This window comes from Pyrus communis, chromosome 10 (genome assembly GCF_963583255.1).
Source record: "Pyrus communis chromosome 10, drPyrComm1.1, whole genome shotgun sequence".
NCBI lineage: Eukaryota > Viridiplantae > Streptophyta > Magnoliopsida > Rosales > Rosaceae > Pyrus > Pyrus communis.
In genome coordinates, this window is record NC_084812.1 from 26950123 (window position 1) to 27021857 (window position 71735).

Consider the following 71735-nt stretch of genomic DNA (forward strand, 5'->3'; position numbering starts at 1 on the left):
TTTGTTCGATAATGTTGTCAATGGATGGGCACCAGAATTTCAGTATAAGGTAAATGGTAATAGGTATGAGCTAGGTTACTACCTAACTAATGGTATTTATCCTAGTTGGTCTTCCTTTGTCAAAAGTTTTTCTCATCTCAATAGTGCAAAGAAGAAATTATTTTCGTAGAGGCAAGAGTCTTACAATAAGGATGTGGAGAGAGCGTTCGAGATCCTACAAGCTTGATGGGCCATTGTTAGAGGGCCTGCACGATTTTGGCAGTCCGAAGACCTCCATTCAATGATGGTGACGTGCATAATTTTGCACAACATGATTATGGAAGATGAATACATCATAATTGAAGAAGATTTAGAAGAAGATGTGGATGATGACCAACCAACACATGCGAGAGCTATTGCAAGAGATGTTGAATATCTCGCTCTAACCACAAATGAGACTCGATAGGATAGGGTCACCTTAAGTGAGTATATGAGACATTTAAATAGAATTCAAGCTCCTCAATGTCATGACACACTCCGTAAGGATTTGGTTGAGCATGTATGGCGCTGAGAAAATGAATGTTGATGATGTTGGTTAAGCATTTATGTAATAATTTTAAATGTACTATGTTGTTATTTTCGAGAAATAAATTTAAGTGTCTTCTTATGCAAAGTATTTTGTCTAGTACGTTGGATAAATTATTGAATGGAGGTTGAATTATTGAAGGCATCTATTCTACATCAAAGTGTGGAATAATAAGACATAAATTATTGGATAATTAATAAGACAAAAATTTAATAAAGTACATAAACCACATAAACTTAATACAATCGATAATTCATAAACCACATAATTAATAAACTACATAAATTTAATACAAACGACAATTAATAAAGCACATAATTCATACACTACATAAACTTAACAATCATATCCACCATCTTCACTTGGTGATGGACTTCGTTGAAATGTTGGGATATAGGGTTCAGAGGATTCATCATCTTGAAACATACTCCTTGAGGTAGACTTTCGCATAATTTCCTTTTGCTTACCACGTAAGAACTTCTTCCTCTCTGGAGTGTATTTGCTAAGGTCCTTCATCATGAATTCAATTTCAAACCTATTTTCCTCCCTATCCGAGATTTCCTTCATTTGCAAACGCATTTGGGCCGCTTCTTCTTGGCGAGCGTTATGAGTTTCGTTCAATTTTGCAATTCCGGTATCAAAGTGTCCACTCATCAGATCTTGGGACTTCCCTTTTCTCTTTGCTTCCTTTTGCTTATCTCTTCCCAAGGGCCTTGCAAAAGAAGGAGATGGGGTCATTTCATCGACACCTTCATCTCTGTCATTTGTCTGTGCAGCTTCACGTTGAAATAATCTTCCCCATTGTTGGTCCACATCGGTTCCCCACCTCGGGCAATCCTTGAGGACGTCCCAAGCATGTTGCAACTTAAAAACTTGATTTTTTGGTGTTACTCTTGTGTTATAAATTTCCATTGCTTTGTCACCCTATGCAAAAAATACATAAAAATAATGAGTTGCAACATAATATTATGTACATGACAAATAAAATATCAAGAACAAAACTCACAATTTCTGTGGCGCTCCTTCCATTAGCCATGCCAACCACAGCTCTCTCCAAGCTTCCCTTTCATAAATTGCATGCTTTTTTGATAGTCTTCCACCGATCATAAACACCACCACCATCCCGCCCGCCGTCATTGTAGTTTTCTTGAAACTTTGCAATGATTTTATCCCACAAAACCTTCTTATTTTGATTTATGCTAACTGCACCATCTTCGCTAACAGAACATGTCAAGCATAGAGCAACATTTTCCTCACAACTCCAATTACGACCGCTAATATGCTCTCTTGCCATGTTAAACAATTTGGAAATGGTAGAAAGATAAATTGGAAGAATTGTAAGAGAAAATTGAGTTTTGTGTGGATGTTTGAACAAATACATATGTATTTATTGAGTTTTTAGGTGAATTTTGAGTTAAATAATTTTTTAAAATTATTTTAGCCGTTGGATTTAAATTTGGGCTGTTAGATCTTTTTTTTTTTTTTTACCGTTAGATTTGATTATATTCGATCTTAGCCGTTGGATTCAATATATTTTAAAATAACATATTTAAAAAAATCAAATTTGAATCTGGGCCGTTGGATCAACCAACGGTACGTGAAAACCAGCCATCGGATTGAAAATGTAGCCGTTAGATTGCATTGGGTGGTCGATAAACTGCTGACAGCGGGGCCCACCCTTGTCGGGAATGAATTGCAGGAGTTGCAAGTAGGGCGCATTAGAGCGTGAACGGGCCAAGACTGGCCCAATGGCCAACAAGTCCAGTCGCACGGTGGGGGGGAATTCTGCGGGGTATTTGGCCCAGCTTTAACATTTAGCATTTAGCCCAATGTTTTAGCATGGGTTGGAGATGGTTTGGGGGGGGGGGGGGAATTTAGCATTTAGCCCACCATTGGAGGTGGTCTTAGGGGCCCGACGTCCTCGTCGGCACACTTCCGGCTAGGGATTGGTTCTAATACCAAATTGTCACATCCTAGCCTGGGCCCCCACCACATCCCAGGCGTGACTCCGTCGTAGCACGATACTGTCCGCTTTGAACCCCAACCACGCCCTCACGGTTTTGTTTCTGGGAACTCACACGAGAACTTCCCAGTGGATCACCCATCATGAGATTGCTTTCGCGCACTACTTGCTTAACTTCGGAGTTCCGATGGAATCCGAAGCTAATGAGTTCCCAAAATGCCTCGTGCTAGGTAGAGATTAGAATATATATATATATATATATATATATATATATATATATATATATATATATATATATATATATATATATATAAGGCTTACATGATCCACTCCCCTGGACGATTTGGGATGTTACAAGGACACTCAGAAGCAAGTTTTATCCTCTTCACCCAAGAAAATTCTACATAGGAGTAACATATACTAGCAAGTTGAACATCACTTCTGCTACGCGTCATATGGCCTAAGCCGACCTTGCTTCATAATTCAGCTTTAGAGCGGCCCGATACCAACAGTTGAGCATCTCTTACTACGTGTATCATGGCCCTAGCTCCATAGCTCCCTACCGCATCTTCACACCTAGCCTAGGCGACGCAACATAGCGACCCAACGACACTCCGGAGGCAGCCGAGCACACCCTAGCCACACCTGCTTCGCCCGATGGAGACTTCTAGCATTTGCATGTCGACGACGCATCCAATTACAAAGGCTCGGAAGCAGGCATGGTCCTTGTCACCCCAGACGGTTTGATGCTCGAGCAGGCGAATACTTTAGGCTTCAACGCATCCAACAGCGAAGCAGAGTACGAAGCCCTACTAGCAGGCCTTTGAATGGCAAAAAACTTGGCAGTGAAAAAGCTTACAATTCATTCCGATTCCTAGCTGATCACCAACTAGAGCACTGGGGGGTACACGGCAAAACATCCAAAGATGGCGCAATACTTAGAAAAAGTACGCAAGCAGCTTGAGGCATTTCAGACTTACACCCTTACTCAAGTTTTAAGGGCAGACAACGCCCACGCAGACGCACTAGTCGGCCTAGGCTCCACCCTCAACCACCAACTGAATTGCTCTATCCCGATGGAATATTTAGACAAGCCAAACATAGAAGAAGAACTGGCAGCCAAAGTATCATAGCATTGTTGCCCGAAGATCCTACACTGGACCACATCTTCGCTGCCTAGCGCCTCTCGACGACTTAATGGTTCTAAGCTTAATCCACGAAGACGTTTATGGAAATCACTCTGGAGTCTGATCCTTAGCCCAGAGGGCTGTTAATACAAGCTGCTACTGGCCTACCATGCATCAAGACGTTAATAAGTTAGTGCAAAAGTGCGATCGTTGCCAACTCTACAAGCTGGTACCAATATTGCCTGCCAGCGAGCTACACCCACAGATGAGTCTTTGGCCATTCATGCAGTGGGTAATCGACTTGGTAGGGCCAATGCTGCCCACTACTGTGGGCAAAGGCATGATGATCGTGGCAACCGATTACTTCACCAAATGAGTAGAAGTAAAGCCCATGACAATGATGACTCAAGAGGACATATAGCGCTTCATATGGAGGAACATTATTTGCCAATTTGGTATCCCCAATTCATCGTCACCGACAACATCTCGTAATTAATGGGCAAAGATTTGACGAAGTTCTTCCAAAAGTATAACATCAAGCAGCACATGTCCACACTGAGATATCCCCAAGGCAATGGGGAGACTGAAGCATCCAGTAAAACGATTCTCGACTGCCTCAAGAAATCCTTCTCCAAAAAGAAAGGAAAGTGGCCAGACAAACTCCCTAGATGTTTATGGGCATATCGCACGACCAAATAACAAGCCACCAATGAGATTTCTTTCTCTTTGGCATTTCGTTCAGAAGCAATCATTTTTCCCAAATGTCACCATGCCAAGTATCAGCACTCTATTGCTAGGCATTGAGCAGAATAGTAAGGAGATGGCCACATGCTTAGATCTGGCAGTGGAGAAGCGCAAGCAGACCATCACCTACATCGCAGCCTATTAGTAGCAACTCATTTCCAGCTACAACAAAAAGGCCAAGATCCAGTTGTTCCAACCCAGAGATCTAGTCTTAAGAAAAGCCTTCATCACTGCCTTGTAAAGAAGGCTCTAAAAAGATGGATCTCATCTGGGAAGGTCCGTACAAGATCAGCAAAGTAGGCGGCAAGGGTAGTTACACCCTCACCACTATAAACGACAAAGAGATCGAAAAGCAGTGGAACATTTATAATCTGAGGAAGTACCATGTGTGACCTCCTGCCACATCAAAGCTCGAAGACTTAAGTAGCTAGACGGGCACCACCTCCCAAGCTGAGGACCATCCAGTTATTATGCAGTTCTTACCTTACAGCTAAGTTCTCGTTCATTTCACTCATTTTTCAATGAGGAATTTAGAAGTAATCTATAACTTGGCTCGGCTGCATGGTTACAACAACTGATCATTCTTGCACTTCAAAAGAAGATCACGCCCTTCTTAAGGACTTAATGCAGAAATTGCGCCCCTTGAAGGACCAAACATGCTCTCTAGTGCGAAAGGATAAACTAATTGCTCTCCAGTGTGAGAGGGTAAACCAATTCCCCGACACCCATATGGGTATACTCTCTAAGGCAAGATGATAAACTTACACTCCGAATATCCAGACGTGGATGAGCCTAGCTGCCCTGGTATAACTAGGTGCACGATGGCTTGCGTCGAGATTCCTAGAAATAGCCATAAAGGTCTTTTTCAAGGATTAGCTAACTAAAGGATTTTGGGTCTCTTGGCCTAATCCGTGGAGAACTAGGCCTCAGAAACAGATGAGGCACATTACGCAGTACGCTCTATGGACGGTTGCCCTGGAACCCTAAAGCTGCTACTGAGTAGACTAAGGTAGCCTACGGTTTTTGAAAGACTGCCTACGGCTTACCATTCGAGCAGTAAAGCCGCGCTAGACTTATACAACCACACATTCTTGTGAAAGGTTAAACAAGCTAGCATGCATATACGAAGTTTTATTCATTGGCGACAAGCTACGTAGTTGATAAGCTTCACCTCTGCTAAGTGCGGAACAACCTACACCAAGTCCTAAAGTGTTGTGATACTTGCTACGCAACTTATGGAATTGGAGAAAGCCAAGGTTAGCAACCTAGTGGTCACGCAGACTTGTCTGCTTTGGTAAGTAAGACATTCGGCTACCGACCATATGGCTAACAACTTTGTAAAGTTCTACACCAACATCTACGGCTGGATAGGCTACGCCGTCTGTCTGCTTATAGAAAAGTAGCACGCTTGCCATTGGTCTATAAAGTCTAAAGGTTAGGGCATGAACAAAAGAAGCGAAGATGGAGAAAAACGAAGGAAGCAAGTTTATTAAATTTTCGAGCAAAATTGATAAACGACTAGCAAAGACCGAAGGAGTTCAAGCAAAGCAAAAGCAACAAGGAAAATAAAGAAAGTCTTAAAGACTACATAGAAGACTACTCCTTAGCAGCTTGGACGCTCCGCGACTACTCGGTCGCCACACTTTTAGCAGCAGCGGCACCATCCAACACTTTATCCTTTACTGCCCCAACCTCGGCACCAACTTCTTCGACTACTTTACCAATGGAAGCCTCAAAAGTAAAGGTAAACAAGTCTTCCTGAGAAATAGAAAAGGTTTCGAAGTCTTTCCCAGCAAACTAAAGCCAGACAACCTACCAAAGAGATAATCTACATAACCCAGCTTGTAGAAATCGGCATGACTCTGAACAAGTGAAGCCTTGAGCCCAGCCTTCTCACCTTTCAGCAGCTCGTTCTCTTCGAGCACACCAACACAGATGCGCGACAGCTCATCCACTTATTTCTTCAAACTTTCGTTGATCTTCAGCACACCTTGGAGTTCTAACACCTGGGGTTCAAGCCTATCAACGATTTTCTTGAAATGGATCACTTGGTTATAAGCAGCAGAACAAAGCTCAGAAATGGCACGCTTAAGATCTTGAATATGTGGTCTATAACATCCGATCTCCTTCTCTACACTTTCATACTTAACTTGGATTGCGTCAAGCCTAGTCTTCAAGTCAACGATCTATTGGCGAGCGGTCTCAAGCTGCAGAGACGTGGGGGCAGAGATATTAGACCTCTTCAAAGAGACGAGCTTAGATTCCAACCTCTTGATCTTTTCGGCAGAATAATAAGCTTCGGCTGCCACAGTTTTTGCCATCTCCTTGGCAGCCTTGGTATCCTTTTGGTTAATGAGCATAGACTCGGCTGCCAAAATAGTCATCTTCTGCATCATGGCAAGTAGAGCAATCTTCTTATACTCGGTCATATGCTTCGCAAAGGAACTTGGGCAAACAACCCTTGTAACGCCATCGACAAACTTGGCACAAACATCCATGTCTTCAAGCAGATCTAGTTTAAAAAACGCATAGATCTCAGCAGCCTCCCCAGAAGCAAGCTTAATGGATTTCTCACAGCTGCCCACGTGAGCAGTCTCCTCATTCCCAACAGGCAAATCAATTTCAGCAACAGGAGGAGTGGACCTTGCGCCACTTTAGCAGTAGAGTCCATATTATCACTCTTCATAAATAGCAAGCCTCTCTAAATGTGAACCAGACTTAACTCCCAACGAACGTCTTGGTACAGACTTCGGCATTGGAACATGACAAAACCTCTACGCTGAGCAATCCTATCAGCAATCGTACTAGCCATTCTCGACATGGCATGCACCACAGGCTCAGATCTAGCAGCCTCATTTTTCTTTCCATTGGAAGAAGTCATGTCAATCACAGGCTTCTCGGCAACAGGCGGACCCTTACGAGTAGCGGATGAAGTCTTCAGTTCTTTCTTAACCGGCATCTTTTTAGCAAGAGGGGAAGATCTCTTCTTTCCACCTTCATTCATAGTAGGCTCCACGACAACGATCAAATGAGCCAATGTATTCGCCTTGATCCTCTTTACCTCCTCTCTCGAGAGCAGCCCACTTTTCTCCCGACAAAAAGGATTAAGCAGCCAACGCCATTCACGGTACTCAATAGGGGAGCTCAACCTATACTGGTTTTTCCTTCATTTTTTTCTCTTGGACCAGCAACCATGAGACCTGCATGCCCAACATTCCAGCAGCCTATAAAACCCATGACCTCCTCATTTCTCTCAATCACCGACCTGGCCTGCGTCAGGACCAAGAGCCCAAAGGACATGAGCCATGTGGCTCGCCTAGCACTTCACCTCAGCACCTTAATTCGCGACCCAAGCCACACAAACTGCCCTTGGCTCTAGCCAAGCTGAGCAGGCCAAGCAATGGTCCCTGCCACAACACTTCCTCGACCCATGCTTAGCCAACTCCTGGCCCCTGCTAACCGTCATACTGCACCACCTCGACGGTTGCCCCGTGGTAGCATTATCCAAGAAGAAGACAAGGAAAATTAAGTGGCGCGGAGAAGACGAAGAAAGCAACAAAAGACGGTCCTTTGCATGGGCAATTGTAAAAGATTGCTAGGGGAGGAGGAACAAATATCCTCTAGCTTTCTTTCTCTAGTAGGGTAGAATAAATTGCTCTCTAAAGTTGATTTAATCATCTACTTAAGGTGGACTTAAATAGACTTTAGAAGTGATTTATTTCCCTTTCCTAGAAGGATCTAATTTCCAATTAAAGAAAGAATCTACATCAAAATAGGAAACAATCCTACGTTTTCTAAAGCAAGAAGATCTTTACACCTACTGCCCTTTCTTGCGAGCAGGCCAACAGGTGTGGGGACATTTGTGGAGCCAAAAATAATCAAGAAAAATATGGAGGCGACGGGTGGATTCTAGGGTAAAAAGGACAAAATCACTCTCGAGGAATACCGAAACTCTTACGTGCGAGCAGTGGACAATCATGACTCAATTAAGGTCAAAAGTGCTCAAAATAGGTAATTATTCAAAACCTATTTCATCCATCCTCATCAAATCTTCTCCACAAGGTAACCCAAAATCATTCATTTCAAATTATATTAATTAGCTAATTAATTGATTTATTGCTCAATTAATTTACTAATTAGCTAACAAATTATGAATCACACCCAAACCATTCAAGTGGCTGGTCCCCATCCTCCCAAAGGGGCTGGCCATACCCCTATAAATACTACCTCATTTTCTCCAAAACTCAATTCCAACTCTCTTGCAAAATTCTCCAAACACTTTTCCCTCAAAATTCTAACTTTGGCATCGGAGATTCTTTGGCCAAAGCACCCCCCCCCCCCCCCCCCACATTCATCGTGGGCGCGTGAGGCTCTTGGCCTTGACCTAAGGTATTATTTGTTTTGTAGGTGCAAATTTGTCCAAGAAGAAGATGGAAATTTGCATCCACAATGTACTCAATAACAAACCTCAAAATTTAGTCTATACTTTAAGTGTTTTTCCATAATTTACTTTCATTTTTACTAATGATTGGTTCTAAAAACATTTTCACCAAAAACGCTTTTAGTCACTTTAAAAGTACGTTCAAACGAGTTCTTAGTTCTAGATCCAGAAGAAGAAAACTGATGTGACAGATTCTCATGGTGGCGGCGGCGATAGGGTTGCTGGTCGAGCCTTCAAGACAAGAAGTCAATTTTTGGTGGTGGTCATTTGGTGCAAGCGGTGGTGACAATCAGAGGGGTTGGGAGATTGCAACTGCAGCCAAGAAGGTGGGTTATTTTTTGTGGTAGCAGTTGCGGTAGTAACCACTTGATCGCTTGGCGTTCCAATGATACTAATTGTACCACGTGAATTTTGTTTTTAATAAAATATACCAGATGTGGAACATATCAGTTTTGTTGTCCACATTTGTTATAACATGTAGATTGGCATACCACTTGATGATTTTTGTTCTCGATAATAAAAAAAGTTTCTAGCAGCTAGTCACAGAAAAGGGAAGATGATAATTTTCTCGTAGCTAGCATATCAAATTTTCAACCAGCCTTATGCTAACATGTAAAATGAGAAGGCACTAAGTGGGATTCCCAATGCTCAGTGAGTATTTTTTGTTGTAGCTTAAAGCATATACACTATAGAAGGGCAGATGATAATGTTCTTTTTTATCTTGGCCACTAGGTAGCAAATTCTCCTCTTTAGAGGGCTCCTACTTTTAGACATAGTATATTTTCTCTTCTTTTTTAGAAAAATTAATTTTGCAGATTCTTTTATGAAAAAAGTGAGTCCAGGAGCACTTTGATAGGAATTTTGATCTACCGGTTCTTCGCTGCAAGTATGCATTTTGGTTTCCCTTTTTTTTCAAATGCTTAGCGATCAGCCTATCAATCATGGTTGAAATTAGATAAAAGCAAAAGAAAAAGGAAAAGCGAAAAGAGAAAAATAAATTAAAGGCATAAACAGCCGCGCACAAGGAGGAGGAGAAGGAGGAGGTGGGTATAAAAGAATCAAGCTCCACCAGAACGTCAAGGCTAACATCACGATTTTCGTTTAAACTCCATAAAAAATTTGCACCTGAGATTACACCTAGTGGCAAAATTACTCATGCAATGACATTTGTTGGTTTTATTACCATGCATGTGGACTATGTGCAAAACACATGGTATAATTAGAAAATTAGTTTTTGCACTCTTTTTCCTCTCCTACATTATTGATTGCATGCTCAAATTACTAATTGGCTCCCCTTGGGAGGTTTAAATGCAAGCGGTAAAAATATTAAACTAAATTTATTTAAAGGACAAACAATGAAATTTGAACTTAAGTGCAGATAATGAAACACACTGATTTAGCTAACTTGACAAGTCCTAAGTATGTTGTTGTATGGGAAGTTATGGTACACATATAAAAAAGATTGTTTAAAATGGGGCCATGAGTATCAAGTACACATGCGACCAAATGGGTGACTAGTGACTGGTAAAACTGTGTAAAAGTGTGAGATATCATTCAACAAAGAAGATAATCTCCAACTAGGGTTGGCATTACCGTCGATAAGATTTATCACAACTAAGAATTTCTTTCAATGGACAAGTTTTGTCCCCATTTTGCGTCCTCTCCGGTGGCAAGTGACTCTTCATCATGCACCACCACCACCGTGGCAGATCAAATGTAACTGAGAAACATAGAAAGAATGATCCAAGGAGCAACTCTGTGCATTTATAATTTTTTTTATTTCTAGCGTTTCACTACTTTCTCTCTCTTCCTCGCTACATTCAGTGAAACTAATTTTGTAGCAGATTATGCACGAGCCATCAGATTACTACTACCCCAAAAGGCCAAAACAAGACGTGATAATTTGACCGTCAGCGTACGCACTTAGAACCTCTTTGAGTTTATGCACTTAGAAACAGCTGTTTCTTTAACCGACCTGGAACCTGCCACATATCTCAAATTACAGAATACAAGAATAAACGACGCCACAATGTATTCCAAGGATAAACATCCATACCTCGAAAATCATTGTACGAGTTCAATGAATGTTTCAACTCTTGGTCTTATAATACAATGAAAGCGTCAATACATCAGATGTTGGAAAGCGGCTGAATGCTTAGCAAGGCAAGGTAAAAACTAATGAAATAGAAACAAGTGAATCATTTTTCTTTTCTTTCTTGCAAGTAAGAGTCAATTACGCGCCATGTTACTGCTGCATGGAATTTTTGAATTCCATGAATTCGGTAATACAACGAATACAAAATTTATATCAACGAACAATTGTTTGCGAATCTCCATCCTGAAACACACCATATGCAGAGGAACTTCCTGAACCAAAAGCACCAGGAAGCGATATCTTTTCGAGGCTGTGTAGGCGAAGGTTTGACAGCAAGCAATTGTTTGGAGAATGGGACGTTTTTGCTTCCTTATACCTTATTTAAAGCTACGATCATAATCCTTATCCATCTGTATGAAACAATAGCCATATTAGCAGTCGTTAAAACAAAAACTACTCAAGAAGAAAATCCAGCTTAAAACTTACAAATTTGGAAAGCTCTGTAGCTTTATCATCATCAAAACCTAGGGAAGCCAAGATCTTGTGACCTGCCGACTCTTTTTCAGACCAAATCCCAAGAAGCAGATGAGTTACTGTTATTTCCCCATTTTCTCCTGCATCAGAGAAGACAATCTCAATAACAAGTGAGGATAAAAATGCACTAGCCAACCAAACAATTATGCATGGAGAGCATACATGCCTACATGGGAAAGGTGGAAACTGATGACAATCCTAGATTTCAAAGAACCACAAAATCACCATCACTAGATTTTCTGAACCTAAATTTACCAACCTGATTTTAGTTTCTGATCAAAAGCCCAGTCAAGGGCCCTCTGAGCTGGTTCAGTTAATGGAGGATGCTCAGGGCTGAAATAGTACATGTCTGATTTTCCAAGTAAATTTACAGTTTCATCTCGAACCTTGAAGAGCGTGATTCCATTAGCTCTAAGAAACTTTGCAGCTAGGCTAGTTCCTGAAGTCAAAAGTAATATATCTGATTAACATGAACAAGAAAAAATAAAGAACACTAAACAAACGTTGACAAAGAGGCAAGGGCACATGGAAGCCACTGAAGGAGCTGCTAGGTGAGTCTTTAGCATGGTAAGATTCTTAAAGTAAACAACTTATGATCCAGTGAACCAAAGCTCATCCAGATAAAGGTTAATTGTTAAAGATCAAGTAGAAATAAGACTAATGATTTGAAAATGAACAAACTTTCCTCTCTTGGTTTCTGTAAAGATAACAAGAACCATAATAAAGACTTCAAACATACCACTTTTCAAAAAGGGAAATGATAAACACACACCCTTTTATCCCTTCCTACACAACCTTATTTAATCATGTTCGTTGTTTCAGTTTAACTGATTCAATATCATGGTTAGAAACAAAGATGGGTTTGCGGGAGGCTAAAAAGGGTGTGGGAAAATCAACTCCCTTGACAGAAAATACAAATATTGTTTCCTCTGTGGTTTTTCCATAAACCCAAGATGCAGCATCATCAAATCATAAAATCATCAGTGACAAGTTCAAAGCCATTCATACTTCTCGAAATGCTAAAGTGCAGGCACACTTTCTCTTAGCAAACACATTACTTACACAGAACCGTTTTGTAATCTACAAAAGGAACCACTTCTACGAAGGCAGGGCAATTACCAGCGTTTTAACATTTCATAACAAAAAATCAATAAAAAATAAAACAAAATGGAAGCACAAATACGGACGAGAATGAGCTCGAAAGAAGCTGACTAACCCTCAACCAGCATCCCCATGAAAAGTGCTTCGGTCCCTGTATTGGGATATTTAAGCTTCCTTGCTTCCAATTCAGCCATAGCAAACGACTTTATCGCTCTAGCGGACCATCTAAACACCAAAATTCAATAAATAACTCACTGCTCACATTCACATGGAAACATATAGGCACGCACAAGAAAGAAGAAACACAAGAAATGCAATCAAATGAAACGAATATACTCACTTGGAGTTTTCCCCAGTAGAAATCCTGTCGGGCTTCCTGCAAAACAAAACAATCAGTACAGTACCACTAAGATGGGCTGGGCTTTAATCTAGGTCCAATTACAAAACCACCATTTGGGAGAAGAAGACTTACGCTGTTGGGAGGCTGAAGAGGACGGTGGCGACGGCCGTCCGAGGCTTGGAAGCCATGTGCTTTAGATTCGGAATTCGAATGGAAAGCCTTGAGCCGAGAAATGTGGTAGATAGGTTGTAGGGGGGAAGATGGCGGGGAAGGGAGGCAGAAGAGTAGGCGCTAGGGTTTCTGTGGGGTTGAGAGGTAGAAGAGGGTGATATTGAGAGAGCCGAGAGTGCAATGGAGGTGGATGCCATATTCTTCTGCAGCTGCTGCTGCTGTTTCTGTGCCCCAATTCCAATTACAATTCCAATTCTCAGAAACCCTAGCCTAGCCCTAGCGAAGCCCGAGAGTGAGAGCGGAGAGAGTGGAGGGTGGAGTCCTTGTCTTACTTCGAACGTCTGCGCTTGGAGATATTTTTCAACGAGAGAGTGGAGGGTGGAGTCCTTGTCTTACTTCCAACGTCTGGGCTTGGAGATATTTTTCAATGAGAGAGTGGAGGGTGGAGTCCTTGTCTTACTTCGAACGTCTGTGTTTGGAGATATTTTTCAATGTGACTGATGCACAGAATTGTACATCACGTGTTATTATATAAATGGTGAATGAGAATATGCGTGTTAAAATGTTAATAACTTAAAAAATAAAATTTTTCATCACTTCTATTAAGACACGTGGTATACCACTTGTATTCATATCATAATTAATTTGTTGGATTTGGTCCATTTTAATCTTTAAGGAGTGACTCGTAAAATAAAGAAAATAGTTAAGAACATGGTGCAACACAACATGGTTGGAATGAGAGTTAAAGAAGGTAGAACGTTTAATGATTGTAAACATTCCTTTATATTGTATCATACATTGTTGTACAAGTTAGTCTTTACCATAGGATATGTGTGAAGGCTTATTCTTTCTTTGTTGATGCAATATCGTTTTTTTGTCTTCTTCTTATGGTTGTTTATGTTGGAGAGGGACAAAATATGAATGTGTTATGACAATTTCATAATCGCATTGTATTTTCGAGGTTATCTCTTAAGTTAGCTTTTAGCATAAAACAATATTTAGATTTTCTAGTAGTTGTAGATTTAGGTTTGTTTGTTTCATTAAGGGCATGTTTACTTAAAGTAAGTTTTAATGAGAAGTAAGTGATCAGATAGCCTAGGAATAGGAAAAGTAAGAAGTTGGTATGGGAAAACTCATGCCACTAAATTGTTTACTAACAAAATAGACTAAGAATAGGAATGAAGTGAATTTATATCGTTAGTGTGTTCTAATTACAACCAATCAAGTTCTACTCTCTCTATGAGCTCTTTAGTAGATAATGAAATTTCAGAAGGCCTTAGTCATCAAGAGTGGGATTTGAAGGTTGATTTTGAAGGAATTTATATTTGTTTGGGAGAGATCTGGAAGAAAATATATAGGTGGACCAAATTATATATATATATTTTGGGGATTGTTTCCTTCTTGTTTGATCCTTTTGCTTTCTTATTCGATCGGATATGAAGCTCTTCGGTTATTTCACTTTCTCTACGAGCTCTTTGGGGCTTTAATTCTTGCAATGGGTAATTTCAACTCGATTCCACATAAAGTCAATATTCGATATAAATCACTAGATGGTACATGTAAGGATCTTGAGTGCAAAAGTAAATGACCTATCTCAATTATATGTATTGCTTGCCAATAGTTTGTCTTAAGTAATTTTCGACTTGACCATATCCAAGGGCCATGGGACATGGGAAATTCCTACAGAGCAAGCCCATAAAAGTGAACCATGAGAAGTTTCACGAGAGGGGCAAAATCCTAAGATTCAGTCAAAGAGATTCACAACCAATAAAAAGACCAAGAGCCCTGAAAGCACACTGAAAAAACTCCTCTAGAGAAACTACAAAACACAACAAACTCAAGACCAGCATCTGGCTCAAAAATTCTAAATTATGTCACCGGTCGAAAGTGAGAGAAGTACTGAGCGAACAAGATGGTTAGAATTTGAGATAAATAAGAACTAGAGGAAGGAAGAACTCATCGAGGCAAAAAGGATGCTGAGAGACGAACCAAAATCATTTGCTACTGATTCGGTTGAAACCCATGCCACCTAAAGACTCATTTGATAACCATTTCGTTCTTGTTATTTTTGTGTTAGAGATAGCGGAGAAGGAGATGGAAGACATAAGAGAAATAGAACTGTGGATGAAGGATGGTGAGAGACGTAGAAACATAGTTTGAATGAAGAAATTTAATATTATTAAGGAATTGACGGAAATTGAAATGACGGAACTTTATTTTCTAAAATTTGTGAATTTTCTTGTTTGGTTAACCTAAAATTAAAATGGAATTGAATACGAAATTTGTTATTTTAAACTCTCAATCATAGAAATTGAGAAATGACACATATTTACAAGGAATTTAAACTTAGGAATTGGAGGTCTTAAATTTCAAGTTTTTTTTCAATGTGGAAATTCTAAATTTCTATAGTTATGGATCCAAACAAGTGAATTTGTGCATATCAATTTATAAATTTTGACTTTTATCCAAATTCCAAAATTATTTCCCTCATCCAAACATAATGTAAGAGAGACACACAAAATGAAAACCAAAATCATTTTATGTGTTGTTTTAAGTTTTAAGATTCATTTCTCCTTCTTTGTTTCTTCTCCTTCCTATCACCATCCTTCTTCACCATATTTTTTTTCCATATATTGTTTTCATAGCTTAAGCACAAAAATATTAAAACTAGAAACTGAAAGTGAACTAGATATCAAACAAGCCCTAACCAAGTGCACTTTGAGAAAAAGTTTTCGTAGATTGCTGATTTTCACATACTATTTTTAGCCTCACAGTATTTATTATTATTTGTGTTCCCATTAGATGAAATAAATCAAATAAAAAAACAATACACAAGATAAAACAAGAGCGTAAAAAAATAAAAAAATAAAAAATTAGTGTGTGTATCACCACAACCCTGTCAAATCTTTATTTATTTTAATGAAATAAGATGTGTTGTGCATGATGTCGACAATACGGTTGAACGATGTCATGGTGGCATCGACGCTGAAAAATAGCCTTGAAAGAAAATTATGAAATGGAAGTGGCCATCGGAAAGAATGAACCCAAAGGCTTGTTGGAATTTTACATCTGTGGGTGAAAAGAAAACAATAGGGTTTAAATACGATTACCTCATTTTAACTAATGCAGATATCTTTTGACACACCCCGATCGAGATCAGGGCATGCTGGCCGTCACATGGAAGTGACGTAACCATGTGCACAGTGCAGAAACTAATAAAATAATAATACCAATAAATAAAAACTAGTCTTACATAAAGTAATAACAACAAGTGCAAGCCAGTGTGACGCTAAGTTCAGAGCATAAAGCCTAAAGCAGTCCGGGAGAAAATGACACAACAAAAGTACACCCGAAGGTGGCCCTACGCTGGTGATCGTCTGTCAGATATGCCGGGAAGATCCTCAGGGAAACCACCAAACGTGCTAGCCAACTAGAACCTGGAGGGACGCAAAACAAAAGCGTGAGTGGGCAAAAACAAAGCTTTTCGAAAACCATTTAATAAATAAGTTCTAACCTCTCGCCGTAAAACCTGTATACTTCCCAGAAAATAGATATATAGATATATATACCAATGCTCAAGAATATGCTATGCCAAAACCTCAAAATGAAATGCAAGTGCTCAGGTAATAACACATCAACATCAAATAAACTGTCAGCTGGAGTCACCTAACGTGACCTGTACGGCTGAATCTAAAGCTCAAATCTCAATCTCACTAACTAGACCTGCACACGAGTCGGAACCACCTAAAGTGGTCTGTACGATAGGCCTGAGTGTAACATATATATACGCTCAAGTGCTACGATCACGTGAAGGCTGGGCGAATAATCACGGGTCACCTACGAGTCGGAACCACCTAAAGTGGTCTGTACGACAGGACTGTGCACTTAACTTGGATCCAAGCTGAGCGTGTGGTGCGGGAGGTGAACATCACGTGAAGGACTGTGCCCAACTCTAGGCAGGAGCACTAACACCGGGGGTGCAGGTTATGAGCTCTCTATGCATCTCAAATCGCTACTAACTGTAAACATAAATCTCAACTCACCTGACACTTACCTGTGCGTCCGCAGCACCAATACATGTACATATATATATGCAACTAACCATGCATAACAAATGGCATATAACTAATAAACGTTTAAATCACTTTCTGGGAAAAATATAAGTATATAGCTATATACGGAAAACCAAAAGCCCACTCACTGGTAAGTGGAAGGGTCGTAGCCCCCCTGCCTCGAGTGACCACGCTCGTCCTCGGGATAGGATTCACCTATATGCGAAACAACTACAAAAACGTTAATTTTAAAGCACATAACCAAACTCAAGAAATAACTTCTCATACAATGCTCAAATGGGGTGTATGAATACACCAACGTGATCTACTCAACCTCATGAACATCCCCATATTTTAAAAATAATTTTTCACCGTCGCACGCGCCCCCACGCGCCGGCCACGCGCCCCCACGCGCCGGCCACGCGCAGGCACGTGCCTGGCACGCTGACGGCGTCAGTTAATGCTGTCAGGAATATTCTGTTATCTCTAACGGATTCTGTCAACGGCATTAGGAATATTCCGTCCAAACTGACGGAATATTCCGTCGTCTTCTCCGGCGAGACTCCGGCGTCGTCGCCGGCGCCGGAAAATCGGGAAATTTTCAAATCGTGATATCTTCTTCGTTTTTCAACCAAATTTCACAAAATTGGTACCAAAATGAAGCTTACAACGAGAGGAACAAGATCATACCACTTTCAAGTGCCAAAATCCACGAAATCTCACCTCGAAAATCACCCCAACTCCAGCCAACCTCGAAACTCGTGATCTCGATGTCCAAAACCTTCAAACGAACCACCTCGAGCCTCTTAAGGACATCACCAAGCTTCCTACAAGCTTGAAATTCCCAAAAACATAAGAAATTACGTGTGCATGAACAGTACCCAAAATCGGGTATCCCGAGTTCGACGTGAAAACGAAGGTATTCTTACCTGAAATGGGTATGGTTAGACTCCTACGAGCCTCACGAGCATGGATATGTACTTGGTTTCTTTGATCTGTGACGATTTGGTGTGTTTGTGTGTGTGTCCGTACAAAATGGGTGAAAGTGAGAGGGAAAGGGAGCTCGGGACAGGTGCAGGGATAGGGGAAAGGGTGTGGGTGTAGGTTAGTGTGTGTGTGGCCCAAAACATGCCAACAAAAACCCAAAAACAACCACAAAACATAAAGGAATCGCACTAGGGGCAAAATCGTCTTTTCACGCGTACGTTTTAAAATTTTCGGAACGGGCTGTCACATCTTTTGTGATAAAATCCAACACTTGATCAATTTGGCATGTAATAAAGTTATAACAATATCAATATTGATAGAGTGAAACCTCGCAGGCTCGCTGATCCAAAAATCTAATATGATATGGTGTTGATAGAGTGGGGCTCCGCCGATCCAAAAATCTAACAAGACCAGACCATTACTAGTCCACCAATACACTCTAGCTACCAGACCATTACTAGTCCACCAATACACTCTAGCTACCGCCTTCATTTCTCTTATAAATTAACAAAGGGCCTCTCTCTCTCTCTCTCTCTCTCTCTCTCTCTCTCTCTATCTTCTACCTTGTACTGAAATATTATCCTTTACTAATTTCAGTTCAGAAAATGGCATTAGGGTTTGTCTACTTGGTCCTAGTCCTGTTAATTATGACATCAAGTTATACAGCAAGCTTTGCAACAGCAGATTCAGCAAAAGACAGAGAGGAATGTACACAGCAGTTAGTAGGGATGGCCACGTGTCTGCCTTACGTTGGAGGTCAAGCCAAGGCTCCTACACCAGTCTGTTGCACTGCTCACAAACAAGTGGCAACAACAATAAGAGGTGCCCTTGTGTTATCATTAAAAATCGCAATGATCCTGCACTAAGTCTACAGATGAATGTAACGCTTGCTTTAGGTCTGCCTGCCGTTTGCAAGGCCCCTGCTAATGTCTCCAAGTGTCCCGGTACGTACGTACATAAGTATTTCGAGTTTTATATACATACATACATACATACCACTCTGCAGTAGTATTCTAATTTTGACACGCTATTTTTTCTGCTTAATTTTCTGGTTGGCATGGAATTACTGAATGCGCGCAGAACTTCTGCATCTGGATCCTAAATCACCAGAAGCTCAAGTTTTCTATCAATTGGAAGGCAACTCTACTAAAACTGCCAACAGTCTTGCTCCCAGTACTACTAGTGTGACGTCCCACATCATTAGGGGAGTGAATCCTGGAAGCCTTATATGTATATTCTCATCTCTACCTAGCACGAGGCTTTTTGGGAGCTCACTGACTTCGAGTTCCTTGGGAACTCCAAAGTTAAACGAGTAGCGCACAAGAGCACTTCCATGATGGGTGATCCACTAGGAAGTTCTCGTATGAGTTCCCAGAAATAAAACCGTGAGGCCATGGTCGGAGTCCAAAACAGACAATATCGTATTACGGTGATGAAACGGGCCCTGAATATAATGGACCCTGGACCGGGATGTGACAACTGGTAAATGGTAACTAATATATTACTTACATTAATAGCAATATACAATAATTTGAATTAACTACTTTTGTTTTTCTCCGCTTGAATAAAAATTAACCATAACAATTTTGGGTTCCTTAATTTCTTCTGTATATATAACAGTGGAGGGTCCAACGATTGCCAAAAGTATGGGGTCAAGTGTTGGATTCCGATGTAAATCAACCTTAAATGGACTACAACATATAATAGAAATGTAATATGAGAGATTAATGTAGATATTGTGATTTGATTTCTTAAAGATATCAATCTTATATTAGGTGTCTTGTAATACAAGTAAGATTGATGGAGTTCTTGAGTATAGGGTCAAGTGTTGGATTTATTCCGATGTAAATCAACCTTAAATGGTCTACAACATATAATAGGAATGTAATATGAGAGATTAATGTATATATTGTGATTTGATTTCCTAAAGATATCAAATCTTATATTAGGTGTCTTGTACTACAAGTAAGATTGATGGAGTTCTTGATTTTATGTGATTATGATACCTAATTGATAGGCTAAAAAAGTCGGATTTAAGATTTCTTTATAGACGAAACCTTAATGCCTTATCCAGTATAAATACTAAGGTCCCTGCAAACCCTATATACACAACAAACACTTCCTATAAAATAGTTGTATTGGCTAGGTGCTTTGTAGAAGACTTTGTTGTTGCCGTATCCTACATCATCTCTACTTGTTCTCCAATGACTATTGTTTCACGATCAAGTCAGCCAACTCCTTGTTTGTGTTTTAATTATATAACCACATAAAGTTTACACGTGGTATCAGAGCCACTGGTTATATGATTAAGACTTATTAAGTTTGAAGGTTGATTATATAATATTTTCATGAACTGCGGTTTTGATCTTACATTCAAATTGTGATTGCACTTGGCAACACCACCACGCCGAACCTCCATGAAAACTGCATACCTGCATGTACACGGCAACACCACCGTGTTGGATAGTGGAGTTTGAGGATTATTAATAGGTTGTATAACCATTCTGTTTTAATCAATAATATCTTTTAATAATCTTATGGCATGAATCTGGGGAAACTTTATCAAGAATAGCAGCAAGTTGTGGACCAATCCTATAATTATATAGGAATTTGGAGAAGCAGATAAATATATGTATATCGTGCTATTATGTAAAGGTGTTTTTCCTATTATTTTCTTTTGAACCTATAAATTGAAACTGTTAATTAAATATAAAAATCAAAGATGGAGGCCGCACGGTTAAGAGGTTGTCGGTGTGGCGGCCCTGCCGTCCCAGTGAAGAGGCCCCTATGGCTGGCTCCGTTATGTACGTATACATAGGAAGACACCTTCCCGAGGAGAGAGTGAGATCGACTTAATGCATTTATCTTCCACACCATCTTTAATGCCGCACATTTGGGTCACAAGCCTACATTATTGTGTATATTTACCCAGTTAAATATAAAAGGAATGATAAAATCAAAGACTGGACCAGTTGGTAGCTTCTGCAAAAGTATGGCTAATATATACAATTATAATTTCAAGTTGTGTATATACTTACATTTGTTCTAACCTTGTATTGGAGAAAATATGGAGATACCTGTACATCAGCAAGCCCAATGGGGAAGTTCATCGGCATATGAGATCCTGGTATGATATTCTCTTTTGGTCTTCATGTTCAGTTATACAAGAATGGTTGTGTTGGATTCCAAAACCATTGATTGATGATCTAAGCAAGCAAATTTCTTCAGCGTCCATGAATATTGTAACCATGGTATATGATTGAACATATTGAAGCATAAAAATTTAAATGGTGATGATCCAAATATGGAATAAGCCTCCAATCCCAACAGTATTCAAACCATACCTATAATAATTGCATATAATATGGTTTATGCATGCATTATATTGCATATAATATGTTTTGGTCGCACCACCGAAGCCTGGAAGTTGCTAATATTTTGATCAAGCAAGTACATGTAATTTTCCAAAGCCAATTATGCATATAGAGCTTGCATTGCATGTGTAAATTTTATCATAACACCATTATCCAAATTGTATGCATAAAGAAGGCATGCCGAGAAGCATTTATATATGCATATAGATTATCGTACTTGTTCGAGACTGTTTTGTCAAAATAGTTTGGATATTCCGACACTAGTGCAAAAGCGTATATGTTGCCTATGGCTTTGCGTATGAATGGTAAATTAAATTAAGTTCAAATCCAATTACCTAATTATTACAATTAAGAGATGGGCATGAGATTTCGAATGCTGCTTGACATCTTTCTAAATACAGGAGACGGAATTAGTTCACTTTTAGATTGTCTCAATACTATTGTTGGTATATAGATTGTGATCATATGTATGATTATGATAACATATATTAAAGTTGTGTTTCAAGGATGCATATGTTAAGTTTTCCGCAGCTCAACTTTATACATGCTTGTCAATGAATTTAATGTATTTCTTAAATATGAAAGTAATTTAATATAAATTTTGGCAACATTATTAAGCAAATGGCGTGTTGGTTCAAGCATGTATGAGATGATGCAATTTTAAACATTGTTGTGAGTTTGGAATGTGGTGAATTATAGCTTTTTGGTTAATCATGTGATTATATATATGTTTATAAAGTAGTGAACATATGAAGGCATGAGGTAAGTATTTCATTCAAAGCATGTGGCTTAATTGATAAGCATAAGTTTTCAAACTTGTATATAGTTTTAGTTTTTCTTATGCTTAAAGAATTTAAACAATGCTTTTATCAGTTAATTTTTATGTGCCATAAGGGGAGAAGAAAATAAATTATTCAAGGCTAATGTATGGCAATATATTGGAGATGTTGCTTTTGGAGGAAAAGAATTTTAGTTGTTCCTTTATTTAATTTGGTATTTACAAGGCTAATGCACGATTTTGATACTAAAGTTTTTAGGAGTCTTGTACTATGGAAAGAAAGGCACAGAAGGAAGGGAACCCATTTGACTTAAGAAAGCATTTAGGTGATATCACAATTTTGGCTCTTGAATTAAAGCGACTGTATTGTTTAAAGTGTTTCTATTTTGAATCAATTAGCTCCATCATGTTCTCTCATGCGTATTGACATCCTTGTGGTGGAAGACTAATATTACAGTTCTTATACAACTTGTTCGTGATTAATCTCTTTCAAGTATGTTGTCAGGTTTCTTGAGATTAATTAAATATCGAAGGGAGTCATGCATAAGATTATTAAATTAATGCCATGTGTTGGCAAGACTCTAAGATTAAATCAGGTTATCATAATTTTGTCACTTACTGACACACCCCGACCGAGATCAGGGCATGCTGGCCGTCACACGAAGGTGACGTAGCCATGTGCGCGTGCGGAAGCTAATAAGAAGGTAATATAAAAGTACTAATAATTAAAAACTTAATAGCATACAAAGTACTAGTGTATGTGAGACACAATTCAGAGCAAGTCTACAACAGTCCAAAAGGAAAAGATACGACATATTTACACCCGAAGGTGACCCTACAATGGTGAATGTCTGTCAGAAATGCCGGGACGCCCTCTGGGATAAACCACCGAACTTGCTAGACCACTAGAACCTGGAGGGGCGCAAAAACAAAAGCGTGAGTGGGCAAAAACAAAGTTCTTTGAAAACTCTTTAGCAAAACACATTCTAACCCCTCGCCGTAAAACCTGTATACTTCCCAGAAAATGAACATATACGTATGTATAGATATATCAATCATGTTCCATGATATGCCATTCATGCTCACACTATGCCATTCATGCTCACAATATGCCATTCATGCTCACAATATGCCATTCATGCTTGAGAATATGCCACAACAGAACTTCATAATCAAATGTAAATGCTCAAGCGTAATTCACATCAATAACATATAATTTGGCAGCCGGGAGTCACCTAACGTGACCTGTACGGCTGCATCTAGAGCTCCACTCTCAACTCAATAACTGAATCTGCACACAAGTCGGAACCACCTAACGTGGTCTGTACGACAGGCTGGGTGTAATATATATATGTATGCTCTAGTGCTACGATCACGTGAAGCTGTGCGATAAATCGCGGGTCACCTACAAGTCGGAACCACCTATTGTGGTCTGTACGACAGGCTTGCACCTATCTTGGATCCAAGGCGAGCATGCGGTGCTGGTGAACATACACGTGAAGGCTGTGCCCTGGCCCTGGGCGGGAGCACTAACACCGGGGGTGCAGATTATGAGCTCTCTAAAAATTTCAAACTACTATTGCATAATAAACAGGAATGCATAACCACATGAATACCGCTTACCTGGCACTTACCTGTGCGTCCACAGCACCAATTACACATATATATATGTATGCCACTACTAATACATGCGATGATGCGTAAACAATATTCAAATGATGCATGGCATAAAACATATAACCTTTTCTATTTAATTTCTGGGAATTAATATGTATATAGGTATATACGGAAAACAAAAGCCCACTCACTGGTAATTAGAAGGGTCGTAGCCCCCCTGCCTCGAGTGTGTACGCTCGTCCTCGGAATACGAATCACCTAAACGCGACAAAGTTACGAAAACGTTAATTTAAAAGCACCTAAGCAACTTCTCGTAATAACTTCTCATACATTGCTCAAATTGGACAATTGAATATACCAACGTGACCTACACAACCTCAGGATCACACACATATTTTTAGAAAAATTTTTGGACCACGCACGCGCCCCCACGCGCCTGAACACGCACGGACCTACGCGCCCCCACGCGCGGCCCACGTGCACTGCACACTGACGGCGTCAGGAATATTCCGTTAACTGACGGAATATTCCGTTAAACTTAACCAGATTCCGTCCACTGCCGTTAGGAATATTCCGTTAGACTTAACGGAATATTCCCCTTTCTTCTCCGGCGAACCTCCGGCGCCGGTGGCCGGAAAACTGGGAAATTTTCCAACTTTGTTTTCTCCTTCGTTTTTCAACCAAATTTCACGTTCTTTATACCAAAATGAAGCTTAGAACTAGTAGAACAACGTTAGACTAGTTTTAAGACCTAAAAATTAAAGAATCTCACCTGCAACAACGATCCAAGTTCGGCCAACTTCGAACCTAGCCTTCCCAACGTCCAAATTCACCCAACGAACCACTCCGAGGCTCCTTGGGACCTCACAAACACATCTACAAGCTTAGAAATTCCAAAAACAAGCTAGATTAGGTTTGCATGAACAGTGTTTCAAATCGGCCATTGTTGAAACGACGTGAAAACGTTCGAATTCTTACCTGGAATTGGTATGGTTGTGCTCCTCACAACCTCACGAGTTCAATGGTGTAATTGGTTTCTTGTTTGGTGAAGGTTTGAGTTGGTTTGTGTGTGTGGCCGTGTGTAGAGGAAGAAGAAGAGGAATAATGGAGCTCGGGGAGGGAGAGAGAAAGAGAAAGAGAAAGAGAAAGAAAAAGAGAGAGACAGAGTGAGGGAATGAGGGAGGAAATCCCGGGAAAGTTAAAGTGATTGTGTGTGTGGGTGTAATCCAATACATTCCACACCACACCAACAACCAAAAACGTGACAAAAACGATCTAGGGGTAAAATCGTAAATTCACACGTACGTTTTAATAAATCCCGGAACGGGATGTTACACTTACAGCTAATTAATCTATGTGACGTTTGTATGGTTTCAGGCTGGAGTTGATCAATGTCTTGTCAACTAAGCAAGCCGTAGCGGCTTAGTTGATGCTGGGACTATGGTTTTAAGTTATTTCGATCAACATTGCATCTTTATTAGAATGAAAGGGATAATCTTCTTGCCTGTAGGTGTGGATCGTTTCTTTTTTTTTTAATTAAGATGACATAGAATGAGTTTTATTTCACAAGAGTTTGTGAAAGCTTCATCTTGCCAGTAGGTGTTGAAGTTTTTTCATGAAGGTAATTCTTGTCACATATAATCCAATACTAGAAACTAATTAATTTGTTTGCCCGTAGGTTTACATTAATCTAGTTTCATGAAGCTTATTGGGGATAAAGTCCCATACCATCAGTTACAGATATTTCCACTATGAGCCCCATAATAGGTTGTGGTTTTAAGGCATGGAAATCGGTTGCTTCATGACGTATTTTGTGTCTCTTCATGAGACTTGTTGATGCAAAGTATTGGACCCATGAAGGTTAATCAAGGATTGCCAAGGTACGCATTATTTGAGTTTTTATGCTTGTAAATATTTTCAATTTCAACTATGATATCGGTATAGAGGATAAAATTTGACTACTAGAGTTTCCTTTGGACATTGAAATTGAAATGATATGAAATTGAATTTGTTATGGATGCATAAATTCATGATAGATGCACATAATTGTTTCTGGCAGATTGCGTGTCTTGGTTAAAATCAGATGAATGACACATCTAATGATCACCAAATGACCTGAATTTTTGATATGTTCAACATATATATGTCTACTATGTGTCTGTAACCGTTCGTAATTTTTTGCAATGTAATGTAATTATAGTGAATTTACTAGTAACCCATGCTCATACAGACAGTTTTGCTGGCAGATTGTTTTTGTCTTTGGGACGTCACTTTAGACAATTATTTTGACTTAAAACGACTCTATATTTTTATTTTATTAAGATTAGTATGTCTATTTTGATCTGTAAAATTTTGGTAGCAATCAAGCTTATAAATTAATTATGATAAATTCTAAAGTAAGTGTAATTCATAGCTGAAATTCTGTTTGACAACTTTATGTTGGTTGTGATGTCTATTTTATTATGTCTAAAATATGAAGCATTTTTATTTTGGTATATCTTTGAAATAATGTACATTAAGTACTGATGAGTGTTTGCCCAAGTGGGAGAATTAGTGAAAGAAAATTTGGCTTCACACTTATTAACTTATTTGTTGTAAGTGTATAAACTCTAAAAGTTTAGTGGGAGTTGTTCTAAAGTTTTGAGCATTAAGTGGATTTGCATGAATCTATTAAAGTGTCATTCTATCTTCCATGAATATGTGTTTTGGTTGATGAAATTAGAATTATGCCATGATTCGAATGACAATAATATGTTTAAGTTGTAGAATGAGTACTTGTTGTATGTCAATATTTTTACTTGCAATCATTTGGATGCCTTGGTTGATTATTTGTTAATCTTTAGAAAGAATTTTGAGGCTCATGGGGACTTGGAATAAATATGGAATTATTAATACAAATAAGGTGGTTGTTGGATGCATGATATTGTATAAACAGTGGTGAATGTCTTAGTTTTACCTTTCATTGAGATTATGCTATTTAAGGTGTTAAGGAAAGGATAAAGAAAGACAATTTTGTAGTGATATGCATTCATTGACTAAGTAAGGGTGTTCCCACAAGCATATTTCAAAAGTATGATTTAAGTAATGATTTGCAAATTAAGTGACGATGTTGCAAATCAATGGAAGCTAGAGTTTCATGTAATTAATACCTTACATTTGCAGATGACCTATAAGGTATGTATGGTTGTTTGAATCCATTTATTCAGTTCAATCTCCAGTTGGATTCATATAGTCATATTTTTATGTGTTGGTCAATTATCAGATGACTATATATCTGATATCAAGTTAATCAAATTGTATTTTAAATCATAACGGAAGGGTTAATCTTCTTGCTTGTAAGTTTGGATTAATTCTTTTGGTTCAACTTAAAATGGCATGACATGATTTATATGTTGTATTAGTTGTGACGGTTTTTTCATCTTGCTCATAAGTGTTGAAAATTTTCTCACGAAAGTAATTGATATGGTATATGAACCAGTGTTAAAAACATGTTAATTCATCTTGCTCGTAGGTTTTGAATTAATTATGTTTTATGAAGTTTTGTTTGCAACTGCAATAGAAGTTTGCATTAAAGAGGACCTGAGATGATAAAAGTTGAGACACATTCAGGTAATTAAAGTTCATCTCTACAATCATAATTTGACGGTGTTTCATGTGAATGAGGATTTTAGCATGTGTGATTATGAAGGTTTTGGGTTGTGTCAACCTTACAACCTTATTAGTTCCATGTTGATAGACTTATTTGACAGAAACTTGTATCAAGGATAGGATGCTATCACAACTACATGGCCATTAAAGTGGCATTAATTTCCAATTTCAAGTATAAACATAAATATTATATGTGCACACCAATGGGAGAATGTTGGATTTATTCCGATGTAAATCAACCTTAAATGGTCTACAACATATAATAGGAATGTAATATTGGAGATTAATGTAGATACTGTGAATCCTAGATACACAACAAACACTTCCCATAAAATAGTTGTATCAGCTAGGTGCTTTGTAGAAGACTTTGGTGTTGCCGCATCCTACATCATCTCCACTTGGTCTCCAATGACTATCACTTCACGATCAGGTCCTTGTTTGCGTTTTAATTATATAACCTCATAAAATTTACATGTTCTAGCAGTGGGGCTGCTCGATAGAATATCGTCGGTCTGTTGTAGTAGAAAGAAATGGTTGTGGTTAGAGACTCGTCTTGGGGCTTCCCCTTAACGGTTTTCTACTTGTTCATCTAGATGCTTGAAATGGATTAAACACCTTTATTACAAACTCAGATCATGAAACATGTTGATTGATTGATAAATTAGTTGTCAAGCCTTGATTGTACAAAAATGCAATTCTTATAATGTATGTACTTTTGCCATTTACAACTGAGTTCCCCATGAAACTTATTTTCTCTCACCTAAATTCCTTTCTCTTAATCTTTTCAAATTTACAATTAGCTTGGAATTGCTGTGTTTTTCAAAAATACTGCTTCTGCTGTGTTTAAGAATAATTAGCTATAAATTAAAGTAGTTGGGCTTTTGATAAATTTTACTTTTAAAAGTGTTGTGAGTAAGAAAACCGGTGTAAAAGTATTTGGTAAATTTCAATGTAAAAGTGATATAATTGTATGTAGTAACAAAAATAGACAGTGTGTGGGGTAGTGTTGGCAACGACAGCGGTGTTGAGGATAATGGTTGGAGAGGGTGGTGGTACTAATAATAGGGTGTGGTGGTTGGGGTGTAGAGCTAGCATTGGTGATAGCAGTAGTGGTGACAATTGCAACATAGTTGGCGGTCGCAATGGTGGTGGTGGTGGTGGTGATGGCGACAATGGTGTAATGTTGCCAGTTGCAGTCATAGGTGGTGGCGACGAAAATGGTAGCGATGGCAGTAATAGTGGGGCTGGCGATGGTGATGGTATTAACAATTGTAAAGGTATTATGGTGGTGTCTATAGTGGGGTGTGGTCGTTTGGTATAAATATAAATGTATGTAACAACCCTGTCTGAATTTTTTTAGAACGGAAGGGTATTGTGGTAAATTCATTTGGGGTATGAGATATTTGTTTAAAATATTGTTTTTGGATCTTAATAGGTGTTCCCAAGAGGGGCCCACCCTTGTTTTGTTCTTTGGCCCAGAACACTCAACCTCTCTCCCTCACTTTCTCTCTTTCTCTCAACTCTCCCGTGCACTCTCTCTAATCTCCCTTCCTAGGCTAATTGTGACGTCCTGAATCCATTTTTTTACGTCCGTTTTCCCAAATTCAACCATTATGGTAGAGTTTTATTTGGACCATTTATGTGCTTAGGTGCGATTATTGTGGCGTTTCCATCTTCGCTAGTTTGCATGGCTCTTCGATGACGAAGTATCTATGAGTGGACCTCTTCCAAAATGCATGTTTTATTAGTAGAAATGCATACATGAAAAGCATGATTTAATGGTTACGTTTTATGAGTAAATTAGATTTACACTTAATGTTTATCATGCTTACGGAGAATATTTTGGAATACCATATTTTATTGAACTTATGTTCTTTGTAGTATATATGATGGATGACTATATACTACTTATGAACATGTTTTTACACTTCTTTATAATCTATATGATGGATGACTATATGCCATGAAGATGTCTTTGAGATATACATACTTATGTTAGAAAGAATGTATATTCAATTTTTTGTGCATAATTAGTGGTCATTGTTCGGCCTAAGGCCGATGATACTCATATATTGGCCGGAAGTAGGTTGGTGGCTTCGGTCGGGCGTAGGTTGGTGGCTTTGGCCGTGAGATACAATTACATGATACCACTATTTAGCACATTTTTCAATGTATGTTTCATGGGAAGTTTTATGGCATGCAAGGGTTTTCTGAAAACCTATTACATATTATACTATTGAGTTTTCATAAAACTTTGGGGGTTAGTATGTTGGCAACTGTTTCAGTATTATATATATATATATATATATCAACTTGGTCCATTCATGTTTATTTTACACCCCTTCAGGGTTTAGAATCAAAGCGTACAATCCCAGCGTCAAGGCACTTCCGCATCATCATCTTCGAGTCCTCTCGGTGTAGGACTCATTCTTTTGCTCATTCAATTTTATATTATTTCTTTTTAGTGTTCTAGTTAGTTGTATGCTCTGAACAAGTTCCTATATTGCATATTCATTGTATTTAAATTTATAAGTTTTGTCTATATTATTTCTCATGCATCCTAATATGGCTTTGTCACCTTCAGGCATCGACCAACACGTGCCTACTTTGGTGTTTGGAGAATTTTAGGGTTGGGCGTGTCACTGTAGGCATTGAAAATTTGGGAAATTTCATGTTCCTAGTTACAATGGTGGTAAAGGTGGTTGTTATGATGGCAGTGGTGTGGGTTGTGGTTGTGGTGGTGATGATTGCTATGATAACGATGATGTTAGTGGTAATGGCAGTTGTAATTATGGTGCTAGTGGTGGTAGCTGTGGTTGTGGTGGTAATGGTTGCTATGATAATGACAACAATGTTAATGGCAATTGTAGTTGATGTGCTAGTGGTGGCAGTTGTGGTGGTGTGAGAATGTGAGGACAAAGTCCCACAACAATGAAGGACCAAACCATGCAAGGGCTTATAAGGAGTTGTGCCACTCCCCATATTGTCGATTGGTTTTATGGTGGAACATTTTCTTTATGGTATCAGAGTAGAACGTGCGAAGCCCAACGACCACACGTACTACACGCCACTCAATTTGTGTTGTACACTTGTTAGGCTTTAAAATTCATCACATTGGAAGAGGTGTGTGAGAATGCAAGGATAAAGTCCCACATCAGTAAGGGATCAAACCATGCAAGGGCCTATAAGAAGTTGGGTTATTCCCTATATTGACAATTGGTTTTTTGGTGGAACCTCAACTTTCTTTAGGTGGTAGTAGTGGTGGTGGCATCAACGGTGGTGGTGGTGCTAGTGATGATGATTACGGTGGCAGTAATGGTCGTAACGATGGTGATGGTAATGACACTGGTGATGTAAGGTTAGTGGTTGTAATGACAAGTGGTGGTGATCAATTTGTTTTCTAAAAGTAAAGTCTATGTAAAAAGATAAATAATCATTTTGAAAAATAGGTGAGGATCTTGCTATGGTATTCATCCGGTGGCCCCATCAACGTAACAAGGATGAATCTTTCCAAAAGAATCGTGTGTTGGCTGGTGAGTGGAAAAGTTCACAGTTACGATTATGGGTAACCGTTTAAATGAATAAACGGCTATGAGTATAACCATTTATCCGTGAAATTTAAATAGGCGATTATGGGTATTACCCATGGTTATAACGGGTATCCATTGGTTATGGGTATTACCCGCGGTTATACGGGTATCCATTTACCCATTTAATTTAATATATGTAAAAATTTAAAAAAAAATTATCGCAAGGATTTTGAGGGTTTTGGAAACTGGCTCTCTCTCTCTCTCTTTCTCTCTCTCTCCCCCCTTCTAGTCCGAACCCTCTTCATCTTTACGTTCACATGTTAGAACATGTCCTATATTGACGATAAAGAAAAAGAGTCCAGTTATAACTGGTGATGGGTCTGTTAAACATGGTGCACATAGTTTTGATGAAGGTAATGCTAGGAAAGAGCTAGCTTATATGATTATCTTACATGAGTATCCTTTATCTATGGTGGACCACTTGGGTTTTAAGAGGTTTTACAATTCATTGCAACCCTTATTTAAGGCTATTGCTAGCATTACTATCAAGAGGGATATTATGAAAGTATTTGAATCATCTAGTATTCAAGATAATAACTACTTTTTGTTTTTAGAAGCTTTACTTTGTAATCATATAGATTATAATTAAAGACTTACTTGGGTGTAACAGAAAAATATCATTCGTAAACTATTATTTCAATTATTAGACTTGTATGAGGACTTAAATTATTAAAATAAGGAAATGCATGCTAAAATGTACCTATAACGGTGTTTAATTGTTAGAAAACGAAAATAATGACAAATTTTTCATCTTTAATTTTCAAGTTGTTAAAAAAAAAACATGTAGACGGATGAATAAAGGGGTAAATGGGTAAAAAAAAGGATAAATGGGTAAATGGTTATGGTCATGGTTAAATGGGTAAATGGTTATGGTTAAATGGGTATGGATAACCGTTTATAAACGGTTATGGTTATAGGTATAACCGTTTATGCAATTACCCAACGGGTAAACGGTTATACGGGTAGGAACATAAACGGTTATAGATAAATAACCACGATTACCCGCTTGTCATAACCGTTGCCCATCTCTCGTTGGAAGAAATGTTAAGGACCAAATTGAAAGCAGATTCTCAGGTTTCATTGCGTGGGGTTTGGGGATAGACACCACTGAAATTGAAGAACCATGATTGGCAGTGTCTTTGAGAGTGGTAAGCCACTTTTACCACTTTACATTATACACATTAATTGTGCATGAGGTTAAATGGCGGAGAGTGAGAAAATAGGACAGTATTACAAGATTACTCCTCTATTTTGGCTTGCTCGTTCAGTTTAGGTTTGTATCTTGTTTTATTATAAATAACATCTTTAGGGAGAATTATTACGTATCCAAATTATTTGTTTAACTTGGTATTAGAGAGCAAAGTTTGATACTAGGTTTATTCCTAATGTGTTATTGCGTTTTGTAGGGTGCACACACACGTGTCTCTTCGTGCACCCACATGCGGGACAACTCAAGAGAATAGTAATTTTACTTTGGCTTTTTAGTCAAAATGATCATTGAGATTTGCATAACACATGACTTTGATCTCTAAGATTGAAAATTAATAGAAATAGTCTCTTAGATTGTCCACCATCCATTATTTTGGTCATTCCGTTAAAAATTCCGTTAAGTGTCCTAGAGCTCTTGGCCAAAAGTTTAGGCAATTTTCAAAGTTTCGTAATTTAATCGTTTCGTAACCAAATTCGATCCATAATACATCAAAATGAAGATAGGAAAGTGTAGAATAAGATTATACCATTTCTAAGCCCAATGGTTACCGGAGATGGCCGAAAAATAGCCTGAAAGGTGACTAGCTGGGGGAAAAATTGGAAAACTCGCCGGAAACTGGGTAAACTTTAAACGTTCATAACTTCTTTAATACTTAACGAAATCGAGTGATTCAAAAACAAAAATCATACTTCTCAACAAGATGAAGATAATGGTGTCTTTATCAATGGCTAATTCGCCTTGGTTTGGCCGAAAAACAGCTTGAAAGTGGCTAACTTGAGACCAAGACAAACATTTTCGAGCCATTTTCCAGCAAAACCATTACGATTTATCTGTCAATAAAGGTACCATTATCTTCGTCTCATTGAGAAGTATGATTTTGGTTTTTGAATCACTCGATTTCGTTGAGTATTGAAGAAGTTATGAACGTTTAAAGTTTACCCAGTTTCCGGCGAGTTTTCCAGTTTTTCTGCGGACTAGTCACCTTTCAGGCTATTTTCCGGTCATCTCCACAACCATTGGGCTTCCAAATAGGTATAATCTTATTTTACACTTTCTTATCTTCATTTTGATATATTATAGGTTGAATTTGATTAAGAAACGATTAAGTTACGAAGCTTTTAAAATTGCTTAAACTTCCGAGCAAGAGCTCCGGGACACTTAACGGAAGAACCAAAATAATGGAGGGTGGACAATCTCAGGGACCATTTCTATTGATTTTCAATCTCAGGGACCAAAGTGATGTGTTATGTAAATCTCATCGATCATTTTTGCTAAAAAGTCTTTTACTTTTGACTTTGTTGTGTCTTTTCTATATCCTGAACCCTTTACGTGTTACTCAAAAAAAAAAAATAATAATAATAATAACCCTTTACTTTTGTCTTTGTCGGGTCCGAGTAAGGCCTTGCCTTACTTCCTTTCACTCCCTAAATTTGTAATCTAGTGAATGTCTTTGTATTGTTTGGTTGTCTACTATTCTTTAGTGAATGTTTATTTTCCACTCAATTCTTGATAAGATGAAGTTAACTTGAAGTATCTGGTTGTGTTGTTTTGCAGGTAAATGAAGGATGATGGCAAAGCAGGTTTGCTGGTGAGTGAAGGATGTCTCTGTATTCCCTTGTCAAAATATATTATAATTATTATGCTTAAGGCTACTTGTTTTTGTTTTTAGGTACAAAACAACACATGTCCGACTTCTATTTTGGTTTGTGCAGAATGTCCGGTCTTCTATTTGGACCCGATTTGGCATGGCTGCCCTCAGCCACCCCACACCCTATCACACCCTCTCGCTGTGTCTCTGCGGCTAGGCAACCCAACTCCTCGTTAGCCAGCCCAAATGCCAGGGCAATTATTATTCTAAAAAAGGAGAAGAAACATTGCTCTATCCCCCTTACCAAAAAATGGCCCAATTGCTAGACCCAGGTAAGCTGGACTGCTCAATCACATTCCTTGCCTGACCCAGTGCCCAAGTGCACTCTGACGTTAGCCACATTCAAATTGCTATGAAACCCAACCCCCCAAATCCCCCAATTGAAAATAAGGAAAACTAATGAAAATGACTTGAAAACTTTGAGTTTTAATGATAAGGGCAAAATAAAGGGTAAAGTGAATAGTATCAAGATTGACTTTTTAGTGTAAAAATGTGGTTTTTCGTTAAAGTGAACAGTACCGTGGACTTTTCATTAAAACTCCCTTGAAAATATGGGTATCGAGGGAGTGCAAGCGCTTCAGTCGATGAGGGCTAAGATGGAGACGGCGAGCTGGAGCAGAGGCTTCACAGCAATCCCAAGCCAATCATGCTTGGTGGCTATACCTTGGTGTCCGCCTCATCCATTTTTTGTGCTGCATTCTTGGGGGTATGGAATGAGGGTTTTGGGGTGAAAAATGATATTCTTACTATTTATTTGTATTATTATTTGTACTATCTTTCTAATAGAGATGAGACACATAATACTACTCTTTGGGTCGTGAGAGGAGAGAGAGGGGATGGAGAGAGTGGGATGAGAGGGAGAGGGGAGGGGAAAGCGTGAGACGAAGAAAAAGAAGAAGGAGAGGGGAGGGATGAGACAGAGAAAAAGAGGAAGAAAAAGATGTTTCGAGAGAGAGGAAGTGGTTTTAGAAAAAAGAAATAGATACTTAATACTAAAATTGTATCATTTTTTTACTAATTTATTATTTTTTAATATATAATTTTTAATACTAATTACTGGATAGTTTATTTTACGAGGTGGGAATGTACTTAGTGTTGTGGCCTATATTTAATTGACAAGAAGAGGGGGCCAACGGCACAGAGAAAATATAGAGAGAGATGTGTTTGTAGGGTTGTGTAGAGGATGTGTTATTCCCCCTACACAGTGCCTTTATTTATAGTAATAAGAGAGAGAAGAAAATCTTCTCTTCCAAGGAATACAAGTCCTAATAGGGAAGAATAACTAGAATCAAATCTAAATTCTCAAATAAGGTAGGAACTTGCATAAGGAAATAAGTCTCACAAAAAACCCTTAGGCTATGGTAAAAACCCAATTAAGGACAAAATCCATAGTCTAAGGAAAAATGTGTGAGTAATGAAAGTTAAATGAAACGTCTACGGGACGTCATTAGGGATATGATCAACCTAAGGTGGGTGCCTCGCCAAAACCTCGTTAGGTAGCAAAAACTCAGTGGGAAAAATGCTGCTAATCGTAGGGAAAAGAGTACATTAAGATCAAGCAAGTATACTTCAGAATACACTCCCTAAGTTTGACACAATTCCAAAGAGAACTAGCAATGTTACAACTCATAAAGTTTATGCATACCAATTCCTTGAATAAGCTTCTGAAACGTCATCTTTAGTAGTGATTTGGTGAAGAGGTTCGCCAAATTGTCTTGTGAACATATTTGGTTGACTTTAATATTCTGATGCTCTTATTGTTGTTGATGTGAGAAGAAGAACTTTAGCGCAATGTGTTTGGTGTTGTCTCCCTCGATGTAACCCTTCTTGAGTTGTTCAATGCATGCTGCATTGTCTTCATAGATCGTCATCGGGACGTCAACGACGGGGTAAAGATCGTAGAAGCCTTGAATATGGCCCACAACTGCTCTCAACCAAAAGCATTCCCGATTTGCTTTATGTAAGGCGAGAATTTCAGCATGATTAGACAAAATGGCAACTAAGGTCTGTTTAGTTGACTTCCAAGAGATTGGGGTGCCTCCAACGGTAAAGACATAACCCGTTTGGGAACACGCCTTGTGCGGATCAGCTAAGTATCTTGCGTCAGTATAACCAACAAGACGAGAATTGACTTGAGATAAGGGGGTGCGACATCACTCGAGGATCCATAGAGGTAGAACAAATCCAGATCCATAGTACCTTTAAGTTAACAGAAGATGTCTTCAACTCCAATCCAGTATCTACGTGTTGGTGCATTACTGTTTCTTGCCCAAAAATTAATAGCAAAAGAGATACCGGGTCTAGTTCATTGAGCTAAGTACAATAAAGCACCTATCGCAATTAGATAAGGAACTTTAGGCTCCAAAATCTCTTCATCATCCTCATTCGGATGGAAGGGATCTCGTTTTGCATCCAGCGATTGAACGACCATATGAGTACTCGAAGGCCTTGCTTTATCCTCGTTAAAGCGGCACTACACCTTATGGGTGTAGTTTGATTGATGTACTAAGATTCCATCTGAATGGTGCTTTATGTCGAGATTGAGACAGTGTTGAATCTTTCCTAGATCTTTCGTCTCAAATTCCAACTTCAGGTGTGCGCCAGTTCTCTCGAGCTCTTTAGGAGTTTCGATGAGATTCAAGTCGTCGACATAAACTGCAACAATCGTAAAATCAGAATCTGACTTCTTAATAAAACCCACAAGGGCATAGTTTGTTGTTCACATATCCTTGACTAGTCAAATACTCACTCAAACGGTTATCCCTGATTAGTCAAATACTCACTTAGGCAATTATTACTCTCTACGGCAATAATCGCCTATTGTTTGGACAATTATTGCCCTAAAGGGTGGAGCTGCTTCTACCTTTTTAATATGACACCTAAACCTTTTGATTATGGTTTTTAATGTTTAAATTTATTTGTTTTCCTTTTAGTTTTAGGGCTAATACATTTATAAAGTGGGGTTCAAAATGCACCATGAGTTTCTCACATTGCCTTATGAGGTTTTGGAATTGTATCAATTTACGAATTTTGTTTCTTTGAATGTCTAATCCATCATTAAACTGATGAATTTTTTTTCCTTTTAAATTTGATGCAAATGCGACTTACACGTCAACACATATAAAGGGGCTCAAGGTCATCATATCATTCATGTAGCATATTATCATACAATAAATGAGACCAAATGCACAAATTAATACAATTTCAACATCTTAAAGTGCAACATGATAAAATTAGAACTTAAATCACTTAAAACTTGAAGGGTGTGAAATTCAATCAACCCTAATTTTTCTCTGCGCCAAATATTTGGGTGTATTGACCCCACATGAGTGCCATACTAGCACATTAATAAAAAATTTGACGGATTTGACTGACAAAAAACATATTGATGTGTGGTAGTTAATTTTAGAGATGTTATTGATTGATGTTCAATTATAGAGAGGAAAATGATGATATATCCCAATTTCCAGGACGACTTATAACAAGAAAATATGGTATCATAACCGTATAAAATTCATAATCTCAATTTTGATTTGAAGATCATTCCTATATAAAAAAAATCATTCGAATAAGAAATCATTTAGTTATTCAAATATATGGAACAAATCAACAGTGTGAGTACCAAGCAACATTTTCATGATGAACTACATTTGGACGACTAAATGATCTCTGATTCAAATTATTTTTATAAGAATGATCTTAAAATAAAGATTGAGAATGAGAATTGTTATTGGCACTCCAAATTCCTCATTCCACACTCTAAACTTTTTATATTTGGAAAAAATATATACTTGTGAGGAATGTAGAATGAGATTTTTGAAATGTTAATAACACTTTCGATGAGGAATTATGAATTTTATATGGCGATGATACCTTATGGCATTCCTCTTAGGGATGCAAACATTATCCTAATTGAATCGCTATTCAAGGACAACATTGATGTGTGACAGTAAAGTTCAAAAACGATATTAACTGACTTTTAATTATAGAGACCCAAAGGATAAGATGTTTCAATGCCAAAAAGAAATTTGCAATGAGAAATAATAAGCCCACACTCTTTATAATTTCTCACGTGCTTTTGTTAATCCTGTTCTATTTTCATTTGGTCATGACTCATAAATTAAAAAAGTTCTTGGAAAGTTAAGATAATGTGTGAAATTCAGCTCTTGTAAAATAAAAGGCAAAAATAAAAACCCACTGGTTGGGTTGACCAATATATCTATCTAGCTGTCTATAGCTATCTATCTTGAATGGAAGAGAACGGAATGGTGTAAGATTTTCTCTTCTCTTGTTCCCATCTTCTTACTTTTTTTTTTTTTTCATATATTATTTTTTATCTTATTATTTTTATAAAAAAATTAATATAAGATATTGACGTGATTAAATCGTAATTATTCAAACAAAAATAAATAAAAAAGAAATTAAAAAGAAAGAGAATCCCCCTCCTCCCAGTGGAATTGGGTTGACTATGATTGCTGGCAGTTGCAACAACATGCTCTCAACCTTCAAATCTTGGGAAGGACTGGTAGTTGGGACCTTGTCGCTGTCAGGACTCAGGAGCCAGTAGATTAGATTTTTAGGGATGTACAGTATGTGTGAGGCATTTATTTTTTGAGAAAAGCTAAACAAAGTCTCTCAAGTTGAAATTGGAATTGTTCATAAATTTTATATCATTTCACAATTGAATATTAATTTTTATGTTAATATTATAAAAAATTATATTAAAATGATAAGGTAGCAGAGTGACAGTTCTCTTATTTTTAATTTTTACCCCAATTTTCTCATTATCTTGTGTGTTGTGTTGGCTTCAGTAGGTCCCAACGCTCGGAATTAGTTGGAATTAGGTGGACTTGGAAACGGCAGCATTTGTCTTTTGTCAAGCAATATGCCAATATGTATTGTATTGTTGGCGAAACCCACGCCTAGTGTCATGAGCTAGATTCTTCTCTCTTCAACACGTCTTCGGGTAAATAAAGTGAAAGTCGTTTTCAATTTTCTTTGCGCCAAGTTTGCTGCTTTCTAGTTTGATTGGAAAGAGGAGTATGATTATCTCCTTTCTTTTTTATTTAAACGGTTATGGTTAAATTACGTTAACATTTTATATTAATTTTTTATCATAAAAAATAAATAAATAAAAGAATGTGAGAGAATGAAATAAAAAAAGACGAAAAGAGAAAGGGAAAGAATCTAATCCTTATTGGAAAAGAGAAACTTACAGTTACATACTTTTCAATTTGTTTGCAGTCTTGATGGTTGGGAGTTCCAAGAAAGGCAGCTAAATATTAAAGGAGAGTTAATAAAAAAAAATTTAAAAATTTAAAATTTTAACAATAATAATAAAATAAAAAGTAAAATAAATAATATCAAAATTAATTTTTTAGTGCTCTTCTCGTTGCACACGAAACAAGGACAAAGACGACTTGGTTTGCTTTACTTCTACTTTGTTCAGATAACTGATTTTGCCCAGAGAGAGGGAGGGAGAGAACGACGACGACAAAGACCCATTTATATGTTGGGCTGCATTTCATCGCTGCTTCCGCATCAAAGCTGAAGGTTGGTTTCTTCTTCCTCCTTACTTGTTGCTGCTCTCTCTCTCTCTCTCTCTCTCTCTCTCTCGGTGCAGCTCTAATCTATCATTCATAATTCACGGATATAATAACCCTTTCATTTTCCGTTTTTCTCTGTTGAATTATTAATCCATAACTTATACGATTGTTGGTTTTACTAACACAAATAGATTATGAAAATTCTTAACCTCCCATTCAATTCCTCCTGCACCCCATCTTCTTATACAAGAGGTTTCCTTTTATCCCCTTCCCCTGTGATTTTCTTGCCTATTTTTGGTTTCGTCTGTCTCTATTCTAGAATCAAATATTTTAGAGTTTGTTTGAGCTCCTCAGACTCAGAGTTGTATTTTCTCAAGTTTAATTCTTTTGCTCTGCAGGTTCTCTTTAATTTGAAATTTCCCTTATGGCTAATGCCACTGATGATGTTGATTCATTCACTACTCTTGGGAGAAGCACCGTCTCTTATTACGGTGTGGGGCATATGCTTAATGACATTACTGCTTCCTGTTGGTTTACATATCTCTTACTGTTCTTGACAGATATTGGACTTTCCCCAAGGTAAATTCTAGTGATTTCCTTAGTTTCAAGTTCTTTGTACCTCGACCCACATCTGCACTTATACGTTTGTTTACGCGCATTGGCATATGCGCCCTTGCTTATTTTGAAATGCAACACACATATATACGTACAGACAGATCATGGTGGATGAGTTTGGGGGTGCGTGAAGCTTTCAAGACTTAGCAACATGTTATGTTAAATGTTGTCCACTTTAATAATGAGTATGAAAAAATAATTATCCACTGTTCACAAAGCATTGGTTTCTGTGGTAGGAAGGAACTGTAGGGCCAAATTTGCAGTATGAGAGAAAATATCTAGATAGTTTAGGGGAAGTCTACAAATTTGACAGATAGGAGCGAATGAGACTTGTCAGGTTGATTAGGGCAGTTAGGCTATGCTAACCTTTTCAGGGTTGTACTATGTCATTGTCCTAATATCATCTGAATAAGTTGCACAATCTTGGTATCAAATATGATGAAAACTTGAATTATGCTTAAATCATTTAATCCATGTTTTAATCAAAGTTGTTATTTCTAGAAGTTAGGGCATCCAAGTTGTTACATAATGGATGCAAGGCTTAGAATTCTGGAAGTGAGACTTTATTTGATTAACATGCCCCCTTATGCGTGGCTGAAAAATGTTAAGCACGCAAACTAGTTATATTGGGTGACGTAAACTGCATGTTGCTGAACTAGGCCTAAAATGTTGATGAATTGTTTGCTCTCATACTATGTTAATGTTAAGAGGCATCAATGCGAAAACCAATTTGCAAGTGGTTGAGAGGTGTGAGAATTTATGTATGGTGATGCAAAGGCTAAGAACTCCCCTTGTGGGATTTTCTATTCTCAACATTATTGTATTACCATCTCATAGTTTCAGCGTTTTGTATCATCAATCCTTAAAGATATGTTTTCTTAAGGTGTACCACATGTTTTTCTTTTTCTCTTTCTTAACTGTTATTTTCTCATTATTTTTATTTCTGTTCAGGGATGCTGCTACTGTTATGCTTTCTGGTCAAATAGCTGATGGATTTGCAACCATATTTGCTGGCGAACTGGTATCTTGATTATAATTGTATCATACATGGATGCTTCTTGCTATCCGTATTTTCAACATTCATCAATAAATGACTTAGTATATGCTGAAAAGCATGCTTGATGGATCACATAGCTTAAGTTCCAATATAATTTTTTTTGGAACTTTATGTTGACAAGTCCACATACCTACATGGCCTATTTCCCTTAGACGTGCTAACTTGCTTTCAACATTTTACTTGTATGTATTGTATTTAGAAGCCATAACTTATCTAGAGTTGTGTCATATCGACAACGTTATAAATGAAGTGTCAATGTTACATAAGTGATGGGGGACTAAGCCCAGAAAACCACCCATCCAAGTGATTGAAATCATATCCGACCAGAAAAAGAAATTATGAATTAATAATTGTGAACCTTTTAATTCCTGTTTCCTTTTCAGTTTTGGCAATTGCAAGTTGCAACCATGGTTTTTTATTTGGTCCGTAAATAATATTTGTTTCTGTTTGCAACTTGATAGATAGATCGGTTTGGACATTTCAAATTGTGGCATGCTGCAGGCTCTGTTTTGGTTGCTATATCTTTTTCTTCCGTTTTTGGTGCTTGCATACCTTGTAAAATTTTTGGCACCTCTTCATCAACATTGCGAACTGTCGGTTACAGTATATTTGCAGCCATCTTTAACGTTGGTTGGGCTGCTACTCAGGTTTCACACATGTAAGTACTTTGTGAGTTTTAAAGTGAAAGTCTATGAGCTCCTTCTGATAAAATAAAACTACAAACCCAATGGAAGAACAATCTTCACCAAAACTCTTTCTGTTGTAATAAAATAATAAATAAAAAATGCTCCTTTAGTGTTCTTCTAATAAATACTAGCATATGGGCACACACAAAGTGTGTGAGAAAATTTTTTATTTTTGTTTTTGAAATAGAAGGAGAGAGGAAGAGAGTGATAGAGAATGTGGGAGTGGGAAGTTTTTTTTAATTTTTATAATTAGAGATATGTTAGGATTACATGTAGGTGAGGCTTTGAAAAAAAACAGTAAAATTTGGTTGTGTAAAACATTTCTGCCCCATTTTCTTATTCATGTTCTGTTTTAATTAGAGGGTTAAACTGGTAATTTCATAGGGTTTTGGTTGACAATGAGTGTTTTATTAATTAGTAGAGATAAACTTGAAATGGTGGCATTGCTATTTCAATTTTCTATTTACCTCATTATTTTTATTTTATTTTCTATCATGTATGTGTCGCCCTTGGCTATGAACTCTACTAGAGAGGTTTAGAAATTTATTTTGATGATTGCATTGAGTCAATAGACGGATTTTTTTTTCAAATTCAGTAAGCTTGGAACCCTGTCCCTAACCTCCTTATTTGAGGAAAAGAAAATGAAAGGGCATTTTCTTTTGGCCTATGGAATATCTAAACACTTACAAAGAATAACTGTTTTGTTGAAGGTCTATGTTGAATTGCATTACGCTGAATTCAAATAGCAGAGTGGTGCTAGCTAGCTGTCGAAATGCTTTTACTATGGTTAGCAGCGTCCCTTTTAAGTTTTGAATTGATTATTCAGCTCCATATTTTGTTTTGTGTTTGCATTGATCGAAATGTTTTAAACCTTTTAAAGGTTGCCAACCTCAGCCTGTATGCAGTTGCTTTTGTTGTCTTTGGTGTCACTCGGGCAAATACACATGCCGACATTGAAATTCAGGTATGATTATTTTCTAAGCAGTTCTGGTCCATCTATTAAGATCTTCTGTTCAAGTATGTCCATCACATCACTTTCACAAATGAGCAGTACCGCTGGATTGCGTATTTGTCAATTTTCATAGGATGCTGCTTTGTGGGTATATTTCATCTCGGCACAAAAGAGCCAAGGTTTGCTAATTTTCTCTCAGTTTTGACTTTTGATTTGTTCTTTAAATGCTTAAGTTTTGACTTTTGATTCATTCTTTGAATGCTTATACCATTGTCGTAATATAAGATGCACATTTTATGAGGGCTGCAAGAAGAATTTGTATCGTTTTCAATATGCGCTAGTGCAGACTGCAGAGTGTTACTTATTTATTTCCATCATTTGCATTAATTTAGGGTCTGAAAGAACTTTAGGTTTTTACTATATTGTGTAGGTGTTATATTAATGTAAATTTTATTATGATGATAATTTCTATTCAAACTTTGGGAATATGATAGAAATTGATTAAGACTATGGATTTGACTTACCATAGTTTTGTAGTTCTAATTAACGTCCCTGTTTTCTCTATTTCATCCTATGCTCTTTCCCCACCTTGCATTTATTAGAAGCATTCTCCTCTGTTCTTTTCCTAGCTTCATCAGAAAGTCTTGCATCATAAGTATCTTCTTTTGGTTTTTGATCTTGGATTTAAATGTTCCTGTATCATTTCTTAATCGTTCTGTGATTATTTCGTAAAACCTGATAACCTCCAACTGTAGATAGTTAATCTGCATTACACATGCAGATTAAAAGTCAGCGCACAAGGAAACAGTAGTTCAAGGATTTCATGGACATACTGGTTTAAGAAAGTTCTGTATTATCAGGTTGCTATTGTTTATGTGCTGACCAGGCTAGTGGTCAATGTTTCACAGGTCAGCACACTTTTCTCCCTCTTTGTGATCATTTTTATCCATCACGAAAAGAACAAACTGCAACTAATAAGAAATGGACAGCTGAGTCCCAACGGATTTGTTGAGCATCCAAGTTGAGAACTCCCTTATCATACTGATTTTCCTAGGAAACCACTCTTGCAATATTTTCTCCCATAATAGAAGTAATTGCCAGATTTTGTTGTCAACCTTTGTAGTTCTTAACCTAGACGGCTTTCGTTTACTCAGGCATATCTTGCATTCTATGTTATAGATGATCTGCGAATGGCGCAATCAGCTAAAGCTCTGGTATGCACACCTTCATCATCAGAAGCGTTTTTTTTTATTTTTTTATTTTTTTCAAAGAATGAGAGACTGATTTATCTCTTTTAATTGATGAGAATAGGTTCCTGCGATTATCTACATAAGCAGCTTCCTCGTATCTGTACTACTACAGGTCCCTTGCGAACTCAGTTTGATAAAATCTTTTATATGACATATGCGCTTTGTTGTGTTGGTGCCTAACCATTTAACTTTAGTATTCTAGGAGATTTCATGGAATGGTCATTCCTTGAAGACCTTCTTTTCTGCTGGAGCCATTATGTGGATATTTTGCGGAGCAGGGATCCTATTTTTACCTAGCAACATGAGTGCTTTCATGTTCCTCATATCAATATTTATTGGCATAGCGAATGCTTTGATGATGGTATGATGTCATGCTTTGGTGATTTGAACTTCCTTCATGAAAATTTTAAGTGTATTGTAAATTGGTTGCATTTTGAAATTAGTCAGTAAAGTTGATACGTATTGATACTTTAGTTGAGGCACTGTGGCTGAGTGAGATACCGGAGGTGTTGTCAATCACTTACTGGAATTGCCATAGGTTGATTGGAGCCTCTTCACTACTCCCCCATGTCCCTCTCCGTTTTAGTTGGTTCAAGACGATATATGAACTATGTTAACACTTGAAACGAATATAGAAGTACATGCATGTATTGCCCTTAGAAAGGTGGACACTGTCATATCTCTGCCAGCTGATTTTTGTCACATAATAATTGTTGACAACATAAAAGATGATAGATGTCTAAGTGGTAGTACAGTTTTAAAAACTTGAGACAACGAAGAACTCTGTATGACCCGTGTTCCTTATGTTGAAATGACCTTTAAGGATTGACATTTCTTTCACTCTATTTTTTTGCTTTCTCAGTCTGAAGCTTGAGAATAGAATCGTGTGTGAAGAAAACAAGAGTTCTTATTATTGATGGAGATGCTGCTGGTTTTAAAACATACGTGCAGTATCAGTCCATTTTAGTCGAGTAGTTTCTTATAAATTCAGTCTAAATCATCTTTTGATGTGGCAGGTTACTGGAGTAAGCATGCAAAGCTTTTTAATTGATACAGATCTCAATGGATGTGCATTTGTATGTGGATCTTTAAGCTTCTTGGACAAAATCTCATGTGGGCTTGCCTTATTTGTTCTTCAGTCCTATCAAAGTAAGTTACAATTTTGTGGATCTTGCTATATCTATTGCATGTTTGGTTATGTATTTTTTTTTTCTGTCATTATATTGGATTCATAAAGTTGGTTCTGTGGTTCTTAGTTTGTTGGGCTTAATGAGTTTTGGGTGATGGGATCTTTTTTTACCTGCATGGACTACTAGCAACTAGAGCAACTTTGTTTCAGTTTTGTCAGTGTTGAACGTAATGTACTTGTGTATCACCGTCCCCATTACGGTGCATTATTGTTATTTCATGGTGGCAGGGTATTTTTACTTCTGCTTGATTCTGTTTCATTATCGGGTTATACAATTTCTCACATGAGAAAGGTGTTCATGTGGTCATGACAAGGGTTGAAGACTCATGTAGGGTCTCTACAATGGAATTAGTTACTCTCGTGTTGTCTTTTCTTGTTTGAGCTTCGGTCGCCATAGTACTAAAACTCATCAATACTTGTTTCCATTTCCCCTGAAAATGACTTGAGTACTATAGTATGCAATAGTTGGTTCCCAATGTAAAACTTTTAATATGCAGGTAACAGGTTCATACAGGAAAACCATTCAAATCATGTCAACATCTCAGTCACGAGATTTGGATTGGGTCTTGTTCCGGCGTTATGTGCACTTGTCTCTGTGGTAGTCACATACACCATGAAACTCCAAACTGCTCGCTGTAAACCTTTGATGGAGCCTCTATTGGCATAGTGTCCACTTGAAACCAATGTTGACTCGAAGTTCTGTATATACTTGTTAGTTTTTATTACAAGCACATGCTTGAGAGAAATTAACCGGGCAGACCTAATTCTGCTTTAGGAGAAGCTGAAAAATTTTCAGCAATTCATAATGTCAACAAGGCCATTCAATTCTTTACTTATTTGTCCTTTTAATTCTTTTTATTGAAGGGATTGATGGCATGATTGCACGCCGCCGTTCATCTGTGTATAATAATTTACTAAACATTCAGCTGTTTGAGTGACTGGGTTCTGTAGTTTCAGATAACTTAGTTCAAACGGAATCCAAGCGTTCATTTGTTTTTAATCAGTAAATCATTACTTTAAGGGGGAAATTCTTATTCATTTGGTTCATCTAGCTAACATTACCCTGAAACTACAACTCCAGAAGACATGAAATTTTATTAGCAAACATTACCCTCTCCTCGGTTGATTGAAAAAAATGGTAATCAATACATGTTATGAGCTAAACTCGACTTAGTTCATAAAATTGGAATAAGTCACACGTTGAGAGTTTTATCCTCCCCCTGCCCCATTGATTTAGGAAAGTTTGATTTCCAGCACATTAATTTTGTTTTGTGTAGGTAATTAATAGGTCGTGTTCTCAAATCTCAACAGGTGAGCTCTTGAGTTGTTATAGAAAACAGTGCATGAGAGGATTTCAACAATAGTTCTAATCTAATAGTCCAAATAGCTGGGCATGTGAATTTCGACTTGTCAGTTAAATATATAGCAGAAGGACAATTGAAACTAAATATATCTTGGTAAGTATCGCATTAAATTACTCGAATCCAATCGAATATATGTTCACACAATACATAGAACACATATAGTACTGTATACGCGAGGAGAATACAAAGCAATTGAAGCGTTTTAGTTTATACGTAGAAACAAACAAGCAAGAAACTCATTGCTTACAATATTACATAGTTAACCGAGGAACCGCGGCCTCAAGCTTCCTGGGTTCTCTAAGTGTTCGGTCGCTCCTGACTGTGACCAAATGGCCAAAAACTTTGGCACAACGACTCACCAGTTTCTTGAGCTTCATTCCTCCTTGCAAACTCTCTTCTGCCTTTTGCTGCTTCTTGACCAGTTGAAGGTGCTTCCCTTTTTCTTCTTCAGTGAAGTGTTGGCCAAGTGAACTTCTTCCAGTGCTCCCTTCGTTACCTGATTTGATGACCGCCTTTGCTCTTTCATCCCCATTGATCAATTGCTTCAATATTTTACGGTCATAACCATTCTCTGGATGATCTTCATTTTCAACTTTCGAGGGTGAGGGTGAAGGCGAAGGTGAAGGCGAACTCTGATCTCCTCCATCTCCATTTTCATCCAGAAAACTTTTCAGAGCAAGAGCGGGAGCGGGAGTAGGGATGCTAATTCCTTCTTGGACGTTATAGTTAAATGATGACTTTCTAGTCCGCCTTGACATTGTAATATCATAACAGCGTTTGTTGATACTGCACTCACTTCCCTTTCCCATTGTTTTGCTGAATTATGCAGATCGAGTGCATATCAGCATATGTTCTATTTTTGTGTATTTTTATTTTTGGTATGATATCATGATCATCTCTGCAAGGGCAAGGAATATATAACATGATAAACAATTGTAAGAAAGAGATTGTGGTTGTTGTTTCTACTTAATTTCTAGTAGGATACAGGACGGATTGCTTAGCGATTGAGCAATTGGTGAGAGAGTAGTTTCAAGGGATCTGAAAAGAAAAGGTGAAATGTCTCCTATCTGCAGTCTGCAGTGCCGGTCGAATAAACCTTACTGCCATTTTAAACCATCTCATAAAAAAAAATGTATTTCTGCCGAGGAATTCAGAAGTGGTGATGGGAGGTTGCACCATATATCTAGGATCGACAGTGGATATGGCCTCGCCCAACCTTTTCTTGATTTGATTCGTCACTTTCTCTTGTTGAATTTTCTGCTTGGCCACCTTTGTCCTCTCAAACTCAGACTGAGACTGAGACCAGGGTAGGTGACTTTCATGCTTTCAGCTGCAGTAGCAAGCAATATTATCCATTAATTCATTGAGAAGAACTTTTATTGTAACGGGAATAGGATCAGCTTTACCACTTAAACATGTGTTTTTTATAGAGGAGGAAGAGATATGACAAGACGGATTCAACCTCTGAATCTGCTTCCGCTGTCGTAGGGTAAAACTATTTGTGTCGGGATAATGGTGTTCGATTTGTACGTTTGTCTAAAACAACCAAATAAACTTTCAAAGTACTTGGACCCAGCCCTTGCCTTGCAGCCTCAGCAGCGGCTTGAAGGACAAGTGCGTTTGCAGCTTCTTCTGGTGGCCCGACGTCCACTTCCTCAGTGTTGCCTTGGGCTGCAAAGCCAAAGTAAGAATTAGTGATCAATAGATTATGGAAGTATCACAAAGAGAAGTAAAATAGGAGCAGTAGAGGATACCCATAAGAAGAAGCTGGTTCTTCTGGTGGATCACCTTCTTCCAGTTTTCAAACTCTTCTTTCTTCGGATAGGATTTGAAGATGAGCTGCTCAAAAAGATGATCATGGGCCTCCCTGATGTCCCCTTCATATTTCTTCAACCACTTGGCCTCCCACCAAGTGGCAAAGGTTGGAGTACACTCGAAGTTAAGGGCTATGGGCTTGTGGACAACTTTGCTCATCACTTCTAAAATACGTCGAGCTGCCCAAAACGTTACCTCCAAGGGAAAGCAGAAGCGATAATAGGTTCCATAATGCATAGAGTTGAATAATGGCACTGGGATCGCCTGCCTAAATCCCAGTTGTCTACCATAGAAATTGGGGTGGTAGACCTCTGGCCTGTGCTCGTAGCCTGTGCGGTCACTCCGTACTCCCCATGCCAGATCTCTCTGCTGGATGTAAATGATAAGCTTCTCTTTGCAGAGGCTGCTGGCATCCTCTCCAAAAGCATCTTGGAAGATCTGGTCGGAGAACCATGGATACCTCTTGAGCATGGAGGCACCCCACTCTAAGTCTGCTCGAGTCCGATAAACTCTAAAGAAGTATAGGAAAGCAAGTATTGAATGGTTGGTGGGAGATGCCTCGGCCAAGACACTCACTGAAGCCACTCCTTCGGGGAACTCTAGGTTGGGCGCCCGGAACTCAGCAAAGTACCATTGAAGCCATAATTGGACCATCCAAGTTGGCCCGTTGAGATTGGTCTCGAAGGGTTCGCCTCTGGTCATTTCATACAGAAGGTGGTAGATGTGTGCGAGGAGGAAAAACCCTGTGGCCACATCATCGAAGAAATGGAGGGTTTCCACCAAAAGGATCCATTCCAGCTTCACTCATTTGGATTTGTTTGGGAACACATGTTTGTTTAACCAATACAGGAGGAAATACATGTGCTCCTGATCCTTGTTAGTAGTGGGGGAAGGCGGGCTGAATGTCTTCTTTGCAAATGGGATGAAGCTCGCGAGGGACGTCCCATAGCTCTTGAAGGTGGATGGAGTGTACTTTAGATGAGTAATTGACTTAGAGGCGCCCGAGTCTTCAGTAGTTCGGCAAAAGGATGATATCCACACACCTGCCCGAGGGTCTCAGCTAGAAGACCTGAGCCATGTCAAAGACAGTTGGAGATATGGGACCTATTCTAAAATCAAATGTATTTGTCCAATTGTTCCAAAATAAGAGAGTTGTGGTTAGGAGCTCGGGCTTGGCAATGACAATGACCTTGGAGAGCATAATAAACTTGTAGATGTCATTGTCCATCCACTTCTTCTTCTAGATAGGGTTGAGCTCATTTACCCATAGCGTCCAAGATTCATCTTTCATTAATGGGAAACCCCTTTAATGATTCGACCATTTGGAGGCCGAGATGCCAGCCTTGGCAGAATAGGGGTTTAGGGTGAACCAGCTAGCAGAGGGCATGTTGCTCTCCACCGCAATTAGGACTCAGCCAGTCTAGGTCGGGCCCAGGAAGTAGACACCTCATTCCTCAAAGAAAATTATGGAATTCAGGCTAGCCCGAGGGGGATGAAGGTCGTTAAGTCGACGGCGCAAGTTGACGATCCCTTTGCCGGACTCATATCTAAGACGAGTTTTGGGTGCCATTGGTTAAATTTTGGGAAGAAAGCAAGGAAGAAATGAGAAGGCAACAGAGTTTTGGAAAATCTGGGAATTTTGGAAAGTTGGAAAATAAGGATTGCTAAGGGTATTTGGCTGAGAGATTTAAATGCAGGTTATATAATGGGCAGTTAGATAACGTTGGAAATCGTGGGTTAGTGCAAAGGTTTATTCGAAAACGGCTATTTAAATGGTGCAAGTTCTGAGTAAAAGCATGCGGTTGATGTTTAATCATTATTAATGTCTTGGTTTGCAGACTTAATAATGATTAAAGGGGGTACTGTTTGGGTTGATATTTAAACATTGGGCTTTGCATTAAGGAAAGCTCAAAGGCGCCAAAACAACTTAAACTTGTCCGAAGCCCAGTCGAGAAGTGTCACATCCTGGCCCAGGCCCCCACCACAACTCGAGTTCGACTCCACTGAAGCACGATATTGTCTTCTTTGGGCTCCGACCACGCCCTCAAGGTTTTGTTTCTGGGAATTCACACGAGAACTTTCCCAATGGGTCACCCATCATGGGATTGCTCTCGCACGCTACTTGCTTAACTTTGGAGTTCCTACGGAACCCGAAGCCAGTGAGCTCCCAAAAAGCCTCGTACTAGGTAGAGATGAGAATATACATATAAGGCTTAGAGGATCCACTCCCCTGGGCGATGTGAGATGTTACAATCCACCCCCCTTAGGGGCTCGACGTCCTTGTCAGCATACATCTAGCCAGGGATTGGCTCCCACCACAACCCGGGCTCGACTCTACCGTAGCACGATATTGTCCGCTTTGGGCCTCGACCACACCCTCACGGTTTTGTTTCTGGGAACTCACACGAGAACTTTCCCAGTGGGTCACCCATCATGGGATTGCTCTTGCGTGTTACTTGCTTAACTTCGGAGTTTCTATGGAACCTGAAGCCAGTGAGCTCCCAAAAGGCCTCGTGCTAGGTAGAGATGAGAATATACATATAAGGCTTAGAGGATCCACTCCTCTGGGCGATGTGGGATGTTACAATCCACCCCCCTTAGGGGCCCGACGTCGGCCAAGGATTGGCTCCCACCACAACCCGGGCTCGACTCCATCGTAGCACGATATTGTCCGCTTTGGGCCCCGACCACGCCCTCACAGTTTTGTTTCTGGGAACTCACACGAGAACTTTCCCAATGGGTCACCCATCATAGGATTGCTCTTGCGCACTACTCGTTTAATTTCAGAGTTCCTATGGAACCCAAAGCCAATGAGCTCCCAAAAAGCCTCGTGCTAGGTAGAGATGAGAATATACATATAAGGCTTAGAGGATCCACTCCCCTGGGCTCTTTGAGTGTTATTTAATTAGTACTTATCTGGCTGGATTGAAATTAGGCTACTTATGCTCTGGTTGTGTATTTCACACTTAATTTTACGTTAGTACTTTGGTAGTTGGTTTTTATCTTCTCATATTTCTCTATATCTTTATTGCTTCCACACCGTGCACATGGTTACGTCACTGTCACGTGACAGCCAAGATGCCTAAGGTGGAGTAAGGAAGTCTCAGCCGCAACATAGGTCATGTGCTTAGGATTGAAGTAACAAGTGACAGAGACCAGCTCACTACTAGCCAAAAAACACTTTCTGATGGCATAAAGGTGTAAATCAGAGATGACTCACTACCCTTGAAAGCCCTCGACCAAGAGTAAAGCTAAAGCAGTCAGGCCAAATCGCCTATAAAAGGGGAAAGAAACAACAGAGATAAGGACACTCAAGCCAGTTTGTACCCAGAAAAACTGAAACTTGCCTAGATTCAGTCATTTTAAACAATAGTTCTCTTAGAAAAGTCATCTTTTGTCTAGTGTAAAAGCTTTGCTACCTTTCCTAGTGTTGTAGTATCGATTCCCTCGTGTAAAACCTATTTACCATCCATCCTTTTTAGCATACAACCTCTGTAAACTCAAAGAAAAGTGGCTGCAAGAAGTTTAACCTTGCCTGACAAGGTGAAATCTTGCCCGAATCTCTTTGTTTGTACTTTAATTTAGTATATTTGTCGTTTCATGTACTTTTTAGCATATATTCAAGTTATTTCCAACTGTTTTCTACCTAAGAGTCCCATTTGCATTCAAATTTGGTTAGCTTAATAAACATGGTTCCATTAAGAACAAACAGTGTTTCGAGGAGATGGTTAAAAGGGCCCTGAACTCCCCTCGTAATGTCAAATACAAGATTATGAACTAAAAGTCCTTGTTTGCAAGGCAAGTAAAAGAACTTAATGTAGACTTAACCTATCTATGACAATCCTTTAATAACAAGAAGTTTAAGTAACTTGGGGCGAAAGTAATCGACTTAGATCACATTTGTTATATTGAGATAGCAATGGCATGCCAAGATCCTTGTTAGTTTGGATTATGAGCCTCAAGGTCTACAACTAAGGCCCTACAAAGGAACCTTTCAAAACTAACTATTAACTTATCTTGCAGCACACCAAGCAAGAACCATCCCGACAACACACCAAGTGCCAACACCTCCGAGGAGCTGTGCGAAGGGAAATCCTTGCCTCGAACATAGTTTTGGAATGCCCAATAGGACCCATAATCTTGTATGCCAAGAAGAAGAAGGAATGAGCAAACTTTCAGGTGGAACACAGAGTACGGGCTACCCCATTGTCTAACAAGATCAGACATGACAGATCACCAGGAAGATTTCTCCACCTTTCGAGGTCTTACTATTTTAGAACCCAACTTCTTCTGAGAAGTCAGGCGGAAAAGTTACAAATGAAGACTTGCAAGCTACCAAGGTGCAAGTATTGAAAAGCATGGAGAAAATCTCTCTGGAGAAGAGAGCAGAGGTCAGCAGACTTTGTTCATTAACAGGGAGTCTGCAGAGGAGATTAGAATTGGAGTACTCTACCCCAATAGATGGTTATGCTAGGGAGATGATGAGAAAGGAAAGTCATGAGAAAGAGCCACTAATCCCCTTATTTCCTTTGCTCGAGGAAAATAAGGATAGGGGAAAAAGAAGGAAGAGCCTGGAACCAGTCAGCCAGAAGAGGAAAAGATCTCGGATCCAAGTATGCCCGACCTTTTACTATTCCCACTAGATAGTAGGGGTAGATCGAGCTAGAAGGAAGGAAGCTTGGAATAACTCAGCAAGTTAGAGAGTCCAGTAGAAAAGGCATGTCTACAGCTGTTGGCAAGCCTTCCCCTTATAGGCCACCATTGTTGGCTAATAAGGGAAGAGAGGCTAGGTGGAGACAGCCAGAACCATAGAAAGAAGCTTTCTCGGGCAATGAGCGTAGCCCAAAGTGGGAACCTCTTTACACCCACACAACAATGCAGCTAATCAACAACTTAGAAATACATTAGCCAAGCTGAGAAGAATGGTGGTCTAAAATGCCCAACCACAAGCTCGCTCGATGTTCAGGATCACCTACCAGAAGCCCTATCCAAAGTATATTGATTGGCAGAACCCCTTTTCCTTGAACTTCAAGGTGTCCGTGTTCTCAACCTTTAGTGGGGATGACTGTAATGTGTCTTCCAGAGACCATATTTTCAAGTTTTCCAACTACTGCGTGGCATTTGAAGACAATCCTAACTACAAGTTATGGTTGTTTGGGAACTCATTGGTTAGCTTAGCATCTCAGTGGTACTCTCTATTACCTCCCAATTCCATTGCCAGCTGGGGGCAAATGGAGATGGCTTTCTGCGTACAATTTTATATGGTAGAGCCCGAGATGACTATCAATGATTTAGTAGAGGTAAAACAATATGAACATGAGTCGAAAGAAGACTTCATTATGAGGTTTAGGAAGACAAGGATGAGATGCCAATTCCCTATCAACCATGTTCAACTTATTTCTATTGCTCAGAAAGCTCTGAGATTGCCATTGAGGAAGAAGTTCTATGATGTACAGTTTAATAATCTGCATGAGTTGGTAATAGCTGCTACAAAGTATGAGAAGTTGTCAGCGGAGGAGCAACAAGTAAATCATTCATCCAAGGTACCCTTTTTCTACAAAAACAAAGCTGCAATACACTAGTTGGAGTTTGAAGGCTCAGAGTTAGGAGAAAATGACAGCATCATAGGAGATGGAATTGAAATATGTGCGGCCGAGATGACCACTATTTTCAAGCCTTTAACAATGAAAGGTTTGGTCCAGCCAGTTAAAGACCAAAAAGTGGTGATGAATGATAGAGGATTTGTGCCTATGAAGCCCCCTAAGTACCAGACATATTCTTTTGATTTGACCAAGGCAGCTGATATCTATGAGAAGTTGGTGCGGGCTAGAGTAATCTTGCCCGACGCCACCAAAAAGATGCCCAAACCATAAGAGTTGAGAGGAAAGAAGTATTGCAAACTCCATTATACCTTCAATCACTTTATAGCCAACTGTGTGCAGTTTATGGACTGGATCCAAGATCTCATAGTTAAAGGGAAGTTGTTGCTGGAAAAACCCCAACCTAATATGATGATAGACATGGATCATTTCCCAAAGGCCACAATTAATATGATCAACCTCAATTGGGTTGAGAAAGGGAAAACCAAGGCTACTTGGGAGGTGAAGGGAGAAAGAAAGCAAGCTGCTAGACCTACAGAATGAGTTAGAGGGTTGCACGACAGACCCAATGCTGCCATAGTCAAGGGAGTAGTGGTATGTATTAAACGTAGTGTGGGTGTGAGTTAGAAGTACCAACAACCGAAGCACTCATTAACCATGACTTGGTCAAGAAAAGAGAAAACGAAGAACATGATGCTTGCAAAAGTATCATGCGGGCAGCTGAGAAAGAGACTTCCAGAAATATCTTCCAAAGGTTTGGAGGAAACTCAGAACCCAAGGGTTTATCCGAAGTTTTTAGAAATTATGAAGCCTCTGAGGAGATGGAAGATAAAGAGGCCAAAATGTCAAAGTGGATGGATGTAAGACCCTCACAGCCAAGCTATGATGTCAGGATGAAGCGGGGATGGAAAGAAAGAACAATGAACCTATTCTCCCCAGTCACCAAGAAAGATTCAGCCCGACTCGGCCAAAAGTGGTACATAGTTGGAAATGATGGAATACCTGTCAGGGAAATGAGGGCATCTATGATTAGAAGAGTTCAAAGGAAGCACAAAGCCCTCATGAACTCGTTAAAAGTCCCTATCACATCTGAGGCCTCAGAAAATGTCAAGTTTGAAAAGGTCCCTTAAGGAAGGAGGAAATAACTTCAATAGAAGAGTAAAAAAGAAATAGAAAGAGCCAGTAAAGCTAAAGAGGAAGGAGATCATATGCCTTCGAGCCCTCATCTAATGAAATATAGTATCTTGAGGAGAGCACAAGAGGATGTAGTGATGATGCCAACACTAAGATGGAGTCCAGAACCAATCTGTTTTGGAACCATTTCACTTGAAAGAGGAATACCTTCACCTTTCTTGGTTGATACTCTGTGTGAAATCCCAAGGCGACTACATGACTTTAGTATAACCAGAGAAGATGAAGTGCCGGAATTAATGTTGCCAAAAGATGCACAGGCTTGGATAGATAAATTTGTGTACTAGATTGGAGGAAAGAAAGAAGAGGTACCTAGACCCAGCAATTTCCATGTAAACATGACATATGTCTTATCTGCTATGTTCTACACCAAACTAGATCAGCCTGCCACGATAGAGGGTGATTATTTGGTAGCAGAGCCAATGATGGCACTTGTTAGTGTTGAAAAAGTTGGGGAAGAGAGATCAAGCATGGCAAACTTGCCTAAGGATACATGAAAGGAGCCCAAAAGGATATATTAAGATCAAATGGTGTTCAATAGGCCAAGCTTAGTCTTGGCTAACCATCTTAAGCCCATATATGTAACTGTTCATCTAGAGTGAGTACCCTTCAAAAAAGTCTTAATAGATAGTGGAGCAGCAGTCAATGTACTTCCCCTCAGCCAAATGAAGAAGCTGTGTAAAAGTGAGGAAGACCTTATCCCTACTGATCTTATAGTTTCTAGTTTATTTGGAGCTATCACTAAAACTTATGGGATATTGCCCTTGGAGATTGACTTGGGTTCTAAGCAAATCATGCTAGCTTTCTTTGTGGTGTATAATAGTTCTACTCATGAAGTTTTACTCAGCACATATTGGATTCACCAAAGTCTATATGTGTCATCCCCCCTACATCAACAAGTTGCTGTTTACCACGAGGCAAGGGCTGAGGAACCAGGATTTTAGGAAATTGTGGAGGTCGAGGCACGACCATTTCTCCCCTTAGCCAATGTTGCAGAGGCAAACTTCTACAACCCTAGTATTGGAATCTTGCAGTGTTTAGAAGTTGATGAGAATGGCTGCCTGACTAAGGTGACGGCCCAAAAGCTTATTGAACAAGGATTATTTCTCACAAATGAGGAGTGGGACATGCCCCATATTGTCCCAGCTCATTAACACCAATGATGTCAGAATAGAGGAGAAATGACCAAGTAGTTGCAGTCAGGTCCTTAATCAACAGACTGCCAGTGTATGGGAGGGAAATAAGAGAAGTGAGAAAGAGCTCAACTAAGGATGAAGCAGAGTGGGAGAAAGAGGTTTCGAGAACCAAGGACAGAGAAGAAGAATAGTTTTTGGGAGAGGAGATAAAGGCAGCCATACACATGGTTGAGTGTATTCATGACTTGAACTGGCCAGATGATGTGCCCGAGTGTCCAAAGTCAGTTGAATTTTTGTGTACAGAGCATGATAACCCAGCACCAGAAGTATAAAACCCCTTAGAAACCATTAATTTAGGGACTGAGGATGATCCAAGGCCAATACAATTCAGTGCCTTGTTGGAAACTGGTGATCAAGCAAGAATAATAGACCATTTGCATGAATTTAAAAACTGCTTTGCATGGCATTACACAGAGATGCCTAGATTGGACCCTGATTTAGTAGAGCACATAATGCCTATAAAGGAAGGGTATAAGCCTGTGAAGCAAGCTCTAAGGAGGATGTCAACAGAGATAAAAGAAAAGGTTAAAGAAAAAATCGAGAGGCTGGTGAAGGTTGGGTGCTGTAGGAGCCTCCTAGCATTTGTTACTTGTGAAGGAAGTGTTCTGAAGGAAGAGTTCTATATGCCTTCAGGGGATACTGATACCACTAGTTAGCACACTATATACGATATATGTTTTATGAAGGTTTTATGGCATACTAGGGTTTATGGAAAATCTATCAAATATTATGCTATTAGTTTTCATAAAACTATGGGGGTTAGTATGTTGATAATTGTTTTGTATTATATATATATATATATATATATATATATATATGTATATATATATATATATATATATATATGTATATATATATATATATCTATATGTATATATATATATATATATATATATATATATATATATAAACTTGGTCCACTCATGTTAGTTTTGCGCCCCCTCGGGATTTAGATTCGAGGCGTACGATCCCGGCGTCAAGGCATTTTCTCATTGGCATCTTTGAGTCCTTTCGGTGTAGGACCCATTCCTTGTTCATTCAATTTTTATATTAATTCTTTTAGTGTTCTAGTTAGTTGTGTGCTCTGAACATGTTCCTTAAATGCATATTCATTATTATTAAAATTTAGAAATCTTATTTATTCCTTGTTCTCAACATTTGCATTAAAAAATGGCTTTTGTCACCTTCGGGGTGTCGGCCAGCACATGCCTAGCCTAGTGTTCGAGGAATATCGGGATCGGGACATGTCAATATATGAGTTTAATGGTTGATTAACTTAATTAAACATTAATAATATGCATCTTTGATTCATTGATTCAATTATTTGTTGTGATTTTGGAATTGTTGTTAGAAAACAGTGCAATATAGGTGAAAGATGAATGAAAACCCTGGTTGTTGAATGGTTGACGTTCATGATATAGAATCTAGTGAACTATGCTCGTTAAGTTCCATTGAGTGATACTAAAGCTTTATGTTTTTTTTTTAGTGAATGCCTTGAGAAATTTTAGAGCTTAACAAAAAGGATGAACTATGAAAAACTTGATCCAGGCTTCGGGTGCGTAGGCAGTCTAACACAGAGGTTAAATGCACCCATGATATAAAAGAAAAGTTATTGCACTATTGGACATTTGATTTGTATTTTGGTCACGTCTCGGAGGTGAGACACAATAGATGAACAGGTATATGGTGACATCATGTGTCGATCTTGAATGTATCTTGGGATTGAGATGTGACATAATATCTCATAATTATCTTTGTGATACAGAGGAAAATCAAGAGATATTCAGTTTGGAATATGCTCGGGATTTTCAAAGGCATTTTAGTCATTTTGGAGAAGAGAGAAACACACGAAAATACAAGCATTTATAGATCATAATATTCTAGTTAGGTCTCTAAGGCAATCACCTCAGCCCCAAGTCTTGGAAAGCAAAAACAAAAGGGACAATTAGACATATCATATCTAACCCAACAACCTTCAAAGTTCAAGACATGCAAGGAGGTTCAAAGCCTTGGTTCGTGTTCGTAAAAGTGTGCTGAGATCCAAACTTCCACACAAGAGGCATAAATGTCTATTTAATCGATAGTCTTCCAACAGTATTGGGACAAAACATATTAATGAAATACAGAGGTAGAAGCAACAACGATTTGCTCTACCAAATTCATCTTCTGGTTCAAATTTCTCCTCTATTCATTAACAAACATATTACAACTCAATCATGGAACTCTAGCAAGGGAGGGCATGGTAACCCATCCTTGTTCAGCACATAAATCATTCTTTCCCCGGAGAACCATAAACATAAAACAAAAGAAAATGCATGTCCATGATCGAATCTCTAATTATAGAAAAAAGTAATTATATATGAACAAAAGACGACACTGGCGAAAACAACGGTAAGGTGCAATTTAGACAATGGAGGATATATGTTATCTGCAACCATTTTTGTGTAGTGAGCTTGGGCACTCACTCTAGGAGAATCGAAAGTAGCCTCAATTTGTTTGTTCCAATTGTTGATGGTGTGAATATAGAAGGGAAAAATTCAATACATATTTATCTGAATGCTCATGCACTGATTAGTTCAAGTAGCCTCAATCTGTTTGTTGCAACAGGACGTGGAAGTCAGATCTTTGGTGGATGATGGCCGGTAGATCCACATCAGATAGGCTGGTATCAATGAAGGATGTGCACATTTCTTCCATTGAAAAAGGTATGCTGCAAATCAATTATGCAAGCCATTTTTAGTATGTAACTTGGGTCTGGTAGTGTTGGAGATTGTGTGTAAGTAGAGGCTGAATTCCATACTTCAAATCTTTAAGAAGTTAATGACTAATATTATATTACCTGGAATCAACATCAAGCAGGAAGGAATTATTGAGCATGTTCATGTTGATTGAATCCTCCGCCATCAGAACTCTCATTTGTCCAATAACCTGATGCAACAAAACAAATCCCCAGATGGAGAAAAAAATGGGATACAGTTTACACATCTATATAACTCCGCTTTAGTTCTAGCATATATGCGCTCTCATGACAACCCAATTTAGCAAACAATGATGCAGAATTAGTTACACTCACGTCTGCAGATAATCCCTGGGCTCCATATCTGTCGTCCCAGAACATTGTTCCAATGCGATATATTTGAGGGATGCTGAGTATCTGATAATGAAGTGAACATCTCAAAATTAATAAGCCCTTAATCGATTGCTATTGGAATTAATTCATATCATACCTTATTTTCTTTCTGAAGTAACTTTGCAAAAGTTTGTCAAGAGAAGGAAAAAAACTTCAAGAAAAAATAGTCTCCTATTGAGTACTAAAAATAACAAGTAAATAAGATAAGAACTAAGATAAAGAAATTTCGTTCATACGAAAAGACAGGTGGAGTTACCGGACACAATTCATTTGTGATTTCATCCACCGATTTCTGAGTTTTTTGGTGCAAAACCTGCTTATGTCAAATGAAGAATACTTATATGTGCATAAAGCATTACGAATTATTCTGGGTAATACATAAGAAAATAACAGAGGAATATTCGCTTGGTGACATAAGGTAAAGAAACGAACCAAAAATCCTACAGCCTGCCTTATGTGTTGAAGCTCATCCCAGGACGATCCAGCAAACTGTAAAAGTAGAAAACTTTACGAGTAAATAACTTTTCTCATTTCCTCGGTTAATTCGTTAGCATTTGTAACACCATAGACAGTTTTCGTGCCTGATCTGTTACTTTGAGACACCACTGTTCCAATTTAAGCAAACCTGCTTTCAGAAATTCTCCATTGCTAAATGAGCAGCACTCACGACGAAGCAATAAGCTGCGAGAGAAAGGATTTGGTAAATTTATTAGGAGTTGCTAAACTTTTATCCTATTCAATTGTTTGAAGTATTAAGTGGGTATCAAACTGTTGTTAAAGTTTATAACCTGTTAAAGAGCTGGACATTGATGAATGAGAAAACTTGAGTAAACATTTTCCTTGCGATCATGGGAGAGACCTGAAGTAGCAGCAGTTAATTAGTTGATACAGACAATATATGAACAAAAGTATTTTAAAAATTAAATTTAAGCTTACATGATTCATAGACAAAATATCTAAGGCATGATCTAACTTGTTGACAGTGCTTTGCCAGTGCATGTTCAGTGCCGATTGTTTTGCTCTTATATTTAAATGTATAGTTTTGGACGAGCCTCTCATTGACTTGGCCCTTGTAGATCTCGGTGCCTGTTGATGTATATCAGAATTTATTTATTTCACGGGGCAATCTTGGTCTGTCATGTAATATTGTGGGTTAATTAATTAATTATATATATATATATATATATGCTCACCTGAATGCACAAATTCAAGAATGGGCTAATCTCTTTCTTTAGAATGTCACGGATGGTCCCATAAATTTTCTCGACAAATGCAGTTAGATGTTGCTTGAATAATAATGCTGGGTACTTGGCCTGCACTTTTAACTTCCCGTTGGGCTTTCCAGCCATTCCACTGTAGCCACTTGAAACTCCCATAGTAATGGAAGATGAATGAAAACCCTGGAACCGTATTTACCGTGTCACATGGTTGTCACTTTTCAATACCCTAAAAAATATATCTGTATGTGAAAGCTTACATGTGCTGTTCTATTTCTACCAAATATGGTAGCAGGAGAAGTTCGGTTACGATGTGAAGCTGAATCAGTTGCACTGGTTGCCTTGAGTGTACTTTGTACAAGAAATACGAGGGTACAAGTTGTTGAAAGCCAATATGCCAGATCATTGATATTGTTCTGACTCTTAAAAAACATTTCACATTTCACTTTGATCAAATAGTGTATATATATCAAGTTGATCATGTTTAATGTATATGTATATATGTTGGTTGAAGAATGAAGGCTATTACCTCTACCACAGACCGAATTTTGTGAATAATCCTATCAAATATGTTTGTTTTCTCTGCTTCGAAGGCTCTCCACTGAACAAGTGCTTTGTAAATAATACAGGCAGCGACAGGCCTCTTCTTGTCAAATTGTCTGTCTTCCACAAGACACTTAACAAGCACATCAAGATTTTCCTGTTTATAGTTCACGAAAATATACTTCTATTAAGTTATGGAATAACAAATCATCTTCTTTTTACTTCTTTTCAAGCTTTTCTCTTATTCTGAACTTTCTAAATACCTGCTGCCTATCCGTGAGGGATCTTTGTCTAGTAAGGTGGGACACAACAGGATCTTGCTCCTGAAAGAATTTTTGCATCATTAGATTGAGTAATTTTGTACAGATAATAATTAACTTATCCTATTATTATTCAGGAAATTTGGTAATATTTGGTCCAAAGCTCTTCCACTTTCCCATTGCCATTCTCAAAACTCTGTACTATCAAAGAAAATCATTCACAATAAGAATTTTTCCAAAAAAAAGCGATGAATGAAGAAAAAGGTGATATAAAGAACTATGCCTTTACTAGTGGCTGAACCCTCTCTGGATTAGCTTTTTGCTCCACGACTACAGCCTTGCTGTGAAGTAATTTATTATCTGATTCCAATTCTTTCATCTTACTCTTCAAGCTGGATAAACACGAAAAAAATATAAGAATTGTACTCAATGTATATCTTTATAACTTTGATAAAGTATTTTTCAGTTGATTATCGACTCACTAAATGCTTCAAAATTTCCAGTTGACTATGAGTATGCTTCTTGTAAAGGTTAATGGTTCATATTCGATGGAGCAACCACTTTAACTTTTTTTTTCATTTGCAGAAAACTAGGCCAATCATAAGATAGTAAAAACTATAGATTATAAGATTCTACCTATCCACAAGGTGAAAATCTTTAATAGATTGCACATTCTTACATTCTCAGTTCTTCTGAGAGCTCCTCATTTGCTGATGGAACAAGAGCCTGTTGGCGTAGCACCTGATTTTCAGATTCAAGACTTGACAAGTTCAACTGTAACCTGATTAAGGAAAAAAAAAAGTTTGTCAACCACAGTTTATATTGATAGAGACATTCAAGAAATTACTCAGCTTTACGACAAAAATAGAAGAGCAAATATACAGGATTACCTTTCAATAGTCTCCTGAATGTGCACTGATTTCAGCCGTGCTTCGTCTGCCTCCTTATGCCTTGCTTTCCTTTCTTCTTCAATTTGAGAGTGATTTTCTTCAAATTCTTCAAGTTTCTTCTTCAGATCACTTAGCTCACCCTAACATCCGGTATCCAATATCAGTTATGAATATAACAGATGTGCACGTACGTACCCACATGCACATGTAGTATTTACATATACACTTCATTTAGAATCCGGCTGCAATCTCTTGTGATCACCTTAACATTCCATGTATCATTATTAATTTTCCTTGAACTGGTCAGGGTTTCAATTCCAGTGCCAGTCCCTCGTACCACCAAGGTTTCTAAAAATGAATAAATAAAAAAAGATGGATTTGTTTGTATCCGGAGCATTACTGACATACGTTACTCCGCACGGTTCCAATTCAGTATTTCGCTTATGTAGTTTTTGCAAGATGTAGTGGTGTAATAAAACTTAATTTTCATTCATCCAAAATTAGATTGCTGAACATTTGTATTTGTAATTTTATTTTATCATTCAATCAATTAGAAAAGCATCATAGGAATTGAAGTTGTAAGGTATTACCTGTAGTTCCTCATTGTGGCTTTCCAGTATTTCTAGTTTGGTGTTATCCACAACTGCCACCTCTTTGATGACCGGGGGAGCTTGTTCAATGGCTAACTTTGCTGCTTCTTTCTCATGGATGATTGCTGCATGGGCTTCATCTATTTGCCTTTGCATTTCATGCAAACAATGTTGCAACTTTGCAATCTCTTTTCCTTTAGTTTCATCAAGATCAATCTGCAACAAGTTGTTTGTAAATTACGTGTATCAACTTGCTTATGTATGAACGAAATCCATGCATCAAGGTTTGACATTCCTCCAACCACCCCTTCACTGTTAAATTTCAGAATCAACATGACTGGAGTAACAATATTGTTATTTATCATACCACCAAATAGCTAGCATTACCAAAATATGATGTAGCAAAATATTAATGCAGTACAGAAATATGACGTATACCCTCAAGTGCTTTTCAAATTCCAGTCGCCATGTTAGCTCTTCGACACGCTTCTCCAGCATGTCCTTAGCTGCCTTAAGCGCTCCGGTTTCTCTCGCAGCCTGCATCGGGGAACCATTTTTATTCTTCCCAGTTTATTAATTTTATTGAAATAGTTCAATACTAAATATAGGTGGATAGTACAGCTCACCATCCTAAGCTTCCTAAGCTCCTTCCTTGCTACCCTTGCTCTCCAGAGACATTGAAGAGTTAGACTCGCCTTTTTCTGGTGTTTATATTCAGAAAGAGCTTCAAATCTTCGCCAAATAGTCTGTCAGAAGAAAATTTGGTAGATTATTCAAAATTATCAGCTTAAAGTTACAGAATGATTTCTCGGAAAATAAATTGTTTTGTAGCATTCCTTGTATGATTTCTCGGAAAACTTTGTAGGTTTAGTTCACTCTATAAGTAAATCATTATAGAGATCTGTTATTTTCTGCACAACTCAATAATATTATTCTTCTTATCGTTACAATATAGGAAAGTTATCTATCAAGTTCTTGCCTCTTAGTAAATATGGAAAAGAGAACCACTCGACATTCTTAAAATGCATTTAGTTACGTACTCTACCATTTACTTTTACTTTTCTAATTAATCCAAAGATACCGAAATTCTCTGTATGCATAGCTAAAGTTTCGGTAGATTGTCCCATCCAGAGCATTTATGACCTGAATAATTTTTGCAGCCTTGGTTCTTCTCCTGTTTTGATGATCATTTTGGGCCGCCATAGTTCGTAACCCGGTTTGGATGGCAACTGCTGCTGCCTGCAATTTTGTGTAGGATATTCTGGCTTTGTGAGCACGTAGATGTTTTTGTATACGGATTGAAGCAGCTTCCTGTCTTATTTTTTCATACAACTTGCGCGCAAGTTGTCCTGTTTGAAGAAGAGGAGAGAGAAAAACCAAGTCGTTCCAACCTTAGAATATTTCATTCTATCATTACTTCCAGATGCCATGCACCGTACTATGGTAGTAGGAACAACATATTACCTCTCCAATGTTTCTGCAAGTGAATAGCAGCCCTTCGCAGGGCAGTGAACTCCCTTCTGGTTAGATGTGTTCTGATTTGCCTTTGAATGCATCTGGCAGAATTAACCAAAACTTCAGTTCTGCGTGCATCTAATTCAGCCATCTGACCAGCTCTAAGAAAAACCTTTGATTTTCCAATCTGTAATAATCGTCGGAGATGGTGATGAATTTTTGCATAACACAAACAAAATAATGTGTTGTATTTGGTGAACCGCATATAAGTTTGATGTCTAAACCAACCTGGTATCCCTTCAGTCCCATCCTGTCACAGATGGCAATGCATGCTGATTTTTCATCAGATCTGCACAGGAAATAAGTGGGGAATGAGAAATGAGATAACGTCCTGAAGCTAGAGCTCTGACACCGTATTAGCCTATAATCCCACTCTTGACTTTGAGGTTCAATGCAGGTGCAACTGAGAAATAGATAAATAAGAGCAAACAGAGCGATTGCTGGAAATTTATATGTACCAACCCGTCCATAATATCACGAGCCAACATTCCAAAGCGGTCGAGGAAGTCATCAAATGTTCTTTTTGTTGGATATCCAGCACAACTAATCCTAATAGCCTCCAGCACACCCTGTACAAGTACCATTGGAAGTTGGAACACACATTTCTCATTCTGTCTGTATTGTTTATTTTTTATAAATAAATTCAAACAATCGAAAAAAAAAAAAAAAGAAGAATTACAGTCTTGATGAGCAGAGTTAGACTTTACTCACCCCACACCTCAACTGGTTTAATACGTTGGCATTCTCAAAAATTCCAGGCTTCAAAACTGTATTTGGCTTAACACATCTGATATAATGTGGTTCTGTTGTGCTAAGTGTCTCCATTAAAGCTTGCAGTTGTTGCTGCATCGTGTCAATTTCAATTCAGATTTTCAGACTCAAGTAAAAGCATCTATGAAAATCTGGATTACCTTGAAACGGGTGCCTATGGAAGAAAACTTGGATTGTTTTGAAGTCTCCTCAGGCAGTGGAGGGAATAGATTTGCGACAAATGAGCAGTTCGAGGCATTCAAAAGAGCTTGATGTTCTGCCACTACGTAATCCTTGTTTTTATCAAGAAAATGGTCTGTTTGGTATGTCACCTGTTGACATATCTACATGAAGCAAATCCAAAATAATAATTTTCATTATGCTTGCTAGGTGTTCAAGAATGTTCTTACATCTCCAGCATAGTGGTTAACTGTGAAGTCTGTTCGAGCAAGTTTTGGCTTTTTAAATCGCTTGTGTCCTTTATATGTCTGATACATCTTCTGTGCAAATGTCTCATGCGTTGACTTGGGAAACATACTGCATATATGTGAAATGAATTACGTGTTCGTATATGCACTAACTTAGCAGCGATCATTCATGATCTTTATTCAACAATTTTCTTATAAAAGATTTTAGCTTTTCTTTGATTTTTATAGGAACAGGGAACGAGTTCAAATATATATTTATTATTTGAGTTATCATGTAACACCCTGCTGAGTAGTATTATGATTAATCAGATGAGACTTAACGATATAGATAACCATATTATTAGGTAGATTATATGTGGTAAGTGTGCAATAATATATCAGAGGTGTAACGAGTATGAAGATTACATACCATGCTTCATCGAGAAGGGCAATTATGCCCCCAGGCTTCTGCAAGAAGGACATACTGTTACAACAATTTCAAGGATAAAAACTTTGCTGCGTTTACATACAGAGCTGTATTAAAAATTAGTACCCTCTCGATAAGATCCAAAACATCCTGGTTATCTACAAATTCTACGTAGCTCCAGTTTATTTCATCCTTTGTGTACTCTTCTTGCTCCATCTTGAACACATGCTACAGTGGAAGATGCTTATCATATATAAAATAATCTCAGTCGGACTAGGTTTAAAGTCTAAAACTGTATCTAGAAATGCCTGTACCTGATTAAAATGTTGTTGCAGCTTTTCATTTGTTAGGTTGATACATAGCTGCTCAAAACTACCAAATGAAGCATTATATTAGGTCCTTATTATGTCCAAATTAATGAATGTAAATTGTAAAACAGTTTTATATTTACTCAGTATAATTGTTTCTTCTGTTAAGCTTTTCCTTTCTTTTTCTACCATGATTATATATGTATGTACCTGTTGATCTTGAAGCTTTCGAAGCCATAAATATCAAGGACTCCTATTAAGCTTGATGAGTTTGGATCCTGACCAATTGAATTGTTTATCTTATCCACAATCCTGCCATAGATTAGGAACCAATAGCTAGCTGTAGTAAATCTTTATGTAATAGAGAGGTAAATAAATACAATGGATAAGTCTATTTCTTCTTACCAATCGAACAGTCTGGAGTAGACAGTCTTCGCCAGGGCATCACGACTTAATGTAGCTGAGTCTGGATCAAGAGGTTTTGTAATGTTGCCATCAGGAGTCACTATTACACGCCTGCAAAGCGAGTCTTCCAAAGACTTGTTATCACACCTAAAATAAAAAATAAAAAAATAACCATGTTGGAAGACATCATAAAAAACATTTAGGTCTTTCCAAATTGATCAAATTAAGTTCTAACATGAGTAGCTCTGCAGAAGTTTGGAGGTGATAGCATGATTTATCATCTTTTAACTTGGAAGAATCAACTTCGTCCCCTTTGATGAAGTCAATGTTCCCAAGATGGAGGATTGCAGCAACCACTCGGAATATGGCATCCTAGAGAAGGATTGATTACTATAATTAATTTATAGATATTGGATAGAGGAAAGATCATTAATTGTCTGCAGTTGTTGTATTGATACAAGCCATGCGACTTGCTAGGGTCACTATATACCTGCTCTTCCTGGCTGATCCCGACAACATCCATAGCATTTCTGGTCTCCAAATACTCTCTTGCGTCATCTACATTTGCAACTTCATAGCAGGAGGATTGATTAAGATAGTGGAAAGTTCTCGCGTCTCCTAGCTTGTACCTCCTCACATCCTGTATTAAGAATAACATTTCTCTGCCATGAAGAAAAACATATAGATAGAGATAGAGAGAGCTTCTTAAGAGCAATCCCTCTTTTGTGAAGAAAGAAACAAAAGGATTTCTCGAAGACTATCCTTAAAAAAAAATCAGCCAAATCAGAATTCATTTAGTTCTCTAATGGTGATAAACATTACTTTAATTATAATTTTTGTGATGATCAAATGAGAGCTGTTTTCCCATCTGGATAACATTTGTGTTTTGTCAATTACTTTACAATCGTAGCTAGTCCATGAGATTCGAACTCAGGATTTCCTCCAATATATTGTAAACTGGATGCGACTAAGCCAAATCATTTTGCACTGAACCACTGTTCATGTGAACCGTTGATAAAGTTTATCTTTTGTAGGAATATGTAAGATTGATTTGGATTAACAATCAGAAAATATAATGTCACAGTCACACACACCTCTGCTGGTGCCGCACAAAGCATGTAAAAGCAATGGTAGTTTCTCTCTGGGTCAGAGACTTGGCAAACACGTGATCTTTCAAGAAGATATGTACGAATAGCAGCTCCAGAGATTTTCCAATGCTTATCAAATTGGATCTCTACAAATTTACCGAAGCGACTGATACAAGCATCATGATTTATAATTAGCTTGAATAGAAATGGGGAAAGCAGTATGGCAAGAGAAAACAAAAGATACATATGAAAGAAATTGATCTAATCAAGAAAGAGGTAACAAATATTATTTCACCTCGAATTGTTGTTTTTCACAGTTTTGGCGTTCCCGAATGCCTCCAAGACTGGGTTGGACTGAAGAAGTGGAAATATTTACACTTCACAATGTAGTTGCATAATAGCATATATAACGATTTAGGAAACTCAAATCTTTTCCTAGTAGATACGTTCCCAACATGAATGGAATATCAGTATATAACCAGTCTCACTCTCGCTCCATTTGACGTTGTTGGAAAGAAAAAAGAAAAGAAAAGAGGAGAAGCAGGGTTGCAAATGGAATAGAGAAAATACTTAAACTGACCTCTAAGACCTGTTGTTCCACTGTTCTCCCTTCTGTTCCTGATCTGCCTCCCATGAAGGCAAGATATCTCATGAGCATTTTTGTTGTCTCTGTTTTACCAGCACCACTCTCCCCACTGACCAGAATTGACTGGCTTCCTTGTTCATTGATCATTGCCCTGTTGCACCGAATGGAACTTGCTATTGAACGTACTATATTTTTTTTTATCAATAGCTAAGTACTATCAATTAAGTGTGCATGGTCAGGGTGTCTGAGATGACATGATGGAAACCATGACAATTAGCTAGTGTAGTTTTCAGGGCTTATTATAATTATATACCTGTAACAAGTGTCTGCAACAGCAAAAAGGTGTGGACTTAGCTCCCCAAAAGCAGTTCCTTTGTACTGCTCCATCATGTGGGTGTCATACAAGTGTGGTAGTCTCCGGAATGGATTCACCGCTATTAGGATGTTCCCAGTGTAAGTCTGGTTATATCATATCACTGACTGTCAGGCAACTACTTTTTACATCCATGTTATCTGCTTATTTCAAACTCATTGCTAAATAAATTCAATGCATATCTCCTATATGTTCATGCGGTAACTTGACTCACATATATCTCATTGATAGAAAACCGACAGGCTAAGTTATGCAGGACTCCCGGCTCATGGAGGTAAGCCAACTTAGTCATGTCGTCAACGCCTGCTGGTGGTGCTTCTGTGTCTTTTGGGTACATACTGGACATGTCTGTAACCATCTGAAAGTGAACTCAATGCCACCATTAGTTATATACAATTCATAGCTCTTAAGAAAGTGCACTTGAGGCATCAATTATAAATTAGAATTCGGTCTGTCTGGCAGGATAAAACATTGTCTTAATTATATAGAAGGCAGTGGGACCCTGGGGGTTTTCCTGTAAACCAAAGTTGTTCTTATTCTTCTAGGGAACCATTTCAGGTGGAGGATGCAGGCACATTGGTGAACCGTATAAATCCTTGCGTTCTTGTTGTTGTATATATATTGCTTTGTGTGGTCTGGTTGGTTGTTTTCTCAGCGGTTGATTGCTATGTCTATGGTTGATTGTTTGTGTTGTATGTTCATCAAATTCATAATATGGCGAAGGCTTAAAAATACACCCCTGAAATGTGGGGTGAATTTCATTAAAGAACACATATCTTCAACTTTTTCACACTACCACTTAATGCTTTAAAATGCTAACAATTCAACCCACTTTTGTCTAACTATGCAGGCATCTGGTAACTGTTTATGAGAGAGTGACTTGAATTGTTAAACTTCATCTACTTTGGCCTCATTTGGTATAGAGGATTGGATTGGAGTGGAGAACCATGTAAATTCAAGGCATATTGAAGGAAACTTCTCCCTTCTAATCCATTCATTTTTCTTCTTGTTCTGATCGTTTTTACTTGATTTTTCTTGCGTGCTACTCTTTTAGTATGTATGTATGTATGTATGTATGTATAAGAATAAAAGTGCCTAAAGAGAAACTCTAGATGCATGGTAGTACTGCACTTCTCATAGTATATATATGGTTTGAAATTCGTCATCAATCAAAGAAAGTGATTACTGAAGGAACCAATAATATTTAATGTGGGAGGTGATGTCATAGTAGCTTACAGTCTTCCCGTTTGTGGTAATAATGGTGGCATCTCTGCCATGAATTTCTTTGACTTGGGCATCAATCCACGCAGCCTCTGAATCCTCTGCCCAAACATGTGATCCAACTATGATGTTTATCGGAGTTCCCTGATTCAAATCATACAGCAATTCAAGAAAGATAATATTTATTTCATTAGTGAATGCCAGTGAATATATATATATACACACACACATACATGGAACAAGAAGATGAAGAAATATCATGAGAAAGTAAGCTTCATTACCATTTCTGTCAGGAATCAAGATTGATCGATCTATCTATCTATCTCTCTCTTCCTATCTATGTGATGGTCGAAATTCAATACCATTGTTTGCAGAGAGAGAGAGAGAGAGAGAGAGAGAGAGAGATTACTGCGTGCGTGGTGTTGTTAAAGAATGTTAGGATTTGAAGGTATAGAGAAAAGAATGTTGAAAAGAAAGTCATCAAAAGCCATAGAATGAAGGAAATGCGAGTGGACCACTGCTAGTTGGTAGCTCATAAAGCAAAAGGTGGAGCCTCCTTCTCCTCGCTTTGCTGACCCAATGGCTGGCAAGGGCCTGCCTAGCTCTTCTGTCGGTCCACCGTCCAATATCACTAAGGCAATACGATCAGAGAATCGTTGCAGACTTCCAGCTGACAAACAATTCGTACTCAAGTGGTTTAATTTGTGTGTGTTTTTTTGCAATGTTTTTGTTTCCTACTTTCCTTTTGAAAATCACGTGGTCATTGTATTTGTGTAACTATAAGTAATAGCGTTCCTCTCGATCATCGAAAAAGTTGACGTGGGTATAAAAATAAAGCATACAGGTGATGTGAGGCGAGGTGGTCTAGGATCTAGCTTTACTTGAATGAGTTTCATTATCAAAATTAAAAAGAAAAAAGAAAAAAGGAAAGCTCCTAATTTTTTCTTTTCTAATGGTCGTTGCATACTTTATTCATTAGACTACATAAATCACCTGGCAGTGCAAGTGCAGGCAAATGCAACATGTCATTTGTTGTCATAGATCGATCCATAAAATAGAAAATACACGTCTCCTCTGCCAATGTCAAGCATTCCAACCGGGGCCAGGGTCCAAGACAACACTTTACACCTAGAACGGAAATCAAACAATCGGGGCCAAAGGCCAACTGTCGCTTTAAAAATCTATTTCCACCCACCGCTACTCTCCTCTTTTTAAATCCATTCCATGGGTAAGCAACTGAGAGAGGGTTTCTTTGAGACATAATAATTGGCTTCATAAATGAAAAGAAATATTTCTATTTACATGACAATGTGACGTCATTTTATCATAAAAAAAGTTGTAATCCTACTAAGTGACGCAAACATGAACCCCTTGAGACGGTTGATGCCGGTGGTTGATTCCAGATCACATGGGAAAGGTCTTTGGTTGTGGGGTCCTAAACCCAACCTTATAAGCTCTTGCAAGGTTTCTTCTTTCACACCGACATAGGATTTTTTTACCTTCAATCCTCACACGCCCGCTTAAGTGTGACAAATTTTCAAGTCAAACACGTGGATAACACGAACTAGTGTTGGATATA

The 71735-nt window shown here is 38.3% G+C and overlaps 4 protein-coding genes and 1 pseudogene across 4 annotated transcripts; 3 read left to right on the plus strand and 2 right to left on the minus strand.

Annotated features, from left to right (window-relative positions):
- Positions 1 to 10921: 10921 nt before the first annotated feature.
- LOC137747397 (ATP-dependent Clp protease ATP-binding subunit CLPT1, chloroplastic-like) lies at positions 10922 to 13489 on the minus strand. Its single transcript, XM_068487502.1, has 6 exons — positions 13043 to 13489; positions 12911 to 12946; positions 12686 to 12795; positions 11729 to 11908; positions 11422 to 11549; positions 10922 to 11345 (listed from the first exon to the last, which is right to left on the minus strand). Exons 1-6 carry the CDS (start codon positions 13276 to 13278, stop codon positions 11313 to 11315), a joined length of 723 nt encoding a protein of 240 aa, XP_068343603.1. The 5' UTR covers positions 13279 to 13489; the 3' UTR covers positions 10922 to 11312.
- A 5236-nt stretch (positions 13490 to 18725) lies between these two features.
- On the plus strand, positions 18726 to 28130 carry LOC137748117 (non-specific lipid transfer protein GPI-anchored 14-like; annotated as a pseudogene).
- A 440-nt stretch (positions 28131 to 28570) lies between these two features.
- Positions 28571 to 30990, plus strand: LOC137748118 (uncharacterized). The gene is made up of 4 exons (XM_068488202.1): positions 28571 to 28814; positions 30236 to 30403; positions 30787 to 30895; positions 30987 to 30990. Exons 1-4 carry the CDS (start codon positions 28571 to 28573, stop codon positions 30988 to 30990), a joined length of 525 nt encoding a protein of 174 aa, XP_068344303.1.
- Positions 30991 to 39404: 8414 nt separating this feature from the next.
- On the plus strand, positions 39405 to 46300 carry LOC137747643 (uncharacterized). The gene is made up of 13 exons (XM_068487787.1): positions 39405 to 39538; positions 39930 to 40110; positions 41098 to 41167; positions 41665 to 41861; positions 42600 to 42675; positions 42770 to 42853; positions 42941 to 43020; positions 43623 to 43749; positions 43996 to 44055; positions 44153 to 44203; positions 44294 to 44452; positions 45108 to 45240; positions 45778 to 46300. Exons 2-13 carry the CDS (start codon positions 39956 to 39958, stop codon positions 45945 to 45947), a joined length of 1362 nt encoding a protein of 453 aa, XP_068343888.1. The 5' UTR covers positions 39405 to 39538; positions 39930 to 39955; the 3' UTR covers positions 45948 to 46300.
- A 12213-nt stretch (positions 46301 to 58513) lies between these two features.
- On the minus strand, positions 58514 to 68967 carry LOC137747043 (myosin-12). Its single transcript, XM_068487045.1, has 36 exons — positions 68876 to 68967; positions 68557 to 68713; positions 68272 to 68330; positions 67983 to 68142; positions 67379 to 67528; positions 67124 to 67260; positions 66889 to 67035; positions 66694 to 66795; positions 66490 to 66547; positions 66302 to 66403; positions 66179 to 66216; positions 65752 to 65878; positions 65503 to 65673; positions 65303 to 65434; positions 65054 to 65160; positions 64820 to 64880; positions 64541 to 64718; positions 64220 to 64425; positions 63703 to 63822; positions 63515 to 63613; positions 63077 to 63292; positions 62487 to 62626; positions 62276 to 62377; positions 61880 to 61988; positions 61600 to 61659; positions 61323 to 61493; positions 61068 to 61215; positions 60770 to 60984; positions 60513 to 60662; positions 60365 to 60435; positions 60158 to 60257; positions 60009 to 60065; positions 59833 to 59889; positions 59520 to 59600; positions 59286 to 59374; positions 58514 to 59156 (listed from the first exon to the last, which is right to left on the minus strand). Exons 1-36 carry the CDS (start codon positions 68950 to 68952, stop codon positions 59033 to 59035), a joined length of 4278 nt encoding a protein of 1425 aa, XP_068343146.1. The 5' UTR covers positions 68953 to 68967; the 3' UTR covers positions 58514 to 59032.
- Positions 68968 to 71735: the final 2768 nt, after the last annotated feature.

Excerpts from the sequence above, each read along its gene's own strand:
- LOC137747397 (XM_068487502.1), bottom strand. The coding sequence starts at position 13,278 with ATGGCATCCACCTCCATTGCACTCTCGGCTCTCTCAATATCACCCTCT. Across the intron at positions 12,947-13,042 it reads CTCTTCAGCCTCCCAACAGC|GAAGCCCGACAGGATTTCTA; the intron begins GTAAGTCTTCTT and ends TTTGTTTTGCAG. Across the intron at positions 12,796-12,910 it reads TCTACTGGGGAAAACTCCAA|ATGGTCCGCTAGAGCGATAA; the intron begins GTGAGTATATTC and ends TTTGGTGTTTAG.
- LOC137748118 (XM_068488202.1), top strand. The coding sequence starts at position 28,571 with ATGGTTGGAGAGGGTGGTGGTACTAATAATAGGGTGTGGTGGTTGGGG. Across the intron at positions 28,815-30,235 it reads TGGTATTAACAATTGTAAAG|GTGGTTGTTATGATGGCAGT; the intron begins GTATTATGGTGG and ends ATGGTGGTAAAG. Across the intron at positions 30,404-30,786 it reads CAACAATGTTAATGGCAATT|GTGGTAGTAGTGGTGGTGGC; the intron begins GTAGTTGATGTG and ends AACTTTCTTTAG.
- LOC137747643 (XM_068487787.1), top strand. The coding sequence starts at position 39,956 with ATGGCTAATGCCACTGATGATGTTGATTCATTCACTACTCTTGGGAGA. Across the intron at positions 44,204-44,293 it reads TCGTATCTGTACTACTACAG|GAGATTTCATGGAATGGTCA; the intron begins GTCCCTTGCGAA and ends TTAGTATTCTAG. Across the intron at positions 44,453-45,107 it reads TAGCGAATGCTTTGATGATG|GTTACTGGAGTAAGCATGCA; the intron begins GTATGATGTCAT and ends TTGATGTGGCAG.
- LOC137747043 (XM_068487045.1), bottom strand. The coding sequence starts at position 68,952 with ATGATGGAGCAGTACAAAGGAACTGCTTTTGGGGAGCTAAGTCCACAC. Across the intron at positions 68,331-68,556 it reads TGGAACAACAGGTCTTAGAG|TCCAACCCAGTCTTGGAGGC; the intron begins GTCAGTTTAAGT and ends CCACTTCTTCAG. Across the intron at positions 60,663-60,769 it reads TCTTGAATTTGTGCATTCAG|GCACCGAGATCTACAAGGGC; the intron begins GTGAGCATATAT and ends ATACATCAACAG.